Here is a 72,089-nt window from a genome sequence, read left to right as displayed (position 1 = left end):
AACATAAACTTGCCTGTCCGGTTTTCAACAATGAAAACAAAAATCAGGTTTCTTAATACTTTACTGTTTGCAACATAGCACTAACAGGCAATGCACCGAGTTTAGGTAAACTGAAAGTACATGTGTTGTGATTGGTTGTTGTAAAATGAACTGTCCAATCGTAAATAGTTTAACATAATTATCATAATAACTTAAACACCTCAAACCGACGACAAGAGAACCTGTCTGATATTATGAAATATTTACTGTTAGGGGTAAAAACATCTACCAGACCACCGGACAGGCTACTGTGACCGTCCGAGATGAAAAGGGACCGTTCCGGACGGTCGGGCAGGCGGGAATGTTAAACGCTGCATGAACATATTGTAGTTAGATTGGTACTCAGACGGGTTAGAGCAGTTCCTATAAATAGTAGGGTACAGCTACATTAAAGGGATTAAACCCGATAAACTCGAAGCATGGTTTAAGATACCGCAACCTATGGTGGAAAATTTGGTGGGTCAGTGTAATCCCTGTAAATGGTTTTTGCCTTTGTGGAGTACGTTTGTATTTTTCAAAGTCCATAGTTTGACGATCGCCCCCAAGGACTGTGAGACTTTCTTGCGCATTGGACATAGACTTTAGGGACGTTGTGTACAATGTGTAGTGTTAGTGAAGTTTTACTTTGCAAAAGTCATCTCACCATTACCTTCAGTTGCATTAGGACCAGTGAAACCACTTGTAGGTGATGACGCGAGGCGAAATAGACAATCTCCAAGGACATCGAATACATCGAGGCGAGTCTATAAATATTTAAATAATTTTTTAAATAGTTCTGCCATCTTCAGTTTGGAAACAGCCAATAACCAGTGTGACAAGTACAACTAACCGGCCTTGGAGGCAGAAAATATGTCATTTTCATGTGATGTGATGTTAACCGATGATACCACGACGACATGGCATTTTGGTGCGGTTTGTCATCTGGCATAAACGCTATCTTCTATCTGATGATAATTCAGCTTTAAATGATGATTGGGGTTAAAATGATCATGGAGGTTTAAATGATGATTGAGGCTTATATGATAATTCGGGTTTAAATGACAATTCAGGTTTAAGGTTATTTCAGTGTATTCATTGATGTGTGAGGTTGATTTCTAATCCGAACATTTGCCGGTTCTGTAGTGTAAGCCCACTGCGGTACAATGTGGTACCAGTTTATACATGAGTGCTCAGTGCACAACACAGAATACTGAGTGGACCAGTTCCAGTCTTTGTTTCATCCTTAATGACAACTGGGGCGGTGGGGTAGCCTAGTGGTCAAAGCGTTCGCTCGTCACGCCGAAGACTCGGGTTCGATTTTCCACATGGGTACAATGTGTGAAGCCCATTTCTGGTGTCCCCCGCCTGAATATTGCTAGAATATTGCTAAAAGCGGCGTAAAACCAAACTCACTTACTCACTGTAAAAGAAAAGTCCAGAGTTGATGCAGAGAAAAAATCGCAACAACCATCCTTTTACGTGGTTTAATATAACTCGCTGGGTCCCTATCCATAAAGCGTTCGTAACATTACGACCAGTCGTATCTCTGTAGTTTACCATAGGCTTACGAATGTCGTAGCACTACGAACGTTTGTAGATCGAGACCCAGGGGTCTAATCATCGACATTTCACTCTCCCGGTGCTTTTCCGGCTATATCACGAAGGCTGCAAGTAGAATAGAAACAAAATTACCAATAGTCATTCATGTACATATTAAGCATTCATGTATAAAATATCAAACTTAATCCTTTTAAGGTAACGGTGCCATTGATAATAATCTCGCTTCGACGTTCCTAACCAATGATCTCCAGTGCTTTGCTTCCAAGGTGAAGGACGTATTCAGAGAATTTGAGGATCACAGCGAGGAAGGTAGGTTTTCAAACCTTCACATGTTCTCGACCAGATACATTTGACACAGGAATGGTATATCGTTACATAGTCATTTATGTTTGTCAGGTGCCAGTTTTAGTTAGTTCTGTTTAAAAAGTGTCTTTGGACTTTTAACGCGTTTCAAGGGGAGCAGCGAAAGAGCACATATTTTAACTAAAGACCTGGAACCTTGCCTATATCTTACATAAACAGTTTTGAAATGAGAGCATTATGTAATAATTCTTATATCGAACATTTGGCTTGTATTTCGGTACCTGTTATGCATGCATCTGTACCTGAAGTCCATACCTCAGTGACAATCCTGGTTAGAATGCTTGTAGACCACTAACACCCGTGAAGATCCAGGTTAGAACTCGTGCTTGGTTGACACATGTCATCGTATCCCAATTGTGTAGATTGATGCTCATGCTGTTGATCACCGGATTGTCTGGTCCAGACTCGTATACTAACAGACCGCCATCATACAACAGGAATACTGCTTAAACAACAAACAAACCATACCCTTATGGGAGCTACAAATGATAGCTACATGTTGGTAACCGAAAGACAACATTGCCGGATCCTGCCACACCACGTGATCATGTTTCAGATGATATGCCGACGCCTCGTCTGCTGAAGGACATTAAGGATGTTCTGTCCAAACTAATCGACCTCAATGACTTTGGGAGAGGCCTGCAGACAGCTCTTACCATCATGAGTAAGTTATTTTGAAACCAAACCACTGTATGGTAAATATTTGACACGGAAACATGTCTTCATCACCGGAAAGCTACTGTTTACGATTGTAGACTTTAAATGACGCCATTGCTTCTGTTATAATAAAAATTATTTCAGTACTTCAGTTACAATCACTATCATCGATGTGTCTGGCAGGCAAATGCACATGTTCACGTCACAGTATCGATGTTGCCTTTTCCAGAACAGGAATCGGAAACAACTCAGCAGCTCGGTCAGGGATCTGTAGCTCTTACCGAAGGTCAAGGTCAAGATACAACGCAAGCTGCAACAGAACAGGGCCCTGACGATGAGGAACCACTTCAGGAAGATGAAATTGATGAAAGAGGGAATGAGGAAGAAGAAGAAGAAGAAGAGGAGGATGGTAGGCTAGCAAAGGAGGTGACGAGGCTCTTGAGGAGGTACATTCTGGAGAGAGACTCTCAAGTCGGTGATGCGGGATCTCAAGGGTACTCCAGGAGGAGAAGGTCTGTCCTCCGGTCAGTGCGACTAGCCAGATACATCTTGTACACTGTCTAAGGTGCACTTTTGTACCAGCTCACCCACATTTCACCAGAGTGATTAAGTCATTGAGTCAAGCAATATTTTAGAATTGTAAAACATGGGATGAACCTATCCAGAAATAAATGATAATATGTATTTTGTGTTTGTCATTTGTATCATTATTTTGAATGACTGATGGTTTAAACTCCGCAGCTTTATGCCAACGCATTATACATGTTATACATATAATGTGTAACTATGGTATATATAATACTAGTATGTGTGTCATCGGTGAATTAATGTTAGTATACGGCACAAAGGAGTGCGTGTACTATACTAAGGCTTACATATACGGCACGAAGGACTGCGTGTACTATACAGAGGCTAACATATACGGCACAAAGGAGTACGTATACTATACAGAGGCTTACATATACGGCACAGAAGAGTACGTATACGGTCCAGGGGAGTACGTATACTATACAGAGACTTACGTATAAAGCACCGAAGTGTACGTATACTGCACAGAGGAGTACGCACAAAGAAGTACGTATATTACACAGAGGAGTACGTATATGGCACAGAAGAGTACGTATGCGGCACAGAAGAGTACGTATACGACACAGAAGAGTACGTATACGACACAGAAGAGTACGCATACGGCACAGAGGGGTACGTATGCGGTATAGGGGAGAATATATACGGCACAGGGGCGTATTCAGGAATTTAGACCTCACAACTCGCTGGGAAATACACCTGAAGGACCGTGTAGGCGATCAACGTGCTATTGTTCTGTGGCTGCGCCGTTCGAAGAATGGTGGGTTGGAACTTGCACAACGTCACACTTCCCGAACTCTGTAATGAGGATAATCAGTGGGATAATTTAGGGGTCTGAAGGTCATGAGAGGGGCAATGGTCACTACTGTCACCCTCCTTGGTCACGGTTACCATAACATAAACACTAACCACTGCAGATCACAAGGACTAAGTTGTTATTGCACGTTACAATTAGCGATCCCCTTGAGTGACTCCAGACAATATATACACAAAACCGCGCAGTGAAACAGGCCGTGAGACTTGTTGGGGTGTAGGGGGATTGGGCTTCCCCATGCGTCCGCTCCCTCATTATAGGCAACACTGGATTGTGTTGAGCTTCTAGGTAAGGCATGGAATCCTGGAAGAGACATTGTGCTGTCGTCAAAACAAACACGAGCAAAAAGTCGCACTTTGAATATAGTTTTACTCAACGAAAGCACAACAATGCGACAACGCGAATGTTTTCAAGGTCAAAATATGTCGCGTTGTCACATTGTCACCCCATCAAAAATGTGTCAAAAAGCGGCAGATGCGAGACATTGATAACGTCGCTATGTGACCCTTTTCGATCTACGTATTCGCAGAAATACTAGTAGTTAATATATGCTTTTCAAAACTCTTGTGATCTTTGATTGGCCCCACCGATTCTATCATCCGTATCGCAACGACGATAGGGGCTTCCAGACATAATTACAAGTCTTAATCGTTGCATTGCAAATTATTTCATATATATGTATCGCATTGTCATGCTTTTGTAAAATTGAAATACAATATACAAAATGAAATAAAGTTATTATTTAAAGTGCGACATAGCGAGAATGCACCTATGGGCAAAATGTCGCGTTGTTTCATTGTCGCATTTTGGTCTGTCAATGTTGACATTTTTTGCTGCTTTTTGTAAGGATTTCAGCACGACAATGCGATAACGCAACAACGTCCCTTCTTAGATTCCGCGGTAATTAATTACTGACTGAGTGCATATATTTCTTCATAATATTTATATTTTACCGGAATCTTAACAAACGAAATCCGTATATATGCACGTCGCTATGCATATAGTGTATCACGTCGCTGTGCGTAGTGTCTGTTGCTTGGGAGCATCCCGTGTCAAGAGGCGCAGCATTCACGCCCATTTAACTTACCTGTATAGTAGGGCTGTAACGATGCATCGAACTATCGATGGATTGCAATTGTTGCAATGAGTCTCCAATAGCAATTAATCGATGGTAGAAAAGAAAAACTATCGATGCGTCGATAGTATGTGTGACTATTGATAGTTTAGTAATTGATGGTTGTTTGTTTTAATTAACTATTAGCTATTAAAACTGTTTGTTTTGTATTTTTGGATTGTTTGGGTGCAGACTTGCAGCTTCATTGAGTTTATGTTTTAACTGTTTACTTGATCTGGGTTTCAAGTTTCTTGTCAGTTATTAAAAGAGACTGAACCTACTTAAACTTGTTTTCATTTCACATAAACAGTACATTCATTTGGGAAATGACTTCAAATAAGACAATTAAAAAAGTATTCCCTCCCAAGCAACGTTTTACCACATGTTGCACAAAACTATAAGTGGTTAAAGCGTTTGCACTTTACGCAAAAGACCCGGGTTCGATTACCCACATGGGTTCAAAGTGTGAAGCCCATTTCTGGTGTCCTATTGCTGGAATATTGCTAAAAGCGGCGTAAAACCAAACTCACTCACTTAATCACAAAACCAAACTGTTTTCCCATAGGCTTCCATAGTTACGTTGTATTTCTTAAAATAACCAGACCCTTAACAGCGATTGCATGTACATATATGCACAATGTCACCTTAAAGCTGCAATTAAAAACAAGTTTTGGATTGGTTAACCAATTCCTTTTCCGACTACAGGAAGCTGAACACAGCAACCCCAGTTCCGCACCAAATGTCACCTGCTTGATATCACTGCTCACATTCAGCATAAGTCATCCTGTTAAAAAAGACAGCACCTAACACTGAACAGATATGGTCAGGTTTAATTACTGGATGCATTGAAACAACACAAAAAACATACACAAAATCATACGATCACATCTGTCAGATAATTCCGTCTACGTTGAAGGTTCCTATGAAAAGTGCTTGTTATATACTACGGAATCTGATTTGGTGAAGTATAGCCTCTTATAGCATTCTTTCGGTGATAGTCTAGATTTTCCTACAGTAGAGCAGCGTCCAATAGCTTAGTCACAATATCAGTTCCGCGAGTTCACACTTCTTCGAGCGATACTGAATCTGTAGGTCAGTCATTTCATTTTTCCGATAGCCCACCTACCAAATATCAAATGACAAGACTTGCCTACTATACGGGTTAATGGGATAGGGTACGCATTCAGCACTTACATGTACTTCGTCAAAAATAATTATTTTATTATTGTAAAACTGCCTTTCCTCATATTGTTACATACGGTACAGAACAGCTTACAAGCGAAGTTCATTACCACAGTCATGTATATAGGTCACGGTCTTCTGTCATAGTTCACCAAACGTACATACAGCATGCTTTACCATGCAATTTAAGCGTCTATTCCATTTTCATCTAGTTCTGTATCGATAGAAAATAGTACATTATCAGTAATTTAACTAAGTTATTGTTTTCTTTAGTAGTTCACTAAGATGTACCTTCCAATTTGTATTTTTAAGACCTTATGGTCTCTGCTACATTAGCTCCGTATATATCGAAAGTACACGAAGCCAATAGCAAAATTGTCGTCAAAACACATTTACTGTGGTCACCTAATTAAATAATCCATAATAAAACCTTCTATTACTGAAACTACAACTTAGGTATATCCTCTACCATGCTTATATATGGTTCATTATCTACCAACTATGTATATTTGTATGTTATGTCTTGCTTGAATAAACCTAAGGAGCTCACAGCTCTCGCATGTCTTATTTCTAGGCTCGCTCACAATAACTAACTGCCCTGACTGTACCTTTAGCTCAAGTAGCTCAAGGCTGTCTTAGTGTTGTAGACGGTTGTATCGAATGATGACCACGTGACCTGTAGAGGAGTACATACGACCGAGAGGTGTGTGGTAAGTATAGAAAGAACAGCCTGTATAGCAATTCCCGAACGCAAACAAGCCAAATTCACAGTTGTTATCGTGTTCATGAGATTGAGAAATTTAGCGTGAGTCAGTGGGAATACTGAGCTGTGGGCACCCACCTGGATGTTAATCACACCTTTTCATGACAACAACAATTGAACACGCCCTTATACATCACCAGTCACTGTCCCCTTCCACCTTCTCAGATATCTTAGACTTGTCACACTGCTGTGAATAAACACAATACAGACTGAACATTCGACAACTCTATGTTTGCAATAGCTAGATTAACACGACGCTGCTTCATGGTGTTATCAGTAAAACGCTTGTCTCGAAGTCAATATTCAATGTCCAGACATTTTCGAGTGCTGTTTATTAAATCTTCAGGACTATTTGCAGCAGGGTATGTTTATGTTTATGGCTGTTTACACCAGGTGTATGTGTACAGGTCTATATTTTATACTCGGAGAGACAAGTTATCAGAGTTTGCATCTTGTTGTTAATAGATGTAATAGAACCATGACTACTGACCGCGTTTATTGACATGTTTTATCATTGCTGACCAAGCTTGTTTCCGGCACCTATGTTATCGTGTTCCAATATTCACTGTACTGATGTCCTGTTGCATGTTTGTTTACAACTTCAAGGGCGAGCATTCCACAGCCACATGGAAGTGGTAGGGTAACTTGGTGTGCAATATGTAGACTTTATTCGGTGCAGATGTGATACGCAGTTAGAAGTTATATCTTTTAAGTCTCTGGGGTGATGAGATGGCTTGGGGAGGATTGGAGAGTGATATTGGACAGGTAGTGAAGGGGTGGCGAGGTGTTCTGGAGGGTGGGCGAGTGGTATTGGACAGGTAGTGAAGGGGTGGCGAGATGTTCTGGAGGGTGGGAGAGTGGTATTGGACAGGTAGTGAAGGGGTGGCGAGGTGCTCGGGAAGGTTGGAGAGTGGTATTGGACAGGTAGTAAATGTGTGGCGAGGTGTTCTGAAGGGTGAGTGAGTGGTATTTGAGACGTAGTGAAGGAGTGGCGAGGTGCTCTGGAGGGTGGGAGAGAGAGGGGTATTGGCGAGGTGCTCTGGATGGCGGGAGAGTAGTTTTGGGCAGGTAGTGAAGGGGTGGCGAGGTGTTGTTGAGGGTGGGAGAGTGGAATTGGACAGGAAGTAAAGGGGTGGCGAGGTGTTCTGGAGGGCGGGAGAGTGGTTTTGGACAGGTAGTGAAGGGGTGGCGAGATGTTCTGAGGGTGGGAGAGCGGTATGGACAGGTAGTGAAGGGGTGGCGAGGTGCTGGGGAGGGTGGGAGAGTGGTATTGGACAGGTAGTGAAGGGGTGGCGAGGTGTTCTGGAGGGTGGGAGAGTGGTATTGGACAGGTAGTAAATGTGTGGCGAGGTGTTCTGAAGGGTGAGTGAGTGGTATTTGAGACGTAGTGAAGGAGTGGCGAGGTGCTCTGGAGGGTGGGAGAGAGAGGGTATTTGAGGTGCTCTGGATGGCGGGAGAGAGAGGGGTTTTGGCGAGGTGCTCTGGAGGGTGGGAGAGAGAGGGGTATTGGCGAGGTGCTCTGGAGGGTGGGAGAGAGGTATTGGACAGGTAGTGAAGGGGTGGCGAGGTGTTGTTGAGGGTGGGAGAGTGGAATTGGACAGGTAGTAAAGGGGTGGCGAGGTGTTCTGGAGGGCGGGAGAGTGGTTTTGGACAGGTAGTGAAGGGGTGGCGAGGATGTTCTGGAGGGTGGGAGAATAGTATTGGACAGGTAGTGAAGGGGTGGCGAGGTGTTCTGGAGGGTGGGAGAGTGGTATTGGACAGGTAGTGAAGGGGTGGCGAGGTGTTCTGGAGGGTGGGAGAGTGGTATTGGACAGGTAGTGAAGGGGTGGCGAGGTGTTCTAGGAGGGTGGGAGAGTGGTATTGGCAGTAGTGAAGGGGTGGCGAGTGTTCTGAGGGTGGGAGAATGGTATTGGACAGGTAGTGAAGGGGTGGAGGGTGTTGTTGAGGGTGGGAGGAAGTAGTATTGGACATGTAGTGAAGGGGTGGCGAGGTGTTCTGAGGGTGGGAGAGTGGTATTGGACAGGTAGTGAAGGGGTGGCGAGGTGTTGTTGAGGGTGGGAGAGTGGTATTGGACAGGTAGTTAAGGGGTGGCGAGGTGTTCTAGAGGGTGGGAGAGTGGTATTGGACACGTAGTGAAGGGGTGTCGAGGTGTTCTGAAGGGTGGGTGAGTGGTATTGGACAGGTAGTGAAGGGGTGGCGAGGTGTTCTGGAGGGTGGGAGAGTGGTATTGGACAGGTAGTGAAGGGGTGGCGAGGTGTTCTTGAGGGTGGGAGAGTGGTATTGGACAGGTAGTGAAGGGGTGGCGAGGTGTTGTTGAGGGTTGGAGAGTGGTATTGGACAGGTAGTGAAGGGGTGGCGAGGTGTTCTGGAGGCTGGGAGAGTGGTATTGGACAGGTAGTGAAGGGGTGGCGAGGTGTTCTTGAAGGTGGGAGAGTGGTATTGGACAGGTAGTGAAGGGGTGGCGAGGTCTTCTGGAGGGTGGGAGAGTGGTATTGGACAAGTAGTGAAGGGGTGGCGAGGTGTTCAGAATGTTGGGAGAGTGGTATTGGACAGGTAGTGAAGGGGTGTCGAGGTGTTCTCGAGGTGGGAGGAGTGGTATTTGGACACACGTAGTGAAGGGGTGGCGAGGTGTTCAGAATGTTGGGGAGAGTAGTATTGGACAGGTAGTCAAGGGGTGGCGAGGTGTTCTGGATGTGGGGAGCGTGGTATTGGACACGTAGTAAATGTGTGGCGAGGTGTTCTGAAGGGTGAGTGAGTGGTATTTGAGACGTAGTGAAGGGAGGCGAGGTGCTCTGGAGGGTGGGAGAGAGAGGGGTATTGGCGAGGTGCTCTGGAGGGTGGGAGAGAGGTATTGGACAGGTACTGAAGGGTGGTTGTTGCGAGAGAGAGGTATTGGACAGGGTGGCTAGGTGCCCGGGAGGGTGTTAGAGAAGTGTATTTGACAGGTTGTGAAGGAGTAACGAGATGTTAAAGGGAGAATGAGGGAGATGGGTGGGCAAGTAGTGAAGAGTGCATAGATTTGGTTTTGGGGGTGGAGACGAGGAGCCAAGTATGGAGTGAATGGTGACAGAGGTGAGAGAGAGGTTAATACGAAGATCTATACATTTAGGTGGAAAGCAATCCATAGCTTGTCGTCAGCAATATATTGTTCGCGCAAGTCAATTCAGTGTGCTCACTGGGCTATGGCATTCATCACAACGTCACAAAAACAAGTCTATCGTGACTCGTCAGGCACGACACAGAGACGTTGGCATGACATCACAGTCTTGGAAGGTATATAAACCCGGCTCCCTGCTAGTCGGGATCAGTCAGCATGAATACTCTGGTTGCCATCGCTCTACTTCTCGTCGTCCCAGCCCTGTACGTCCAGGGTGGGAACATCCAGGTAAGCGATCTCTACTCCTCCTTCCTTAGTTTATCATCAAGACATGCAGGTTTATTCTATATCGCCATACCTGATATTCACCTAGTTGTGAGACAGCCATCTGTATGCTAGACTTTCCAGGCCCATGGGTAAATAACGATTCCAGAGACGACCTCTCACCTTCGCTGTATCCTTGTAATGTCTTTGATTCGCTGGAAAGGTAGTTAACGTGAAGGGTCGTGTTTAATCAGTAAGAATCCTGCCTTACGACACGATACCAGGACCGTCAGCACTGATGTATGTAGTGAATGTAGTGTTCGTGTGTTCAGCGTCAATGCACAACTTGGTAGTTTGACATGTAAAGGCTGAACATGTTTCAGGTTCAGTAAACACCTTTTGGGTGTGTGCATACCTACAAACAATCTAGGTTTATTTCTCACAGTGCACTGTTATACAGGTTTGAATACATCTTTGTAACTGTCTATGTCAATCGAGTTGCATCCCTTAGCGTAAGCAGGTTCTAATTATGGATCTTGTCAACAGCAAGTACTTATCCTTTGGGGCTTTCCTGGGGTGGAATATGACCGAAACACTATTTAACGCAGAATACTCACTTTTTAAACAGCGCTCTGATTCACATCTCCTGTTGTTGGGCATAACAAACAGAAGAACATGTGACCTGATGTCCTGAAACTAGGAGCGTGTCTACGACTGTAATCAATAATCGCTAAGTATCATTATGATCTGAATGTTAGATCGCATTGCAGTTTTATGGAGGTCTGAGGTTTACTGTCTTCTATCCTTTGCAGACGGCTCCACCACCGGCTCCAACGACTCCACCAGTGGGGACTGGTTCGCCACAAGGTGGCAACCCTCCAAACCGTGAGTATTCGTCCGCCGCATACTTGCTTAAACTTCTTTGAACCGTGAGATTATGAAAAGTTCATCCGAATTAACAAGCGACTTTGCACATTACCCCGCGCCTCTGTTGGATGATAATTCCTCCTTTGGGAAACCGCATTTTATGCTTTTGTCTTGAGATGAATTGGTACAAAAGCATACTTAGGAACACTTAAACCACACACTTGTCGCTTTTCGATATACCGTTGTCTTGAGATGAATTGGTACAAAAACATACTTAGGAACACTTAAACCACACACTTGTCGCTTTTCGATATACCGTTTTCTGAAGGCTTGAGAACGCTAGATTAACTACAGTTAAATCTATGAGACCTACCTGGTGTAATGACAGTTTCTAAAGTGGGTGATGAGTGAATCAAGTTTTACGCCGCAATTATTCAGCCATATGACGGTGGTGACTGATGGTGAATATCGGGCATGTTTACACACGTATTAACAGGCAGCTAATGAGGAGTTGCTATACCATCATATCGATGTCAAGAATGAGATGGCACACTATGCGCCTCCACCCTGGAGACAGGCCTCACTGTTGTACGTGAATACAGGGGGTAGCCTAACTTCACTTTTACAACGTCACTACAGAGATAACGTCAAGCAATGCGTTTACATAAAGCAAGGTCGTCAACAGCTGAGTCGGTGTCCTCTGATTATATACCCAGTCTTTGATCCCATTCTTCTTTAAAGGAACATGATATATTTCCCAGGCTGGGAACGACACTACATTGTCCCAGCGTCACGCCTTCGTGGCCACGTGTCATGCATACACACGTGGAATGTTGCCATGTTGTGACTGTTATTGATAATGCTTATAATCACTGAATAGAGCTGGCTAAACAGATCGCTAATCGGACATGTCGTCGATGGGAATCCATATCAATGATTATCGATATGAATATTGTGTCTTCGAAAATATCGTAAATAAGATATAGTGATGAAATTGAGTTTCGATTAACTCAGACAACAGACAAGGATAAGTCAATGGGCTGCTTCTAAATTATGTTCAGGAGGGTGTTTTTTGTTTGTAATCGCCTATATCTGTCACTACTCAATGATGTGAAAAATGTTGATTTCTTTAAGATGTTTTGGTTATTTTGGCTCAAGGTTACTTCGTCGATATTTATCGATTAGGTTAAAGATTATGGATCTCTATGATCTATATCGATAACCAGCGTTATTAATGGTTGTGTCGGATCCTCTGCCATCTCCACGATGGCGGAATGTACACGTCTTTGTTGACTGGATGTTAAAATCAAAACGCACTCCAAATGGATTTCAGAATGATCTTGTTATATCTTTAAGAATGTGACTTGTGTACACGTGTGTGGAAGATAAACTGTTATTTGCACTGTAAGACAGCCACATTTAGTACTATCATCCACACACATTTCGGTCACTGAAATTATGAATACATACAGCGATAAGGAAAGAGGTCAAATGTAACATATTTGGGATTACACTTTCGCAGTACAGACTCTAGGGCTTTTATAGGCTGATTCGAACCCACATTCTCAGAGTCAGGCATATGTAATCAGCAACCTTTCCCACTCGGCCACCGCGGATTCCACAACAATCGGCCGCCATATATAGCATGACCAGAAATTATTGAGAATTTTAGGAATATGTCTAATTGGATTTCTAGTATAAACAACCTTGACCAGCTATCAAGTGCTTGGTTTCATTCAAGAGAGACAACTCCGTTAATCCTTTTTCATTAATTTGTGAAGAGTTATCCCCCTTTGTTTACTTGCTAGCAGACGACATTTTCAGTGATCCTCAGGATGGATGATTTAGAGAAGGGGAAGTTGATTTTAGAGTATTATAACAAGGACATCAGATCAGCTAAAGTGATTTCAAGTAGAACAGGCATCCCCTTGTCCACTGTTTATCGTGTTTTGAAAAATATTGCAAATGGATATGGCATTGCAGGGGCGGAAACAGCTTTTTGAGAAAGGGGGTGCACACTATAGAGAAAAGGAGGGGTGCACACTTCATTTTCACCCGAGTTTCAATGGTCATTAAAAACAAATTTTCAGCACAAACACACACACACACACACACACACCCATCTGGGTCCGCCTATGCATTGAGCACCAGGGAGGCGCAGGTAGGCCCAGAAAATTTACTGTCTGTGACAGGAGGCGGCTTGTTTATTCTTGTTTCTAAAAACAAACGAAGGAGTTTAGAAAACGTAAGGCTGGATATGATTGATAGAGGAACTGTGGCTGTCTGTAAGGAGACAATTACAACTGGGCTGCATGCAATGGGTTGGCAGGAATTCCAGCATAGAAATTTTAACTGGGACAATGTGATTTTCTCAGATGAAAGTTCTGTGTGGCTGTTTCCTAATACACTGACCAAACAAACTGAAAAACCTTTGTATCAGCGCCCAAAGTACAGTCCGAAATTTAACGTGTGGGGTGGCATATCTGTGTTAGGGGCAACGCCCCTCTGTGTATTTGAAGGGAATATGAACAGTGAGCGGTACACAGATATTCTCGAGGGACATTTACTTCAATCTGCTCACGTGTTCTATGGAAATGTTTGGATTTTCCAGCAGGACAACGACCCAAAACATCGTTTAAAGCTTTCACAGGCCTGGGTTCGGACCCAAAATATGACATTATTAGATTGGCCAAGCTATAGCCCTGACCTAAATCCAATAGTAAATGTTTGGGGACTTATGAAGGAAAGTGTCAATAAGAAAAATCTGACAAATATTGCTGAAATGAAAGAAGAGGTGGTCCGATATTGGGACAGCATGGACCACGACTTTCTAGCTTCTTTGATCAGTAGTATGCCCCGCTGCATTGAAGCCTGCATTGCTGCCCATGGTGACTTGACAAAATACTAACTGTTCACCTGTCTTTGAATCTGGAGTTATGTTCTGCTAATATTCACATTTAATACGTGAGTAATGAGTGAAAATTTAAAAAAAAATTACAATCTTTAAATTCTCAATAATTTCTGGTTGTACTGTAGCTGGAATATCGCTGAGTGCGGCGTCAAACTAAACTCACTCACTCACTCCACAACAATGGACGTTTGGGAACTGGTTGTCTTGATCACGTGTTCTTGGTACCTACCTGAAAAGTGTAAATTGGCACGGTCCCGAAGCTTTGAATAAACGATGCCACTTTGAAAGTGGTCAAACGTGTTACACTGGAAGTATATTTCTAAATGTGCACACTGAATCGATGTACATTCGTTTGTTGTCCAAACAGCTAAACATATGTCCATGATGCTACTAATTGAAAAACAAAACATTTTGTAATCCCGTTACCATCGGACAGTGACTTTTTGTTGAACTAATGTTTATGCAGGTTTGTTAGAACCGTGCAAGGGGCCTTACATGTTTACCTTCATGACAAACGTCTAAAACATGCATCAACTCGGGACTTTTCGTTTACAGTGAGTGAGTGATTATGGTTTGCGCCGCTTTTAGCAATATTCAAACAATTTAACGGTGGGGGTCACTAGACATGGGCTATGGAAATCGAACCCGGTTCTTAGGCGTGACGAGTGAACGCTTTAACAACACGGCTACCCCACCGCCCCTCTTTAACAGCTGACACTGATACAGCTGAGCCCAAAGTAGCTTACACATCAGTAATTCTGTAACCTTGCAAGAGAAATCATCCCAAAATACAAATATAGTATCATGTGTAATCTTTGTGATATATTAGACGATAAAATCCCGTTTATCCGGATGCTAACCTACCTGCTGAAACGTCCGGATGAATGCATGTCTGGATTGACGAGTCATAGTTATGGAGTAACATCTTTAAATACATTTTTGATAACTCTGTAACTAGAATAATAGATAATGCAAGTTATGATTATCTGTACTCTGTGGAGAAATATTTTGGATTTGTCTAACATTCTTTGTACGTTCTTCCAGGATTTAGCCCCCATGCATTCATCGAGTTCATGAAAAAGCAAGCCAAACATGTCCTCGACTATGCGAAGGATTTGAAAGAAATCGGAGGGATCCTCGGTGCAGAACAGTTTGGTAAGTACAATCAAAACACAGCGATTATTTGACCGTAGACAAAAATATCTGAACTTTCTGAGTGAGTGAGTGGGTGAGTGGGTTGGTGGGTGGGTTGCATCGGCAATATCATGGCCATACAGCGAGTGTCAGTTTCAACTGTTTTTAGATATCAATAACATTCAAAACCAGTAGAGAAGCCATAATAAGGAAGTGAAGACATTCTTTCTGATTATTTCTTCTAAATACATCACTTCGAACATCCTGCCCACATTCAGCTGAGACGCTGAGATTGAACGGGAAAACTGTTCCAAGCGGCGTTGCACACTCTTTTCAAAGAATAATTGTGAACTGCGAGGGTGTGTGTGTGTGTGTGTGTGTGTGTGTGAGAGAGAGAGAGAGAGATAGACAGAGAGAGACAGAGCGAGTGTGTGATAATATTTGGCCACCTATTAGGATGCCCCCAAAATGGTAAATAACACATTGTGGGGTCATAACAAACTTCGAGCGCATTTCTATATACATGGAAAAAGGTATTGCAGCACCTATGATTTTTAAACTCAATATTTTCATTCATATTCAAATCATAATTAGCTTTGTGCCGAGTATAGTGCTAGACGACCTATTAGACACCGGTTCTAATCCCGAGAACAGAGTAGCACAACTAGCTTGGTGCCCGGCTCGACGTCGCTGGAATTTGATGTCATGGGGAAGATGGGGAAGGGTCCACTGGTCCACGTCATGGGGAAGGGTCCACTGGTCCACGTCATGGGGAAGGGTCCACTGGTCCACGTCATAGGGAAGGGTCCACTGGTCGGACGAAAGTCGATTTCTTTTGTCCATGACTAATGGTGCGGCTCGTTAAAGGGTACTGCACACTGGAAAATCTTGGAGCAAGTACCGTTTGACTGAGTTTCATTGATGGTGTTGTAGCGCCTTTCACATGACTATACTTGGCCTTGTGACGAAAATCAGATTTGCCATTTAATTGATCCGCACAGCAAGTTAAATGTCCGGATAAGATCCTTCGCTGTGATTCCTGGTAATATATGGATACTATGAAAATTATGGGGTGTTGCGATATTATTTTCCATTTGTGTATTTAGTCCCCACTTACGAAAAGCATAATATTCGGGTTATGTTCGCGCCTTGAATTGCAAGAGCTCCAGAGATTCGGGGACGCACTAAACATCTCCGTCAGTCCAGATTGGTCATGATGAGGCACCAGAAGGGGTGTGAAATTAGCACATACAGACAACACGAATTTGACAAATGTTTCCCCACACAAATACACACCATTAATGCATGCATTGAGCGAAAGTTGCTCCCGTGAACGTATGGCGGGTTTTCGAGGAATATATCTGGTCTGTCTTGAAGTACGAAAGCCTTTTGTGGTATATATTTTCCTGGTATGGAAAAGCGTTTTGATCTGGTATAAAATATATCGTGGAAAAGGTTCACTTTAATTTTTAGAATGTTTCATTGACTGTTTCAGACGAGGCGGCGTTGAACAAGAAAAAGGAGGATTTGGAAAATGTAGAAAGCGTCTTTGATTCCACTGAGGACTTCTTGCTAAAGGCTCTCTCTTCGCTCTATAAAAGTGAGACTCTGAGGTGGCTGGGCGGGCCGAAGGTCAGATGACGTGGCGGGGTGGGCAGAAGGTCAGATGACGGGCGGGGTAGGCAGGGGGCAGCGTGGGCAGGTCAGATGACAGGGCGGGGTAGGCAGGGGGCTGCGTGGACAGAAGGTCAGATGATGGGGCGGGGTAGGCAGGGGCCTGCGTGGGCAGGTCAGATGACAGGGCGGGTAGGCAGGGGCTGCGTGGGCAGGTCAGATGACGGGCGGGGTAGGCAGGGGGCTGCGTGGTCAGGTCAGATGACAGGGCAGGGTATGCAGGGGCTGCGTGGGCAGGTCAGATGACGGGCGGGGTAGGCAGGGGTTGCGTGGGCAGACGGTCAGATGACAGGGCGGGGTAGGCAGGGGCTGCGTGGGCAGGTCAGATGACGGGCGGGGTAGGCAGGGGGCTGCGTGGGCAGACGGTCAGATGACAGGGCAGGTGAGGGGGTAGGCAGGGGGCTGCGTGGACAGAAGGTCAGATGATGGGGCGGGTAGGCAGGGGCCTGCGTGGGCAGGTCAGATGACAGGGCAGGGGGTAGGCAGGGGCTGCGTGGGCAGGTCAGATGACGGGCAGAAGGGTAGGCAGGGGCTGCGTGGGTCAGGTCAGATGACAGGGCGGGGTATGCAGGGGGGCTGCGTGGGCAGGTCAGATGACGAGGCGGGGTAGGCAGGGGCAGCGTGGACAGAAGTGGGTGGGCAGAAGGTCAGATGATGGGCGGGGTGGGCAGAAAGTCAGGATGAAGGGGCAGGGTGGGCAGAAGGTCAGATGAAGGGCAGGGTAGGCAGGGGGCTGAGTGTCCAGAAGGTCAGATGACGTCTGCTGCGGGCGGGAGTGGGCAGAAGGTCAGATGAAGGGGGGAAGGGTGGGCAGAAGGTCAGATGACGGGGCTGCGGGGCGGGGTGGGCAGGGGGGCTGCGTGGGCTTTTGATGGGTAGTACATTTAAAATGCAAACGCTTCTTCCGGAAGAAAGCACTGGGGTCTCCTAGTGGTTTAAGTCGAAGATCTGACTTGACTACAACGTGTGTCGCCAATTTCCTGTGTCCCCGAAGCAATGTTCTGCATAATCACTTCGGAGGACACAGGAAACGGAGTCACACATTGTTGTCATGTGGGGAATCGAAGCCAGATCTTCGACCACTAGGCCACCCCAATGTTTTCTTCCGGAAGAATCGTTTGCATTCTAAATGGACTTCCCATCAAAAGTTTAGACTCACTAGTGTAAATGTAGCCAATTACTTCAGGCAACTGTATTAAACTAAATTTTGCAAAATATTCCGTACTGTTTAAAGGTACTGTTTACACATGAACTGATGTATTGTAAAACAAATTCGTACAGTTGAATAGATTATTGTAATGAGTTCAAGAAATGATAAAACCAAAGAAATGAAAATTGGCCGATTCCTAACAAAACTTTACACCAAAACACAGTTGTTCACATGCACGATATTTGCACATGGTTTTCAGCAATTCGATGCAATTCATCTGCATATGGTTTGCAGTTGGTTCCCCAGGTTAGTGGAGAGATCAATCTTCGATGAAACCATATACATACATATATACATAACAAATAGTGAGTGTTTTCAGTGAGTCTAAACTTTTGATGGGGAGTATATATGCTAACGAGTGATGTAGACATTGTGCTGCTATAACTCAATGCTGTGTTATTTCAGAGCCTGAAGGTGATGGTCCGGCCCCTCCTCCTATGTGTGGGAGTTTCGTGGAATATTTGAAAGACATCCATAAGGAAAGTAAGTCGTGAGAGTTATAGGATAAATTAGTTGCTCAGTATTACAATCTCGACTTTTCGTCTGGCTGAAGAAATCGCTCACTGAAGAAATAAAATATTCGCTAATGTGTGTTGATACTACAGTTATTGAAATATGAATATAAGAGCAGGATATTAAATAGGAATTGACGCTTGCCTATTATAGGGAAGTGTACATTATTACACTGAATAAAATCTTAATGGCCCACGCATGTACACACACGAACACGCGCACGCGCGCACACACACACACACACAAACAAACAAAAATCAAATGTATATTCGCTAATGCAAAAAGGAGATTGATTTTTCTTTTAATGCAATTTTCTCACAGATATTCCCTTTGATGAAAAAGTGGCAAAGGACCTGATAGCGGTCGACTTTGAGTGTCTTGGCGATAAGATCCAGGGAGCCTTTGACAAGTTTGATGAGGTTGCATCGGGTAAGAAATTAAAATATAATTGGTATCAGCTTGTGAGAAACGTGTGTCGCTCTCTCAATAACGTGTGTCCGGACAGCTTTTATGGTACTTATGTGAGGATCGATCCAAATTGACGCATTAGTGACATTAGATATGTTGATGCAATTCCCTATTTAGACTTGTATTGACATGTTCCTTGTGCTTGCTGATGGAAACTTGCCCGTGCATGTGTTTGCGTCCGGTGCCTACGGTGAGACAGGATGCGCTCTCCATTTCGAGAACACGTGATATCTGATAGTTATTCATAAACGAATGCTTATGATGTATATATTGTAGTTGTAATCGTATAATCGATGCTGCTTTCTAAGAAAGGTTCTTATTAATATGGAAAGGATTAGTCTCTTCGCTGCCAAACAGCACTGTGGGGAGTGTATGTGGATGATAAAACTATAATTAACTAATTACATCGCCTTGGAGAGTTGCATCCATGTTCGTGGCTTTAAAAACACTGTAATCTGTGAAACGTCAAAGAACTGCATCACTGGACTGTTTTACATACTCAATATAAAACTGAAATACTGTGAAACCAAAGTCGCTAACCCAAATGATTAATACTTGGTTTCTCTTGTGAGGGGTCGGGAGAGGTTATGAGTTGGGGTCAAGACTAACCAGTTAATGCATGAATAGTCAAGAAGCTGGTAAGCGGGCGACATGGGGATGTACAATTTATATGCGTCACTGGATATTTGAAGGTACTCCCAACCCCGAAGAGTTACTGGAGACGATTCTCCGCACCCTAGCCAGGATCACATCCATCAACCGAGCCGAGCGGATGTTCTTTGGAGCCCTAGTGAAAGTCTGTGAGTATAAGCATGCCCCTGCCATGCCACTCCTCACTCGCTAAGTCACGGGTGGACTCAAACAATAGCAATCATGCCCTTACGTCCAATTAGGAAGTCCTAGCTTAAGAAAAGCCACAGTTTTTCACGGCGTGCACTTAAGAAAATTAGACATAACTTACTTAGTTAGTGAGTGAAATATTTCCCTGTCATAACATGAAAACAAAAATGCCATAAAAACCGATCTTTCACATTAATATAATTATTGCTGATATATCGTACTTATGTTGATCATAGATGCCACTGATTATACTATGTGATCAGTATATAACTATATATGCACGCCCCGCCCCTGTATAATGCACCTAGCTCGTGAGTCATGCACAAAGTATAATACCACACTACACTAGATGTCAAAAGAAACGTTACCCTCCTACCTTTATGAAGTACTGAAAAACTATCAAAGATATGTTAGAAGGCATTAGTTTACAAGAAAGCTTTATAAAACAGCTTTATGCAAATCACGAAAAATATTTTCTCAAATGCATTCATATTTAGCTGAAATGCATCTTTTTCAGAAGATTTAAATTGTCCTATATTCGTGTCCATGCCGAAATAAACCAATAACAGTGATTTTGATGTCCAAAAGAAAGGTTGAAATAAAATTCTGCTTTGGGACAATGATAAACCATGTAAAGTCACCATTTTCAACTATTAAAACAAGAAACAACTGTTGTAGAGTGTGTAAAATTGTACAATAACCATTCCTATGATTTCAGTCTTTAAAAACATTTTCTACTGAATTGCATAAATGAAAACAAGTAAAACGTGTGTTTGATATTGTGAAAAAATGTTTAGGAACATCTAAAATTATCTTTGTTAAAGTTTTTGCTTGCAAAGTAACATTTTTCTATTTTCTGTGTACACATAGCAATATCAATCGCCAAAACGCAGCAATATTCAAGCAGTATTTGCATCCATGTCACAATGTAGAATGATTCTATGGGGTATGAAGGGAGCCTAGAATACATGATATGATACACAAGTACGAGAAATATGCCACGATTAAGAGCTAAAGAGAGAGAAAGAGCCATTGGGACGGTGCAGATGGGGTCGACATACAATGCTGTTGCCAACGCCCTCGGATGCCACCGTATCACGGTTATAAGACTTATTCAGAGCTTGAGACAGACTGGGGACCAAGAAGTGGACGTCAACGCATCACAACGCCAGCTGAAGATAGGTACCTCAGTCATTAAGGAAAGAGGGTAACGTTTATTTTGGCGTTTAGTGTATAATACCAGCACAATGCAATGCCAGGGGTATGTAGTTACTACTCTACCTTTCAGATCCAGAAGAGGAGGAAGAGGAGGAGGAGGAAGAGGGAGGAGATAAAAAGCGAGAGATGAAAGACGAACTGCTGAAGTTGCTGCTGAAGAGAGTGCTGGACAATGAACCAGCAAACAAACGTAGCTTTGGAGCTGTTCGCTCTCTCTTGGGCAGGAAGCACAGTAAATAGGTATATTCCATATACTGTTTCGTTCCTTCAAATGCCCTTTGAATTTCAGTAGTCCGTGCTGATTGCTCGTACTTAAAGACGTCTAAATCTATTGAAAAGTTAATTTCTTGCACTCTGAAATTAACAATTCCTAGTTTCATATTAAGAAACCAATTTCATGTAATTAAACATCTTATTCAATCCTTATAGATGTCTTTGTTCCACGTGTTTGTTTTAGAATTATTCAAATATCCACCCGTCACGAGGAAACAGTGAGTCTTCGTCCTGAAGCCCGTTCTCCATATGGGTTTCACCCTTGTAATTAGCGTCATGTGGTGTATTCTGATATAGTGGCTATTTGAGTATGGAGTGCTGTAAGGGACGTTTCCACGTTCTCACATTTTCGTGATCTCCAGCTTTGAAAACAAGGAAAATATATTCAAAGTACCAGAATTGCGAGCTTGCGAGACAGCTTTGAAAACAAGGAAAATATATTCAAAGTACCAGAATTGCGAGCTTGCGAGACAGCTTTGAAAACAAGGAAAATATATTCAAAGTACCAGAATTGCGAGATTGTGAGACAGCTTTGAAAACACGGAAAATATATTCAAAGTACCAGAATTGCGAGATTGCGAAAACAAATTTGGCCAAAATCTTTGCGTTCTGGGCCTAGATTTTCGAAGCTCTCTTAGCGCTAAGATAGTCGTAAGCGCCATACATTAACATTCACCAGGGAGACTATATAACGTTGTAGATTATCCCTGCATTAACTTACGACAATCGTAGCGCTAAGAGAGCTTCGAAAATCTAGGCCCAGGATGTTTATTTTCGGACCTAGTTTTTTGGCACGAATGCAAGGTTTAGACATGGTGAATCATCTGTCAATCTTGCCTCGTCAAACCAAGCAACACTTTTACACATGTTGCTATGGGTGGGTGGGTTGGCTTCAAGGCCGCTTTGAACAGTGAGTGAACAATTTAGGTGAGTGAGTGAGTGAGTTTTTATTAGGAATATTGCAGCAACATTGCAGGGGGGAGATACCAGACTGGGCTCTACCTATTATACCCATGTTGGGAAAGGAACCTTGAATCACTTGGCTAACCGACCTGACTTCCTTAGAGAAACCCCAGGTACCGTGCTGAAAAACATGAAAACATTATGGAGGCGAACCGGTTTCAGACAGTGTGAGGTGTGTGCTCCTGTGCATAGACCTCGGAGAGTCCTTGGATTAGTGACCAGATGTAACAGCTTGACTCCTGAGAGTTTCTAGGACTTCACTCCTGCCCCACACCGAAGCACATGTGATACATGTGGTCTCACCTTAAGCAAGTGAGTTTGTTCAAAACTGCCTCTGTTCACCAAGCAGAAAATGGGTACCCGGTGGGATAAGTCATGTGACTATGACCTTCTAGCGCTTCACAGACAGCTTGGGTTATCCCACGTAATAACAGTCAGATTGTGATTGTGCGTAGTTTTATTACATTTACATATAACTGCACAGGTAAACGTCGGAAATGCACCTGAACGCGAGATAGCCTTTTGACATAAAATTGAGTTTTAAAAATATATTAAAAGGATTCAAACTGGCTAAATTAACAAAGAGAAACTACAGACTTGAATTTCGTAGTTGGAACCAGTCTTCAGACAAAGACAGCTGCACCCTATGCCACCTGATCAAATTGATAAGAGAAACTTTTGTGCTTGCATATATACTGGGTGTCATAAGGGTAACCATCAACTATTAATGAGGATCTCAGAACTGAAACAGGACATCAACAAAGTGATGAATTCCAGTCTTTGTAAAAAACACCAGAACTGTCAGTTGACAGGATCAAATATGCCAAATATGCCTTTCCAATCATATATGTACACTTGTCACTCAAATAACTAAAGGGTTCATATCTCCATTTTTGCAACATGTATGATCAGTTGGCCGTGACAAAACTAAATGTAAGAGGTTATTGAATGTTCACATCACAAAGGGACTCAAAATGTTAGATATAGTTGCCTTTCATTGATACAAATCTAATGGATAAGGAGGATGTTGACCTCAGCAGGTATGTGGTAACCTCTTTGCAAATCTGTCATATTTCCCCATTCCATCACATACTAGTTTTACTGACATCAGCATAAATCATTCAAAATATTAGTAACAAATTTTGGAAAGACATGAAATAAAAATTTTGCTTAATTCAGGAAGCTAACTTAGAGAATATATAGTTATCAATTTCTAAATGTTTTAATTAAACTACATAAGTAGAAAAATCTGACACATAGTTCAGAGAGGTTTGGGGTCTTGTAAACCCAATTTCTGGTGGACCTGTAAATGCTTTCAGGTGGAAATGTAAACCTTATACTGGAGGGCTTGTAAACGCATTTCCTGGTGGTCTTGTAAACGCTGTCTATTGGCAATGTAAACCCAATTTCTGGAGGCACTGTAAAGCCAGTTTCTGGCAGACCCTGTCTGCAGAGCTTGTAAACTCAATTCCTGGCTATCTGTAATCGTTGTCTTGAGGGCTTGAAAACCCAGTTCCAGGTGGATCTGTAAACCCTAGCTTCAAAACACCTTACTTGATTGATTCTCACCACACATATTTTTTCACATACTTTATTGAAATATATCATACAATGATATGTTCAGATTGACCTCTTCATCAACATGTGCTAAAACGATGCTTTTCTCCGATATATCGAAACAATCTCGAAATGTAAAAACTAAAGTCCAGCACACGGAAAGTGTCAAAAGGGGGCGTAATATTTTGCAAATACTCTACATTTCTCATCAGATATTACAAATCAAAATTCAAAGTGGTTCTGAATATTAGTTGAAACACAAAACACTTGAAATGATTCAAGAATGAAATGTTGCACCCATGTCCAAAAATGGGTGCATTTGTTGATTTTATGTACTAAGATAATGTATTTGAATTTTGATATGATGTAGGCACAACAAATGGATTAATTTATGTATAATATTTCAAGTGTAAAGTATTCTAAATACATTATATATTACAATGACGGGATATATCATGATTACACTACATGCACTAAGAAACAATTGGAAATACAGTAACAAAATATGGAAATGTGGTTCATGATTTTGATAACAATTTGCATCATATATTACACAAAGGTTATAATTATATTTCATAAAATAAAACAAAAAACTTGCTTCATTTCAAATATGAACAAATGGTTGCTTAAGAGAAAAGTATTATTTTACATGATTTTCTTATGGGAAAGAATAGTAATTGATATTTCTTAAATAATTTGTCAGCAGCAGCAATGGGTTAAAGCTTGTCATCACCATAGTAGCACAGGCAGCAGCAGTATGGTAATCAGTAGTGAGGGAAGCCCTATATGTCATATCACAAGAAAGATCAGGTGCTGCTACTACAAAGTCAGCAGTTAATGTAGCAAACATGTTCAACCTCTCCTGAATAATAAATTCATATCTTATCGTATCAAATGTTCAATTCTTGCCACAACTCTACACCTAAAGTATCATAAAATTGCATCAACAGTCAGTTTATGGTGAATGAAATGAATAATTCTAATTGGACATTAAAGGCTTGAAAACCAGCCTTCTGATGATAAATACACATATTGAAGAATTATTGTGAAACCGAGCTGCCTTTCTCCCAATTCAGAGAGCAGATGACACACACTAATGTACATCAGTCACAGTTATACACAAGATAAAGTGGAAACTCAGGGGAGAAATAGTCGCGTGTTTCACACAAATATCAGTTAACACATTAATAAAAGTTGACTGCTGCAACAGAAGGTGATTATCAAATCAAAGTTTACACAGAAGTGGGAGACATCACTTCTGAAGTGATTAGGCCACAACAAATTGATTACTTTATCAAGGAAGTTCAAACAAATAATTTCTTGTCAAATAAACCCATTAGAAAGCGGCCACCAAAAAGGCTACTCTATATCAACAAGTCTGTCCATTCAAGAGACATGTTTTTCAGATATTAGTTGGGTTATGTGTAACATTCTACATAAAAACATATACTTTGTATATTATTGCCCACAGGGAATGTCAGTGTTGTGACTGCTCCATGTTATATCCAGATCAAGTAATTGACTTGGTGTGGCTGTACCCTGCTGCGTGCGATGAACTAGTACTGGACGGAACTCTGATATAAAGAAGTAATACACACAATATCAACAGCTAGGAAACAGCAGAACACCAGTGCAGTGTCTTCCAGTCAGCCAGGGAGGGCAGAAAACTTTAATTAAGTAATTGTGGCAATATTAATTTGCAAACAATGTGTTTTTTTCCATGAGAATAACATTATAGCAATGTTAAACAGACATATATTTAAATCATTTTGATATTTGTCTATTCAGAGTTGCATGTTTACATTAGTGCAAACATTGTTCTCGATAAGTCCAGCAATGGTTGGATGTGCTGATCTTGCCATATCACATTTTCCACAAGACACGTCTCAACATTTATGTCAATCATTTTCTCCAATGACAAACAAACACAGCTTCAATATCATATATGTGCCGTAAATAATCAAAGAAAGTTAACATTCATTATTGGCACTTTCTATTCAGCACAGATATTCAGCAAAGTGGTGTGTACTACCAATATAAATACAAGAGTATATATATTATATACAACAGATCCTGAGAAAGAGGTTTAGATCAACAGAAATATACATGCATAGTGTATGCTGAAGTCAAGACAAGTCAGAATAGGGTGATAAATAGATAAATACCATGAAATACAGCACTTAGTTTCCAACATGGTCAGCTCACATGTTTAAGAGAATACCCTTCAATAGCTGTAGCCAGTGTTACCACATTTCCCAGCCCACACTGAATACCCGCACTTTGTATGAACACCTTCAATAGTCTGTCTGAACACCTTTGATAATGTCTGAACACCTTCAATAGTGTGTCTGAACACCTTCAATAGTGTGTTAGAACACCTTCAATAGTGTTATCTGGACACATTCAATAGTGTATGTGCACACCTTCAATAGTGTTGTCTGGACACATTCAATAGTGTATGTGCACACCTTCAATAGTGTCATCTGGACACATTCAATAGTGTATGTGCACACCTTCAATAGTGTTGTCTGGACACATTCAATAGTGTATGTGCACACCTTCAATAATCATGTCTAAATTGCAGACAAAAGGCACAGTTGTCATGCTAGAGAAAGCTTTGGTATTCTGGCAGAGGAGAAAATGTGTCTGCTCAGACATACCGGTAGGTTATCAACAGCAAACTGGCCAGAGTCAAGACTCCAGTACACTCTTGTGAAATTTTTTTTTTCTCTTCAATTTAATACTTTTCACACAAAAATTTCCAACATCTCTGTATGTGTCTTGGTATCATATTCATGGCAATGTACCGTTAAAACAATCAAAACAATTCCCAACATAACCCAAATTATTTTTACCTGTCTTCAGTATTTAGAATGCAGAGAAAAATACATTCTGGTGCATGACTACCCTAAATAACACAAAATAACAATTTTGAAAAATAATTACAAACAGTCCACGTTTTTCTCCAAACAGCTGTAGGTCTGAAGCAAAAATTTCATGCCAGATAGAATATATGGACATAAAGTGATCAACTGGTTTAGTTGTCTAATGTTTTAATGATATTGGCCCTCATATTTGTATTGTCACTATGTTTTAGCCACATTTGAATCACGGTCATGGCTATGTAAGATCAACATGTTTCATTGGTTGACCTTTGATCATAAGGGCAAAGGTTATGCCTGTGTTTCCTTCATCACATGATCACCGTGGCAAGTGGATCCCTGTAACATGAATAGTCTCCTTCCTGTAGGAGCCAGGAATTGTGGGTAGAGCCTTACGATCTCGCCGAGGCTGTTGCTGGGGAGTACTGACAGCAGAGGAGTCTGAGCCTGCAACAGTGATAGGGATTACAGACTGCATAAAGGAGAAGAGACAAGGTACACATCACCTAATTTCACTCACAAATAAATGCTTTCATAGTGAAAAATAATAGACACATAATACTTTAAAAAATAGTGTTGTTCTCAGGACTGCTGCATCCTGGCCATGAATTGCTGAAATAAATATGAATATCGAGGTCCAATACACCATGCAGTTCCTTCCCTTTGCTTGCACATTACTCTCACTGATTTGGTTAATAACAGTAGGAAACTTGAAATGAAATTACAGATCTGTTTCACATCCAGAAATTCATGTGTATACGTGTGTATTTGCCTTGTAAAATAGCCAGACATTGCCATCAGCTGTTCACAAATCCCCCCCCATCTATGGAGGGTTTTGTTTTGAAAATACTTTTCATGGCCAGAATCATAATCAAAACAAAGGGTACAGCAAATGAGTTTATAGTGGTAAGAGACTTTGCAGGTCTTATGAGTAACTTTCGTTTCAAGGAGATTTCGTGGTGAGGTGTGATTTGCTGAGCAGCTCACATACAATTTCACCAAAATTAATGCATAGAATCTTGCAATCTTGAATAACATTATTATAATGCCTTGCTAATGGAAGTCCACACATACAATGAACACTTATATGGCCAGATGGGGAAATAACAGGACAAACATCAGTACTCCAGTTTATGTTTGTTGAGATGTTATTTCTGGGTTTATGTGCTTACAATAATCACTTTGGGTTGGGAAACAAAATCAAAGCTTGTTGTATGCGGGTGTTATTCTAGACTGTATACTAGAATATCCTGTTCATTTTTAATCTGTTTGATATTAAGAGCAATACCAGTGTAGGAAAGATGTAGAAAATCTAGCCTGTCCACAGGACTGGCAGGTCAAATTTTTTACCAGTCCTGCCAAAATCTAGCCTGTCCTCCAAATATAAATAAAACACCTTCGGCAGTAAATATTCAAAAAGGTTATAATCATTATATATATGTCATTGGTTTGCTAAAATTGACCCGACATGAGAACGACTAGATATTTTTTTAACCCATCCTCCACAAAATTCACCCGTCTCGGACGTTGGGACGGGCTATCTTTCCTACACTGGCAATACATGTATTTTGTGGTATTTTCATGAGCACATTGTATATATCAATTATCTCATATAGTGATTGCAAGTGATGGTAAGGATTTAATACTAATTCACTGGATATGAATTGGCGGAGATGACCATAAAACATGTAAACACACACAGCTGGTTAACTGATTAATAGGCATGAATGCATTGTGTGTTCTCTTAACCGCATATATTGTACATACAGTATATACATGGGATAACATCAAGATGAGTTCTGCCTATTACAACTGTACGACAGCTTGGTCGTCTTGCCTGAAGAGTTACCATGGTGACCACCTCAATCTGCTTCAAATTGGATGAAGGGATAAGGTTACCAGTATTGTTATTTTCAAGGAACATTTTATGTCTTGTTCCCCAGGGTTAAAAAATGATAATAATAGAAAATGCTATCATCATGCACCTTTTTTTCAAAAGCCATTGGCTGAGAACCAGTTCTATATCTTTTAAGCATACTATATGATCTAACTTCTCTGATAAACAATGTTGGACAGTTATTTGAACATATCCTCTAATACATATTTATGCTAAAACTGTGTTCTTGACACACAGCATAGACGCTACTGATGTTATTGTCATTTGGGGATTGGCATTGCTAGTTCAGAAAGAGTTGTCTCACCTTTGCTGCGACCAATGTACTTGTTGCTGCTTGTGGCTGTTGTCTTCTTAGAATTGAGACGCTGCAAATTTGAAACAGCATTATTTTATTACTTATGCTAAGCGAAAAATGATGGAACGCCATCGCCATTTAGTTGTTATTGCAGTATGGTTAAACATGATATGCATGTTATAATTTTATCAAAGGATAATTAGATATCATACATATTTTGAGTTAAGATGAGGTCAGCGGTGTGAAAAACAAATCCTAAATTCAAGATCTATTCATATTGAAATATATATATTTTTTAAATACATAAAGCTCACACCTTCAAAAATGTAAAGGTACCAGTGTATGAAATAAGCCAAAAACCCAGCTCGACATCTGGGCTGGTAACTTCAAAAACCTACCAGCCCAGAAGAGATTTAACCAGTCCTTTTTAAATACTAAATAGACAGTGCCAGTGGACATGTTATCTGAATATTTTTTTGCACCCATCCATCGGGCTGTCTAGCTATAAAATTAGACCGTCTGTCAGGAATCTAGCCCAGATCAGGCGGTCGGACGGGCCTTATTTCATACACTGAAGGTACCTAATAAAGAGATGAAACCACTATCAATCATGGATCTACACCTGAAACAGATCTGGAGATATGCGTCTACCTGTTGTGAATAGCTGCTGACAACATCAAAGTTGCGTCCTCGCTTCTTCCTCTTCTGGTCCACTTCGTTCCGTGACACCTTCCTGATTCCTCCTCGATACCGCTCCTCAGATGCCGAAATAACAGGCAGGGAAATGTCTGTATGTATACTGAGTTTCTCCACAGTCACTGACGAGATGTTGTCATCACTAGGTGGCGTACTTGTATGAGTCATTCCATCACCATACGTCCTGTTATGTTTTGCAAGACGACTTGGAGTTAAGGCCCCTGCATCACTATCATGACTCGGTCGGTAGAGAGGTCGTGACCCATGACCCTGTCTCTCAGCGTTTAGGTGATCGTGATGAGCCTTGGTCCTCTTTTTAGCTGCTAGTGCTGCAATGTTGCGAGTATTGCTCTGGATAACTTCTTTATCATCAAACGACTGCCGTGATGCTGCGACAGGATTATAGATGGTGCTGCTACTGTTGAGGTTCTCCATATACTGACTTGCTGTCCAGATCTGACTGAGACCTTGAAGATGCTTGGCCTTGGCACTTGGTGTGAAGAACTTATCATCGTCATGGCTACAATCACGTAGAAATGAGTGAGTGAGTGAATGCTACTAGCAATAACAAAAGTCACTCCACAGTATGACTGCACAGTATTTCTGGTATATTGGTATACCGCAATATGCATTTCAAACCATACGTACTGTAAAGGATTTTCTGAGAACTGGTATTTTGGGTTAAAAACATATATGAAGTTTTGTGATTATCTTTATAGTTTCAATTAAAATCTATACAGACTTTCATTCAAAACAGATGCTTTCTTTCGTTATTCAATGACAAAGTGGCGTACTGTACATACTCTAAATTGTATAACAAGACTATGCAACCTAATCTTTAGATAGATGTTTGTTGTCAGAACCATAACATTTATTTTAGGGACTTATAATGTAGAAAATAGGATTGACATGTACAATTTGTGGCACTTACTGTCAAACATTTAAGCTCACAATATATCCCGATATGTATTGCAATACAGGTGCTTGAACTGCAATACATGTATATTGCAATACAATATATTTTCCAATTCACAGCCCTACTCAACAGTTTACAACATGGAATTATTAATATGGTTCAAACCAGACTCATTCAACATCTGACTTATGCAAACATTGCATATGAAACATTGTAACATTTGAAGTTGTAAGTTTGGGGTAATGTATGAACAAATTTTAAAATGAATCTATAACCTACCCGCCTATATCTGTGAAACTGCTCACTTGTCTTGTTCCTGTTGACAGCGGCTGCAGACAAAGGAACAATGTCTACTATAAATGCATGTATATATCAAGTATTTCAGGTAAGACAAAGGAACAATGTCTACTATAAATGCATGTATATATCAAGTATTTCAGGTAAGACAAAGGAACAATGTCTACTATCAATGCATGTATATATCAAGTATTTCAGGTAAGACAGAGGAACAATGTCTACTATATATTGTATGTATATATCAAGTATTTCAGGTAAGACAAAGGAACAATGTCTACTATAAATGCATGTATATATCAAGTATTTCAGGTAAGACAGAGGAACAATGTCTACTATAAATGCATGTATATATCAAGTATTTCAGGTAAGACAGAGGAACAATGTCTGCTATAAATGCATGTATATATCAAATGTTTCAGGTAAGACAGAGGAACAATGTCTACTATAAATGCATGATATATCAAATGTTTCAGGTAAGACAGAGGGACAGTGTCTACTATAAATGCATGTATATATCAAATGTTTCAGGTAAGACAGAGGAACAATGTCTACTATAAATGCATGATATATCAAATGTTTCAGGTAAGACAGAGGGACAATGTCTACTATAAATGCATGATATATCAAATGTTTCAGGTAAGACAGAGGGACAATGTGTGCTATAAATGCATGATATATCAAATGTTTCAGGTAAGACAGAGGAACAATGTGTGCTATAAATGCATGTATATATCAAATGTTTCAGGTAAGACAGGAACAATGTGTGCTATAAATGCATGTATATATCAAGTATTTCAGGTAAGACAGAGGAACAATGTGTGCTATAAATGCATGTATATATCAAATGTTTCAGGAAAGACAGAGGAACAATTGTCTACTTAGAATGCTGCATAGGTCAAGTGTTTAACTGAAGACAAAAGCAATATCTACAATATATGCTTATATGGGTCATGACACTCTCCCTCCATCAATGAACAAATGTCTTCTTCAAGACCAGAGATTCCAACAAAGCTCACATCATGTCCACTTACAAAATACCATTAGGAACTGTTTTCCCCTACTGACCAAACACAAATCGTTTGGGTCAAGAAGTTTAGACACCAACTGATTTAAAATGCAAAGTGTAATATATTTTCACAGTTTTGTATACATGCATTTGCATTTGATCCAAAACATAAAATCAATATGAGTACTATTTCAAGAATTACTTTTGTTAGGTCTTGGCAGTTGTTTAAGTTTTCTACTATATAAAAATGGATTGGTCCTCTCTGGATGGTCAAATCTGAACGAGGAAGTACTTCTTCGTACCTTGGGTGTGTCTGAGTCGTCACCATACAGCACCTTATCCTCCTTCTCCACAGTGTACAGATGATAGAGATCCTCAAGCTCCTTCGGGCAGGTGACATTGTTATCTATGGAGGAGAGATATCACAGGTAAATATGCCGGTTACTCTTGTGCCAGTGGAAGGAAAGTGCAACAAGTCAGATGGTCCAGATATTCCACATGCACTTTTTTCATCATCAGTATCTTCAGTGATAATTTAGTCAACATCAATATTTTATGAGTAAAAGAATAACAGTTTTACCTGAATGCACAATCTCAAATCGTCATAAAAATATATATCCTTTATTACCATATATTTCATCCCTCCCCAAATTGCCTCCTGACTGATACCATGAAATGATTTCAGTGAAACTTAAACTTTGAAAATCAAGAGAGGTACAATACTTTATACAGTCTGTTAGATGGTGAAGGATAGCATTGGATCCCACAACTAGCTGACTGCCTCTGTACACACACCTGTGATGAGCCGTCTCTGCTGTTTGATGATTTCGTCACACAGGTTGCGGTGGTGTCTGAAGCGTGTGATGATCATGTCCTTCTTCTTAATGGTGAAGTCCCGCAGGAGGCAAGCTGACTTCACCTCCAGGTTCTCGATCTCAAGCGCGTGCACCTTGCACAGCAACTGCAGGATCTCCTGCTGGTCGTCATCCCCGATACGCTGGGGGATGATCTGGAACATAATCATTCAGGTTACCAAGAGGCTACTGAACACACACCTTGTCAACCTCTAGCCTGGAATGCTACTGATTATGGAGACGGTCTGGAAAACAGTGATGCATGTCTGCAAGAGTGTCATGGATCCAATTCTAGACTTAACTTGGCTTTGTTCCATGGTTGGTCAGTACAGCATAGCATGCATATGGTGAAAATAAGACAGCATTTTGAGCTTTATTCCAACATCAAACTTACATGCTGTGATATACTGAGACTGGCCAGAGCAGTATCACTTGTGATGTGGTTGATGATGTGGAACATGGAGAGGTAGGCTAACATCCTTAGTCATTAGCTACAGCTATTGTTTTTCAAAGTGATGTAACATGGTCACAATTAAAATTAGATAAGAGTTTTGTAATACATAAATGTAATTGGAGACTGCTAAAGGAGGATGTGATGTCTCAGAATAACCAAAATATCAAGTTTTGCCTACACACCTCCTCCATTTTCTTCATCTTGTGTTTGGCTGTCTCTAGCTCCCGCCTGACTGTTGACCGCACACGCTCTGTCTTGTGTTTCTCCTCGTGTAGCACCTTCAGCTCATCCCGAGCAACACGCACTTCATCTGGCTGTATGACATTGCCCTGGCTGTCCCGCTCATCTGGAAACACCGGTAGGCTCTGATAAGGTGCTACATAGACAATGATCTCACTATATTCAGGCATTGTGATGGAACACATGAGTGCCACAATAACTATTTACTGAGGCTACAGTATGTTTGATGTTAGTACCTTTGAACTTGTTGTCTGTGCTGTCACCATCCTCTCGCTTAGATCCTCGGCCTTCTCAACATCCCACCTACAACAGAGTCAGTGAGTCTGTCACCTCTATAAGTCATAATTATTTTCTTTCTATCCAGACAGATGACAATGTGTTAAGTGTACATCCTTATTTCCTTATATGGACATACTATTCACTAAAACATAGGCCTACCTGTGAGTACAGAAGATACTCTTTTATTGAAATAGAATGATTCCAATGATCATAGGTATAGAATACAAGGTGATGTAATGCTTTCTTGATGATCAGGTGTATTGATGAACATAAAGCAGTGTAGACTACTCACTCGCTGATGACAAGCTGGTTCCTGTTGGTCTCCAGGCTGATCTCCATGGACGCGTTGTTCAGCTCCATCAATGTCTTCCTGCAATACATTGTGCAGATTCACACAACCATTCAGGCTCAACTGCTAACTACTGAATTGTCAATTCTAAAAGAAAACTTCGCATCCATTCCCTCTATCCAAACAGCATCACAACATGGAATTTTATGAATGAGAATGATCTTTGAGGGAGACTTAACCTTAAAACTAAATGAGCAAAAGGTGATTCTTTTGTGGTCACATTACAGCTCTATGACCGACGTCAAATCTGGACCACAAAAAGTATGGAAAATAGAACAAGCAAACCTTGACTTCATGACTTACATCACAATGATGAAGGGTCCTTGGACCTATTCTGTTAGCTGAGTCATTTGCTGAGTCTTGCACTGATGTTCATATATTTTACAGCCAATAATGTTTCAGATATACGCATGACCTCACACAATTTATGTTCCTTACACAAGATATTTACCATACAGAAGCACACTCGTCTAAAGTCTCTACTTATGCTATGTAGTTTTGTGACTGGGTCATGGACACAAACCTGAGTTCCATCTGGTCCTTGAAGCAGGTGAGCAGTTGCTCTCGCAGCTTGGTCATCTCATCTCGGTTGGCATTACGACGGGCCTCAAGTACTTCCGCTGTGGAATACAAACATGTATAAGATGATTATCATATCATATTTTCATAATATGAAGTGTTAAGAGTTCAGTCAGACATGACATCCAAACAGTTTTTGCTAAGTGTGTGAAAGATACATTTTAATGTACATCTGTTCTTCATGAGACTGTAGTCTCTAAATCAAATTAACACAGATGGAATACTTCTAGATTTCTTGGAAAACTCCATGGAATCATGTTTACATGTTAACTCAGACAGAAACCTTCACTAGTGAAACTGTCAATCACAACACAGTTCAGGATTCGGGGATATATGGAGTTATGTCCCTTGAATACAGCTGATAGTCAGGCTTTCTGGACTAGACATACAGAGAGTACTCACACTGCACGGCCTGGATGTTGGCGTGGGTGCGGCTGCCACTGCCCTGGTCCTGCAGGCGGCTGCGGAGTTTGAGGATCTCATCACGCAGCTCCGAGATGATGTTGGTGTACTGGGCTATATGGTACGCCACATCAGTCACGTTGCGTCGCACCTGCATGCAACACAGTTAGCTAGATGTCACACACTTAATCATAAAATCATGAGTTTTCAGTCAATAAATTGCACAGCAAAATGTTAAGATTTGAAAAGATTTGCTTTCTATTGAAAGAAGACTTGAAGATGACTTGTATTCTCAATCAATACAGTTTCATATAATTTTGTACAGGAGAGGAAAGAGGCTGTTGCAGAATTTCTGCAGGAACCCGTTTTCATTCTGAAATGCACCTTATTTAGGCACACAGTTGAGGTGTGTCTTTACCTTTGTTTTGATGTGTTTGGCTCTGTCTGCATACACCAATGTGTTGCGTGACTCCTCAAAGTGCAGGCTGGCCGGGCTGATGTGTGCAATCATAACAGTCTTGCAGTTGCCACCAAGGGCATCCTTCAGAAGGCGAGTCAACTTACTATCTCGGTAGTTGATGTACTTGGGGCCATTCTTGTCACCTGCACAGTATAATGATCTCATGATGTGGCAGATATACAACCTGCTATTAAATATATGATATACTATTAATAAACGATGCTTAGCATTTCATGAACTGAATTCAAACTATGGTGTACAAAAATATTGTTTCATTTAGCTTCAATGTAGATAGCACAACTGACACATTAGAGATGAGAGTTAAAGATTCCATAAAATCCTATATTTGTGTCCGGTCTGTGACTTACTGAGAGCATTAATACAGTTGCCCAGGGCGAGTAGGGATCTGTTGATGTGAGCCCCCTCAACCATCCTTTTGCCACGGTTGTGCGTGTTTGCTGCACGTTCCGACCCTGCTAAATCAATGAGGAACAGTTTCCCAGTGCGTACTTCCTGCATGGTGTTGCGGACTCGGTTACGCTGCTTCACAATGACCTGAAGCACTGCATGGGACCGTGATGAAGTCTTATTGGCTGCGGTGGGCTCCTGTGTGCGCTCCTGATTCCCCTTCATCAACATCCTTATCACCTGACACAGTCAAACATTGCCCTTTAGTATTCATAGACAACACACATGGCTTTAATCATCATCAACATCCTTATCACCTGACACAGTCAAACATTGCCCTTTAGTATTCATAGACAACACACATGGCTTTAATCATCAACATCCTTATCACCTGACACAGTCAAACATTGCCCCTCATTATGGCTTTAATCATCATCAACATCCTTATCATGACAGTCAAACATTGCCCTTTAGTATTCATAGACACACATGGCTTTAATCATCATCAACATCCTTATCACCTGACACAGTCAAACATTGCCCTTTAGTATTCATAGACAACACACATGGCTTTAATCATCATCAACATCCTTATCACCTGACACAGTCAAACATTGCCCTTTAGTATTCATAGACAACACACATGGCTTTTAATCATCATCAACATCCTTATCACCTGACACAGTCAAACATTGCCCTTTAGTATTCATAGACAACACACATGGCTTTAATCATCATCAACATCCTTATCACCTGACACAGTCAAACATTGCCCTTTAGTATTCATAGACAACACACATGGCTTTAATCATCATCAACATCCTTATCACTTGACAGTCAAACATTGCCCTTTAGTATTCATAGACAACACACATGGCTTTAATCATCATCAACATCCTTATCACCTGACACATGGCTTTAACAGTCAAACATTGTCAAACCTTCTTAGTATTCATAGACAACACACATGGCTTTAATCATCATCAACATCCTTATCACCTGACACAGTCAAACATTGCCCTTTAGTATTCATAGACAACACACATGGCTTTAATCATCATCAACATCCTTATCACCTGACACAGTCAAACATTGCCCTTTAGTATTCATAGACAACACACATGGCTTTAATCATCATCAACATCCTTATCACCTGACACAGTCAAACATTGCCCTTTAGTATTCATAGACAACACACATGGCTTTAATCATCATCAACATCCTTATCACTTGACAGTCAAACATTGCCCTTTAGTATTCATAGACAACACACATGGCTTTAATCATCATCAACATCCTTATCACCTGACACAGTCAAACATTGCCCTTTAGTATTCATAGACAACACACATGGCTTTAATCATCATCAACATCCTTATCACCTGACACAGTCAACACATTCATAGACAACACACATGGCTTTAATCATCATCAACATCCTTATCACCTGACAGTCAAACATTGCCCTTTAGTATTCATAGACAACACACATGGCTTTAATCATCATCAACATCCTTATCACCTGACAGTCAAACATTGCCCTTTAGTATTCATAGACAACACACATGGCTTTAATCATCATCAACATCCTTATCACCTGACACAGTCAAACATTGCCCTTTAGTATTCATAGACAACACACATGGCTTTAATCATAATCAAGGGCAGCATGGCCAGCAGCTTCCAACACCTTCACTCATCATGAGAGATCCATTAAAACTTGCTGAAACTTGATGAAACCTGAGTATTTAGTTATTTTTCGGAGACAGAAAGATGACTTTTGACATTACACTATCAGAATAAAAGAACAACTGGTGAACCTGGAAACTATTCCTGGATAATGTATTTACACTTGATCTCCATCCTTAACAAAACAGACTTAATAACATCATATCTATACACCCATAAAGAGATAGTGACAAAGACATCATATACTTATGTTCAACCTTCTGGCCATCTGTTAAAGGGGCATAACCATTACAGTCTTATATGTCAAACCAGACATAAGTTTCAACAGCAGTGTTATATTTGTAGTCCCCAGCATGCAAATTAAAATACAATGAGTAACTCAAGTAACATAATTAAACCAACCTCATCTGTTGACCTTGCAGTGACCTCCGACAACCCTGCAACTTGAACTTGACCCCGTGAGTCTTCTCGAAGGTCAAGAATGCCCGATGAGGGATTTAGGAGGTCGCGGATCATCTCATTGTAGATCTAGAAGAAAGAAAATGAAGAGGCAGATGTCACTACAACCATTTCATATCTATATAACAACTATGTTCTATTCATATCATTACCAAATGAATGGACCGCCTCCGTGGTGTAGTGGTTAGAGCGTGCGCCCTGAGAGCGGAAGGTCGCAGGTTCGATCCCCTACAGTGTCATACCAAAAGATGTTAAAATATGGTACTTGTTGGTCCCTACCTGGCGCTCGACATTAATGGGTACAATAAGGACTGGTCAGCTCGGAGTCAGTATAATGTGTCTGAGTGAGGTATTCATGCTTCAATGCGGCATGGTATCTCAGTGAGCTAGCACTATAAAACCAGCTTAAGTCTGGGCTAGTACAAGCAGCCGCACATACGCACGCATGCACATCGTCATATGAGCGAAATATTCTCAAGCACGACGTTAAACCTAATTTCACCTCACCTCACCAAATTAACAAACCATTGATTCACAATAAAGACTCATTTACGTTCTATTAACATTCTGATTCTGAAATGACAATCATCAAATGGGTCCGGACTATACTGTACAGTGACCATTTCTGAAAAACAGAGTTTAAGATTATAAAGCATCAACATGAGCATTACCTCCAGGTAGGACATAGACACTTTGTAGGCCATGTCGGTGCTCGTCTTCTCCATCTCCTGGAAGAGATCATTCAAGGTGAGGACCATGATGCCCGGCTCCTTGTCTGTCCCCAACATAGTGTGCGTCTTCCCAGCACCTGGAACACACGCAACATCACTACAACAATATCGAACACATGTTTACATGAGCATTCTATACAGTGATTTTGGAGGGGTAGCCAAGTGTTTACCACTGATCACATCAACAGCTTGTATTAAATATACATCAATTCCTTCACTTCAATAGTACATCATTTCCTTCACTTCAATAGCTGAAGTCAAACTGTTATTAAATTGTTGGAACAGCCACCTACCTGTTGCCCCGTATGCGAACACTGTAGCATTGTAGCCTGTGACAACATTTGGAATGAGAATCTTTGTTGTTGCCTCATACACCATTTTCTGAAACATAAACATGTTGTTTTATTTTTTTGTTTGATGTAGCTATAAGTCCAGCTGTATGACTGCTTTCAGTCAATCATCAGGTCTGGACCAGACATACAGTGATGGATGCTATGAGCAATAATCTTGTATTTGTAGAAAACGTCAGTCTTTGTCAGTAATACACTGGTATTGTATGATATGTATGTGTACCTATAGGGATATGTAGTATTATGAATCCATATTACTACCTACTTACAGTATGTAGGAATACTGTATGTTACTACCCTACTTACAGTATGTGGGGATACTGAATGTTACTACCCTACTTAGAGTATGTGGGAATACTGTATGTTACTACCCTACTTAGAGTATGTGGGAATACTGTATGTTACTACCCTACTTACAGTATGTGGGGATACCGAATGTTACTACCCTACTTAGAGTATGTGGGAATACTGTATGTTACTACCCTACTTACAGTATGTAAGGATACTGAATGTTACTACCCCACTTACAGTATGTGGGAATACTGAATATTACTACCCTACTGTAGGAATACTGTATGTTACTACCCTACTTACAGTATGTGGGAATACTGAATGTTACTACCCCACTTACAGTATGTGGGAATACTGAATGTTTCTGATGCTGATCCCTGAGACCCGAACTGAGTGTGGTGATCAGTGAAAGGCTGACGTCAGTCCACGCACCTTGACATATTCATTAATACATTCATATCCAAATCAGTTCCACTCGTCATCCAACATAAGCTATTCATGATACATTACCACTAAGTACAAGAAGTTGATTTTACCTGTACATTCCAAACAGGATTACCTGACACACTGATTTACTTTGCCGCTTGTTTAATTACACTACAACTCCAGCTAACGCAAAGTGCCACATCTATTATTCTCATTACGCAACGCCACTTGAGCTCTGCTTATTGTGGTCTGTCAGGCCAGAAGGATGCTATACTCTGCCTCCCAAGCAGTATCCTTCACTGAATGGTGCTGTGGCAGGCAAATCTTATTATAAAAACATTGAATGAGCATAAATGTTAAGAAAACTTAAATGATTGCTTATTGACTATTAATGACTTCACAAAGTCATCGTGTCCTAGTTGAAAAAAAAGAAAGCTGTACTTGCTTCAAGAAGTAATTACAGAGCATGCAGCAGAAGCTCATCAGTCTGCCCTGTTTGACTGAGCGGAGTATGAACTTCATTAGTCCGGAGACCACCTCCGTGGTGTAGTGGTATGGTACTTGTTGGTCCCTGCCTGGCGCTCGGCATTAATGGGTACAACAAGGACTGGTCGGCTCGGAGTCAGTATAATGTGTCTGAGTGGGGTTTTCATGCTTCACTGCGGCATGGTATCTCAGTGGGCTAGCACTATAAAACCAGCTTCAGTCTGGGCTAGTACAAGCAGCCGCACATACACATACACACGCATGCACGTCGTCATATGAGCGAAATATTCTCAAGCACGACGTTAAACCCAATTCTACCACCACATCATTAGTCCTGACCTTGTCAGTCAGGACCTCAATAGTTTGGACTTGTTTGCTCAGGACCTAGTTAGTCCGGACCTTGTCAATCAGGACCTCAATAGTTTGGACTTGTTTGGTAAGGACCTAGTTAGTCTGTACCTTGTCAATCAGGACCTCAATAGTTTGGACTTGTTTGGTCAGGACCTAGTTAGTCCGGACCTTGTCAATCAGGACCTCAATAGTTTGGACTTGTTTGGTAAGGACCTAGTTAGCCCGGACCTTGTCTATCAGGACCTCAATAGTTTGGACTTGTTTGGTCAGGACCTAGTTAGCCCGGACCTTGTCAATCAGGACCTCAATAGTTTGGACTTGTTTGGTAAGGACCTAGTTAGCCTGGACCTTGTCAATCAGGACCTCAATAGTTTGGACTTGTTTGGTCAGGACCTAGTTAGTCCGGACCTTGTCAATCAGGACCTCAATAGTTTGGACTTGTTTGGTAAGGACCTAGTTAGTCTGTACCTTGTCAATCAGGACCTCAATAGTTTGGACTTGTTTGGTCAGGACCTAGTTAGCCCGGACCTTGTCAATCAGGACCTCAATAGTTTGGACTTGTTTGGTCAGGACCTTGGTGGTCTGGACTTAGTCAGGTCCTTGTAAATCTTAATGCTCTATGTGAAAATATGAGTGCAGCAAACTCTGCTAGGGCAGCAGGTTAACCTGTAGGAACAATACAGTGGAAGCTGAGCCATGGATATTATGGAATTGAAATCTCTTCCATAGACAAATCCAACATGCCTCAACACAATGGAAAACGGCAGGCAATTGTTGGTAAAGCGATCCATATATCAGGTGTTACATCAGGTGTTGGTAGCAACACTGTTAAACACTTAGCCAGCATAAACATTGTTCCCAATTCACATGACTCACTTTCACTGCTATTGTTAAGTGTAGCGTTGGCAGGTCAGAAACCAGTAAGCAGTTTTGTCCCACCAAAGGCAATTTCCGTTCCTTCAAATTATTTCCATTCAAAACAACAGTTCTAGTTTACAAAATACAACTATTAAGATATTTCATGCTTTATTGATCTGCAAAACTGGAAATTCCAGAGTTTAATGAATACCTAAGAATGATATCAAAAACCTACCATACCCAAACTATTATGAACCTTGCCGTCTAGTGACAAAATGTCATTCACAATTCAGCAATAATAAGGTAAGCATATATTGATCTTTGTTGTCATGGAAACTAACCTTCCAAATTATAAAAGCATCAGTTCAAACATTGAAACATAAACTTCATAAACAATCCTTATTTGGAAAATAGTATGTATTAAGATACATCAATTAAAACTTAATACATCCGAATGATATTGAAGCTTTATGGTCTATCAGCATTGTGAAGTTGCAATGTAATGCAGCAAGGAGGTAAATATGAAGGAAGAGTAAGTAATGTGATATGGAGAATCATCTATATTTGATGGCGTGAGCAGTCCTGTGGTATCTTGTGTCTCAGTGAATGTCACTACCGTGGGTAACAACTGCCACCGGAACTAACCGCAATTCATATGCAAATACAATGTATTTACATCAGCTGGAAGATTGATATAATTCTGGTAATAACAAAGCAGATATGTTTCTGAGTGAGCGAGTCAGACCCGAGACCCAACTCCTGGTATTTATACTCAATATATTCAAGAGCAGTCCATTGTACACTGTTGTCGTCAGTGTAGTTTGGTTTCCAAGTGTGGCCAAGATAGACGATAGTAGACATTGAGAAGGTATCCAAGAAAATCCTGTGGTAGACAGCATGAAAGAGTTGAAGCATTGCTAAACAACACTACTCTAGATCACAATAATGTGTGTAGGCTGACAAATTCAATCAAGTACTGTACAGTGATACTTCATAATCACACCATGGTGACCGGTATTGATTGCCTATATAGTTTAATAATCTGCTAGACATAATCACCATCAAACATTCTGTGGCTTTATCAAAGTGACTTTCTCTCTCCTCTATCTATTATTGGGGCGGTGGGTAAGCCTGGTGGTTAAAGTATTCGCTTGTCACACCGAAGACCCGCGTTTGATTCCCCACATGCATACAATGTGTGAAGCCCATTTCTGGTGTTCACCACTGTGATATTGCTGGAATACTGCTAAAAGTGGCGTAAAACCAAACTCACTCACTCACTCTAAGCATTGTTTAATGAATATAATATTGAACACAACTGTATGTATTTCATATACAGTGTTACAAACCCATGTCCAATACATGCTAACCCTCAAAACTCCAACCAGTTCCCCAACTTACTCCACCTTGTCGGTCCTTCCCCACTCAAGCATTAATCAATGTCATAGTTATAAAAGTCTGTATGAAATGTAGGATTCTTGTAGGAACATTGTATCTATTGATACATACTGGGACACAATGTATCCAGCCAACAATGATGACTAGTTGTGTAGAACACTGTATCTAATGATACATAATGGGACACAATGTATCCAGTCAACAATGATGACTAGTTGTGTAGAACACTGTATCTGTTGATACATACTGGGACACAATGTATTCAGCCACCAATGATGACTAGTTGTGTAGAACACTGTATCTGTTGATACATACTGGGACACAATGTATCCAGCCAACAATGATGACTAGTTGTGTAGAACACTGTATCTAATGATACATAATGGGACACAATGTATCCAGCCAACAATGATGACTAGTTGTGTAGAACACTGTATCTGTTGATACATACTGGGACACAATGTATCCAGCCAACAATGATGACTAGTTGTGTAGAACACTGTATCTAATGATACATACTGGGACACAATGTATCCAGCCAACAATGATGACTAGTTGTGTAGAACACTGTATCTAATGATACATACTGGGACACAATGTATTCAGCCAACAATGATGACTAGTTGTGTAGAACACTGTATCTAATGATACATACTGGGACACAATGTATCCAGCCAACAATGATGACTAGTTGTGTAGAACACTGTATCTGTTGATACATACTGGGACACAATGTATCCAGCCACCAATGATGACTAGTTGTGTAGAACACTGTATCTGTTGATACATACTGGGACACAATGTATTCAGCCACCAATGATGACTAGTTGTGTAGAACACTGTATCTGTTGATACATACTGGGACACAATGTATCCAGCCACCAATGATGACTAGTTGTGTAGAACACTGTATCTGTTGATACATACTGGGACACAATGTATTCAGCCAACAATGACGATTAGTTGTGTAGAACACTGTATCTGTTGATACATACTGGGACACAATTTATCCAGCCAACAATGATGACTAGTTGTGTAGAACACTGTATCTGTTGATACATACTGGGACACAATGTATCCAGCCAACAATGATGACCAGTTGTTGGTCAAATTCATTATTTATCATATCCAGTGACCATCCAGGCAGACACATTGACAACATACAACAGAGATAGTATCGAGGCTTGGAGACAGGTACCTACAGTTTGTCAATATTTCCTTAGACAGCTTGACAATAACCTGGGATTGATTAGAACACCAGGGCAAACAATGAAATCAATTTTAGATTGTTTGACAGTTTTGCTTAAACACATGTATCAATTCTTTGACACTTTGTTAGTATACAAAATAAACATACATTCCATTAATTCCAATGTCAAACATTTACATAGGATGTTCTGTTGATATTGCCATGGAAACAGTATACAGACCTACATCAAGTTATGAAATGGTTCAAAGTTTGGTTGGTCTCCTACCTGTGTAGCTGATCCATCAAAGGTGGTGTCAAACACAAACTGCTTTTCGCGGGATCGGTTTTGGCGAAGAATGTCATCTGGATCGTCCAAGGGATCGAGCAAAACAACCATCTGTAAATGTGAAGTACCAATGTTAGTACTACAATGTTCTACAAAAACAGTGCATCACTGTTGGTACCATCTCATTTGATAACAACTTTAAACTTTAAAACAACAGAAGAACACTGATGACAATGTCTTGTCTGCAAACAACTCTAAATATTGTTAGTACTATAAATGAAGTTGATAACAACTTAAAACTTCACATGATTTAAAAATCATATCATTTTACAACAGCACAACACTGTTGGTAAAACATTATTCTACACCTAGACATTTGTGGAACTACCTTATTTTACATTTACACTGAAAACTGCTAGTATTACCTTATTGAAACAACTGTAAAGCCTTGGTGGACATTGTATTACCATTTGTGATACCTGTGAATCACTTTGGCACGACCCTATTTTACCATACTGAAACATAGCACAACCTTTTTTCACTGCACCATCTTTTAATGAATATAGGGCCCACCTTTTTCCCCAGGGCAATGACCCTGTGTAGAGAGGGGGTAGATAACGCACACCATGTGTTTTGATGACGTGTTCCTACTGCACACACATTACAGAGGACATGTAACCCTGGCTAGACCATATCAACAAATAAATAGTCAAGTCCACTTTTTCATCCTGGTTTTACACTCTCTGGTAATAAAGAGTGTTCACTGAATGGCTGTACTTTTGTTTGTAACTTATTCTATTCAATGTAGAATGTGTATAAGAGGTCTTTCCAGGCTTCATATCCTGCTCAAAGCGCACACATATAATTTGATTATTATTACCCCGGATAATCCAAGCTGCCTGAGAGGTGCTAAAAGGTTAATAGTCACATGACTTATCCCACTGGGTACCCATTTTCTGCTGGGTTAACAGAGGCAGGTTTGAACAAACGCACTTGCTTACGGTGAGACCACATGTATCAGATGTGCTTCATTGTGGGGCAGGACTGAAGTCCTAGAAACTCTCAGGAGTCAAGCTGCCAAACACGGTCACCCATCCACCCTCAACGTCGCTTAACTTCAACTGATTTGTGACCTGAGCTCTGTGCACAGGACCACACACCAATATATCAAAACTGACCAGTACATTTAATATTGTTTACATAAATGTCGAGGTACCATGTGTGAAGTGATGTTCTGTACAGTCACTTCAGTCAGATTACTGCACTGATGTTATAACACTATAGTTGTCAGAGAATGGCCACACCCGTCATGAATGCCACAGGGGCGGATACAGCTTTTTGAGAAAGGGGGGTGCACACTATTGAGTAAAGGAGGGGTGCACACATAATTTTCACCTGAGTTTCAATGGTCATTTAACAAACTTTCAGCATAAAAGGGGAGGTGCGCACCCATGCACCCCCCCTCTGGATATGCCTATGTCTTAGATCGGCCTATGTCTTAGTAACTAACTGCCGCCTTAGTTTATGCAAAACTACACACAGGTATCCTAATCTTGGCACATAAACAATGCCTAGCAGAACACCTGACATCACTGAAGGAACTTGGTGTTGTTCTTTACTGTACATAAGAATCTTTTCCCCCAAACATTTATGAATCCCCTTGAGATGGTTGCACATGATGCTTTGGTGTGCAGTTCTATCAAGGAAAGACGACCTTAGTTTACAACCACAATGAAACTACAATATTTTACAGCAATGAAACAATATCTAAAAATGGCTTAGATTAATTAATTTTTATCCATAGTAACACAGTCATTGACTTGATTAAGAGGCTTCACTGGCATGCTCAGCAACATTGTTTAAGTGCTCTCAAAATTAAATCTATTCCACAGACTCCAAAATACTAGTAGTAAAAACTTCCATCTCTCCTATACAGCATAAATAGCAACACTGAAATATTCAATTTCACACATTTGTTCTCCAATATGGTTCAACTATCATCTTACATGATGTATAGTCATGTAAAGTATTAGAGGTAAGTTATAACGTATGATAAGTAAAGATTAGAAGTCCCCCCAACACTCCTGGGTTATGCATGTTTTCCAATACGGTTCACCTATCATCTTACATGACGTATAGTAAGTAAAGATTAGAAGTCTCCCCAACACTCCTGAGTCTCCATGATACGTACACCAGGCAGAATGTATCACAGCAACCTGCCTTCACTCAAGTGCTAGCACCCTGTCATGTGACTTTGCACTCACAAAAGCAATCAGTCATATCGAACTGATCTCATCGATCTCAGGCAAGTCGACAATCACCTGGCTTATACCCAAAGCTGCTAATGAATCCCCCTGGCTGTAAGTGAATGGTCAACTGCCTCGGCAGGTCAAGCAGGCCTGCTACTGCACGATATGGCTACAAATGAGAGGAGCCAGAGGTACACGCACAGTCAAACACCACTTGCTGGGGATTGTCACTTCATGCTTAATTCAGAGTGATACCTTGTGCCTTCATGTTCACCAACAAAATCACCCTGTGGTTGCAATGAATATTTGCTTGTAGCCCAGATATATGTTGCAGGTCAGTTGCCAGTTAGCCCACTGTCTAAAGCTGGCTGGGATACATGTATAATAAATGTAACACTACCAATTGTTCTTTTTCCTGTTGTATTTTTAATAGCCCTATCTCAATTTTTTACAAACTTCTAACACAAAAATGAATAGAACTGTTTTCCCGAACTGAAAGTTTGCCTTCCAAACAGTTTTTATATTGACAAATGCTTTAACCTTTAATTGAACATCCTTGATTAAACATGTATTACATCTTGCTCTATTGAAATAGTTACTCAAGCCAGTTAACCATGGTATGCAACATCTCTTCCCATTTTAGAAAATAAAAAAAACGTAAAAGGAAAAAAATCCAAGATTATTCCAAGGTCCATAAAATCAGTTTATAAAATACACTGTCATGTTGACCCATAACATATGTACTTCACTATATATATAGACACACAAACACTTGACGATCTGCTCCATATACCATACACTGACCTACCATTTGTACGTACACACAGCCCACATGACCCTGTGTCTGTATAACAGTCTATAGACTGATCCCCCAACACACAGGCAAAGATAACACAACCAATCTTAGAGTAAGGTCAATAAATCAGCTCATATTATTCACCACAAGGTTTGTACAAAGAGGTCAAGAAGTTGCTTTTATTGTTGTGAAAATAAATACTTTATTAACCATTTTATTTATTTGTTTACTGAAAGAAATGTGATCAACATACCTTCTAAATATATCAGTTACTCCTGGAAATCATTGCAAATATGTTGACAGAGAAATATCATAAAGTTGTGTCAAGTTCCAAAGGATAAAGAACACAGATATAAGTACCACATTTGTTGAAATAAGGTGATATTAAACACTGGTTGTCTTATGTATCATGAGTATCATGGCTTTGGAGAATATTTTCCCACTAATTATATTCATTCTATGTATCATACAGGTGCCCTCTCATCACAACCCTCTAAAGAAACTAATCATCTAACAGGCACCTAGTCTTACTAACTTGCACAGAATCTAAACTGAAAACCATCCCGCAACACAAGGTATGTTCTTCCTTGTCATCAACTTATATGGTGTATTTGCAGTATAATCAGTCACAAAAAAACAAATCATGTTAACACTGGTGTCCAGTTGATTTGTGCAGGTGAAATGGAGTCTCCTCCTTTACGTAGCGACAGCTAAATCATTCAGCTGTAAGTAGTTTCAACGTGACAGCCATAGTTTTAATGGCCAGGTGTGCTGGCAAATAGGTGCGTTATACCGAGAGTGTAAGTCCGAATCCCAGAGGGAACTCCACCCAATAAAGTACTAGCATCTGTAGTTTACTGAGAAAGTGTTTTCCCAAATATATCGTATGTTGTGTTTCCATGACCAGTTGAAAATCTAGAAAAGCAATGCAACATACTGCTTACAATACATCTTGGTTTCTTGACTGTATAGTTGGATTCAGGCATGGACGCAACAAAATTTATAAGAGCGTCCACAGGGACTCAGAAAAAGTCCAAATACTTTTTTGTAAAAATTCCAATCAAGTGACAATAAGTTATCACTGACTTTGCTACTAGCTGGGTTATGGTATTATTTGCCATTTAATTACTGTAACAATGTGATGATCATGATACACAATACAATAACAGTATGAAAAATAATATTTAAGTGTCTGGGACCCCCATTTTGTTGTCCAGGACCCCTGAAAATTAAGAGTATGAGTCCCAGGGGCACTCAAATACAGGACTCCATGTAAATCCCTGTGGATCCCTAAACTTTGGTATGTTAGCTTCCAAGAAATCAATTTACGTTGAGATGTGCAGTATATAGTTGAGTGAGTGAGTGAGTTTAGTTTTACGCCGCTTTTAGCAATATTCCAGCAATATCACGGCGGGGGACACCAGGAATGGGCTTCACACATCGTACCCATGCGGGGAATTGAACCCGTCGTGATATTGCTGGAATATTGATAAACGCGGCGTGAAAGTAAACTCACTCACTCACTCACTGTTTTGTCCACTGCATTACAACATGTACCGATCACTCGCGATTGGTAACCAGTCATAGGCCATTGTCAGTTGTTCAGTGAATTTTGTTTCCATTCTATTGTCATCAGTACTCTGGAACCAGTGGCAAGTTGCAGATAGGAGCAATGGAGTTTGGACGTCACTTAACAAATGAGCATTTTTGGCATGACGAGCGAACGCTTTAACCACTTGGCTACCCCACAGCCCCGCAGTGCAGTATATTGGAACACAGGATATCAGTTACTAACTATGATAGTGTGAGGAAGTCACATTACTGGGTAAATGACTTGTTTGGGCATTTATATATTCTTGTCAAAACATCAAACAAAAACATCTCTTGTTTAACCAACAGAATCTAAAGAGGTGATGGCCGATCCATACTATTAACATCATGTTGGGGTCAATAACAAGACAGTTTTCAGTCAACTTTAGGTATGATAGTGTATTTGATCTTCACTTGAAGACAAATAATCGTATCAGCCAAACATGTATGTGGACATGTCCAGCTTTCTCCCCAATATAGGCCCGGGAGTGGTTTGTAAACATTTCAGTTATTACAAACACATCTCATATGACACATAAAACGTTATTGAATATCATAGCCGGTGGTGAATACGTATTGTGAAATTAAACTGTTGATTTATGCATTGTTGCCATGGTTGCACAACAGTAGCACAGCGGCCATGTCTCAGTGATAGTAATTACTGACATTAGAGTTACAAAAAACATCAACAGAAAGTTATCGACCGGGTCGTGAATTATAGGGCGAATGGTGAAGATTGATTTATCAGCAAGTGACAAAGGTTCACGGGTCTTGTGAGAAGGATCTACAACAAGAGATCAAGTCAGTCATATTAATCAAATTAACTGTCTGGAAATAGATTTAGGGCTTCACTAACCAGGATGGTTTGGTCTCTCTCTGGCCCGCCTTGATTATGCTGCACAGACATGTTATGGTATGCTGAACAATACACAAAATGTGATTTTCTTTGACAGGCATTTCTTAGAAGTTGATGGATGAAGGTTTAGGATAACAACTTCTGTATCATACTGAAAATGTATTGGCTTTGGGCTTATATGGATCCTAGACAAGCCACACTGATCCTTACACAGGGATGAGAATTGGGTATGAGTGAAAAACGAGGAAAATGAGCCACAGGTTTAGACGATTCACAAGAATGCGGAATATTCTCATCCCTGCTTTTACTGTTGTAAAGTATCCTTGCTTGACAACAATATCAGGATCTATACTGAAACCTTGCTTTTACAGTATAGTAAAGAAGTTGCAATCCATATCGACTGAATAAACAGTGGGGAACAGGAATCTGGACAGACAAAGGATGCTGTTCACACCTAATACAATACTTCCTGATGTTTACAGAAGACTTGAGGACACTGTCATGACCACTTACTGTTCATTAGACATCAATATTGAGTTTGGCTACAAAATAATTCTTGGTTTTCATTTATTATTTCCCATTATCAATAATGCACAGAAATGTTTTTCTCTACTATATTAAGGTAGACAAAACATCAGCAAATAGGGATTGATAATTGACGCTGAACTTTTAAACGACAGGGAGACATTTCTGAACAATTTGATCAATGTTCCATTGTTATGTGATAAAAGAGCACCTGCAGTGGGTGTTCTCAAATCTGTGAAGTGAGTAAGTAGGTGTCAGTGCTGTTGTACGAGATTCTCTGTATGGAAAGGTCATATACTGACTACATGGCATCAAGAGTTGCCCAGGGGAGGTAGGGTAGCCAAGTGGTTCAAGTGTTCGCTTGTCACGCCGAAGACCCGGATTCAATTACCCACGTGGGCACAATGTGTGAAACCCATTTCTGGTGTCACCTGCTGTGATATTGCTGGAATATTGCTAAAAGCGGCGTAAAACTAAACTCACTGACTGAGTTATCCACTGCATTAGAACATGTACCGATCACTCGCACTTGGTAACCAGTCATAGACCATTGTCAGTGTATTTTGTCTCCATTCTATTGTCATAAGTACTCAGGAACCAGTGGCAAGTTGCAGATAGGAACAATGAAGTTTGGACGTCACTTAACAAATGACAATTCAGAAGCAAATAGATCCAGGATATGTATCATGAATGAGACATACTATACTGACTGATCTCTGATGGCCTAGTGCTGGTTAATAAGTGCCACTACACAGTCACTGTTATCAAAAGTCATTAGGCTGAGGCAGATGCTTTCCTATACAGAGACCCTGATTGATCACACCAGAAAATGATTCAAGGTAGATTCAACCTTTAGATAACCCACATATGCCTCCCAACAGTGGCAATAAAGTATTGTCTAGAGTCATGCCTTTTCAAAATGGTGCTTAAAAGCCTACATGAATATGTTTGGGCCAACACATATTAATGAAAGAAGGCAATGTCCAGTGATTTCAAGAGTCACAACTCCAATATACACTGCTGAGGAACAAAACAACCGTCAAGGGTCATCCCTGATGACTGAGCGCCAGTAAACAGTCTTCAGCTTGAACCTACTGAGGGCAGGCACGTCTTCATGGAGGCAATACTCCAACACCAGTATATGTACACTGTCATAAACCTCAATCGTTTGCCAAGGACAAAGCTCTTCTGCCCAAACAACAGATATGCTGACCAATCAATTTGTCTTCAATTCCCATGATCCTCTTAGAATTACCTTCAGAAATCCTTCTATCAAAAGGACTGATAAAAGAATAACATGACCCTGAGTGTGGGATGCTAGCTTTAGTGATATCCTCATGCCTGTAGCCAGTGTATGTATGGTGATGACGGCTCTTCCATTCCTATCACCTCACCCAAGTCTTTATGCTTGTCACGATCGCCAGGAACTGTACAGTCCTAATTTCCTGCCAATATCCCCTATACAATTTAATCATGAGATAACAAACGCTGTTGATGTGTAGGATACTATTTGATGCCTGAATATGGACAAACAACACAGAGTCTAATTGTCCTCAACAGTGTGCCCCTGGACAGATGTGTTTGTCATTGTAACCTGCAGGTCCAACTAGGGCTGTCGTGATTCTTAGATGTATAGCACTGCCTTGGAATGTTTAACTTCTTTAAAAGTGGGTTCGATTCCAAGATATATAGTGGGTTCAAATCCCAAATTTATAGAGGCTTTCAATCCCATGTTTACAGTGGCTTTCAATCCCATGTTTACAGAGGCTTTCAATCCCATGTTTACAGTGGCTTTCAATCCCATGTTTACAGAGGCTTTCAATCCCATGTTTATTGAGGGTTTCAACCCCATGTTTACAGTGGCTTTCAGTCCCATGTTTATTGAGGGTGTGTATAGAAGGTTTGAATCCCAGGTGTATAGAAGGTTTGAATCCCAGGTGTATAGAAGGTTTGAATCCCAGGTGTATAGAAGGTTTGAATCCCAGGTTTATAGAAGGTTTGAATCCCAGGTGTATAGAAGGTTTGAATCCCAGGTGTATAGAAGGTTTGAATCCCAGGTGTATAGAAGGTTTGAATCCCAGGTGTATAGAAGGTTTGAATCCCAGGTGTATAGAGGTTTCTCATCAACATGAAGGGCAGAGAGGTAGCCTAGACATTAAAGCATTTGGTCATTACACCCATGGCCCAGGCTTGATTCCCCATTTATGTACAATGTGTGGGGCCCATTTCTTGAGTACAATCACGATATTGATGAAATATTTCTAAAAACATTAAACCAAACTCACTCACTCACTCATCAATATGATCAACCTTCCTACCTCCTCAAGCTGACACTGAAATAATGGTCAAAGCTTCACAATGTAAAACAAACTAATCCTCTTCAATGCAAAATGGGCATGTATACCTAGTATTACACGGTTGTAAAGTGAAATGTAACATATTCTTGTCTGATGGTATATACAATTGTCTCTGTTAGTCTCTCAAACTCAAGTTTGTTTAGTTGGGTCTCAATTTCTCTTTGATGTTGGAATATGGCTTGAATGTATTTTCTTGTATCTAACAACAATTCTATTAAAAGACAACATGTACTGTGACAGACCTAATGAATGATATATTATCTGTCTTCAGTGGAGGTCACCTGTACACAAGCCCTACCCGGAGTACAATGTATAGGGCATTGGCAACACGAGGACTATCCTGTTTGCAGTTATAACTAATTACACAAATTGACTTTGAGGATGTAAATAAGGACCTTCCAGGCAGAAGAGTCCCTGGGACAATTTGATGCCATCAAAAGAAGGAAGATGTTTATGAAGCAGTCAAAGGACACTACCATGAGCAAGATCAAAGAAACTGAAGACAATCACCATCAACTGTCCATACAACACACTAATCAATAAACACCTGTAATTATGTCCACCATCGTTTACATGTCCTCCTTTGCAGACTCTCCCCTTTCTGTCCTGAGTGGATGCCGATACTGTGTTTAGTGTTCATCAATATTTCAGATATGCATGGGCCAGATATTTCAGGCCATCTCATTAGTGAGGTGAAGATCTCCTTAATTAGTTAATACCTGGGTACACTGATGATGACCTGAATGTCTCGGTATCCCCACGCACATCTGTAATGCCTGAATCACTAATTACTACTTTTGCCTGACTGGTGAGACAGGGATATGCATGTACATTTAGTGAAAAGGGGTGTGGAATCATCCCATATTCCAGTCATATCCTGTGAGTGTATAGCATGTGATTTAATACTGCATCATTAACTGGATGTTTTTGCCCCCATGTGCCACTGGGCTTCATATCATCTGCACCATTAAATATTAAAAAGCAGACCAATATATACTTATGGAATTGAATAAGGGAAAACATGAAAGTACATCTGTTCCTTTATCTATTTCCATATTTTCAGCCACAGTGCAATATAGAGCATAGCAAGAAACCTGGAAAAGAGTATAGGAACACTTGCAATTTGTGTGTTCCTTTATTCGTTTCCAGGGGTATATGTTCTTCATTTATAGACAAGCTTGTTCATAAGTTATCTTTCATGTTAACAATAAACAATTAACAACAACTTTTTCTATTATCTAAATTTTGCTTCCTGCTCCTTGATATAGTGAACATAATCAGTGGAACAGAAAATTAAATGTTGGGCTTCATATACTTTCAAAACTGAGAGCTGATTACAATAGGCAAATGAATATTCATACATATCTCCATTAAGCTGCCTAACACTGAGGCCTTCAGGTATGTGGCATCCCTTTGTTTAGTCAACTACAGTTCCTGTGAGTTATATATGTACATTAGGTTCAACAATGCCCTAATAACATAGCAATGACTTGAGTCAGACTGCTTTTAATTGTTCACAGCAAAGTAAGCATTTATCATACCTAACCATGCAAGACAACGTGACATAAACCTACCAGAGCGGTTTTGTATTGATATTGTTATAACAACCTCAATCTAAACAGAAATCAATATATGTAACATTCTTTGTGCCAGTGTCATCTGTCATCTCTATTACCATGGCAGAGCGATGCAGGGTGAATGTATTGAACTCTGGCCAGGCTAGGCAACAGGGGACAGTCAGATGATCACATTCTCCCACAGGAGGACTGCCAGTCAAATGATCACATTCTCCCACAGGGAGGACTGCCAGTCACATGATCACATTCTCCCACAGGGAGGACTGCCAGTCACATGATCACATTCTCCCACAGGGAGGACTGCCGGACTGCCAGTCACATGATCACATTCTCCCACAGGGAGGACATGCCAGTCACATGATCACATTCTCATGATCACTTTCCCACAGGGAGGACTGCCAGTCAAATGATCACATTCTCCCACAGGGAGGACTGCCAGTCACATGATCACATTCTCCCACAGGACTGAGAACAAGGAGAACTGTCCAGTCACATGATCACATTCTCCCACAGGAGAACTGCCAGTCACATGATCACATTCTCCCACAAGGAGAACTGCCAGTCACATGATCACATTCTCCCACAGGAGAACTGCCAGTCACATGATCACATTCTCCCACAGGAGGGAGACTGCCAGTCACATGATCACTTTCTCCCACAGGGAGGACTGCCAGTCACATGATCACATTCTCCCACAGGGAGGACTGCCAGTCACATGATCACTTTCTCCCACAGGGAGGACTGCCAGTCACATGATCACATTCTCCCACAGGGAGGACTGCCAGTCACATGATCACATTCTCCCACAGGGAGAACTGCCAGTCACATGATCACATTCTCCCACAGGGAGAACTGCCAGTCACATGATCACATGATCACATTCTCCCACAGGTCAAATGAGCCAACTCCAGTCATGACAGGAGAACTGCCAGTCACATGATCACATTCTCCCACAGGAGAACTCCCACAGGAGAACTGCCAGTCACATGATCACATTCTCCCACAGGGAGAACTGCCAGTCACATGATCACATTCTCCCACAGGGAGGACTGCCAGTCACATGATCACATTCTCCCACAGGGAGGACTGCCAGTCACATGATCACATTCTCCCACAGGGAGGACTGCCAGTCACATGATCACATTCTGATCACATGATCACATTCTCCCACAGGGAGGACTGCCAGTCACATGATCACATTCTCCCACAGGGAGGACTGCCAGTCACATGATCACATTCTCCCACAGGGAGGACTGCCAGTCACATGATCACATTCTCCCACAGCCAGTCACATGATCATGGACTGCCAGTCACACATGATCAGGGGACACTGCCCACAGGAGGACTGCCAGTCAAATGATCACATTCTCAATCATACAATCACAGTCATAAGATCATGGCAATGGGAGTAGTGCAAGTTTGAGGACATTCTTCCCACAGTCAGAGACGGTTGAGATCAGCTGAAACTGCAGTGAAACCATCAACACTCAGTAGTCCTGGTTGTCATCAAACAAATCCAGTTACACAAAGACAAGGAGGGTGTCAATATTACAGCATAGCAATAGTGTCTCAAAGTACTGTGTCAGCTTAAAAATAATACACATATGTGAGTTAATGAAATTACACAGTACAAGGTCTGGATATCCAAGCTAGGCCTGAACTTGAGTGTTATGACAGTAATTGTGAGGGCCACAACTCAAGTCGATTGAGATATCCTACAACAAGACTGTTATGAGAGCCTGTGCTATGAAGCTCCTTGGGTAGGCAAGATCATGATGGCAGTAGCTAGTGATCAATTCCCTCTCCAGCATATAGCCTCAGGCAAGCTTCCAAAACCAACAACCTTCATCAATAATCAATTAGTATTTGTACAAACATACTGTGTGTAGCTTGCATCAACCATGAAGTGTGTGCGATATCAACACAATGACCAGGGAGACTGTCCTGGCATACTGACCTCAATAGGTCAACTGATCAATCTCACTGGATATGAAACAGCCATAGATGGGTACCTGGTGGTATCTGTAATATTGGTCACTATGGTGACTACAGGGAAGTATAACTGAAGTAAAGAGATCTTTGTTGATATTTTCTTTATCGTGAAAGAAGACATACATCTTGAAATCAACACTTCGGTATTTAAATCAATTCATTGAAATTTTTATTTCCAATGTTTTTAAAAGTAGTATTTGTGTTTGTCAGTGTTTATAAAAATAACCTACATCAACCAAGCACTGCATGTCATTGTCTGTTTACTCTCACAAATATTGAACATCATTATCAACAAAACAAGACATCGCCGTGACGAACTTAAAGTGGCAAAGCCTCAGAATAATTTCTATGGATATTGAATCATCAAAAATTAAAAGATCTAATTAACCAACTTGTATAGACAATTGTTTAAAGTGTTCCTGTGTTTACTGAGTGTGCTTAACCATTTGATAACATAACAGATTAGTATTGATGCGATCCCTTTGGACCAAGCCAGGACAAATGGACCTTGAATCAGGGCCAGCAAGCCATGGAGCGGAACAATTTGGGCGTCTGCTCTAAACCCATCTCATGATGAATTCTATGATGCTATGCTCAACAATCAAATGCAGATAGTACATTATCCTGTGATAAAAATGTCACATCACTGTTCAAGTTCAAAGATCTTGAATGGAACGATTAGCACCGTTTCACCTAAGCTACACAATACAGAGGAACCCTTTCTGCACACACCACTGGCGAGGATTTGTGGAGTTACCACGGGTCTAGCTACACTGTGGGGTGGACTCTTAGTACTTGCTGTACTGCGTGCATAGACTCAATAAACTAATGGCATTACAACTACTCCCAGGCATTGCTCTAAGTGTGAATTTATGTCTACAAACTGTCATCAAATTGCCTTTCAGATATTTGAGAATAATTTGTGAGACTCCTTTCCTGTTGTTGGAGGTTGGTTTGTTTTGGGGGATTATTTACGAAGTATGCACGCTCGTGGTGACATTTCCCACACACCCCTGTCTGATGCCATTGACAGAAATGTTTGTTTTCCTTACTCCAACTTAACTAATGGACTTGAATCGTGTGATCTCCAGTTGGACGTTTAACAAAGGGTTAAATGCTTGTGAAGTTATAGTCAGATGTCACGAAGCTAGTAGTGAATGATATGCAGGCTGTACAGGACTGGGGCATTGTGGGCTAAGCGATAGTTCAAGGTACGGAATGAACGATACTTCTGAGAAGGAAGGGAATACTTAAGAAAGATTCCCAATTACACATATGTATGATACACACAAAATGACAGACAGACTGTAGAACTGTCTGTTAGTATAAAACATTTGAACACTCAACAGCACATGACATCATGACTTCACAAACTGAAGTGTACACAGCATTTCATATATGACACAGCTGGTAAGCAGATAGTGAAAACACAAACACACAAAACAGCGATTTCATGGTCTACACAGCTGACATTCTTAGTGACACAGACAATGTACAATTGCACATCATGACATGCCATGACACATGACAGGTGACACATCATGGCATGCCATGAATCATGACAGGTGACACATCATGACATGTCATGATACATGACAGGTGACACATCATGGCATGCCATGACACATGACAGGTGGCACATCATGACATGTCATTACACATGAAAGGTGACATATCATGACACATGACAGGTGGCACATCATGACATTTTGTGACACATGACACGTCATGATATGCCATGACACATGACAGAAAACATACCATCACACATGACAAGTGACACATCATGACACTGATGACATATTTGATGACACAATGGTGCCATCCATCAGCCTCCAAATAATCAAGTACTCACACTTTCCTCCACTTTGTATGCAATAGGGCTGGCTCCTTGCATAATCTCATCTTCACTCATAGGTCAGATCCGCAGGCAACCTGCAAAGGACATCTCTGACTTAGTACCATGACACAACTTATAGCAACTACAGTGTCTTAGATAACCAAAACCTATGGCATGGCTGACTATAGCGGGTGAAACATGTCAAATTCACACAGTGAGACTAATCTAGTCAGATTTGACTGACAGAGAAATCCTACATTTTCAATCCTACAATAACCACTACAATATTCATTTGATCCAAAGAAATGTCAGTTTTTCGCTCTGCAGTTCATACCTTGATTCTCTCCATCAGAGAAATCTCATCTAGATCCCAGAACACAAGACAACGTATAGCTAGTGTGTTACAGTATTATCATCCAGGCATCCATCACTCTCTCCTCCAGGCATCCAGGTGTGGGGATGCCGTCACCCCAGGTAGCTGACAGACACTGGGAGGTTTACAAGGAGTTAATTCCCTATTATCTTGATTATCCTCTTATCATTGTGATGAAGCAATCAAAACCCCTTCAACCAAAACGTCTCCAGTACGATATACACATCACTGGCTTTGTAATCAAGGGCTGCCTATACACACAATTAAGAAAAACAACTCAATATCCTTGTGGAATACTTACTGTAATTTCAAATATGTGTAGGGATATATTTTCAAGGGCATGACTTTTCGAACAATATCTAACTTAAAACAGAGTCCAATTCCAAATATGTGCTACAATAATGTCCACCTGGAGCTAGAGGGCTCAATTATACTTTGTTTACATGTTGAAAGGAGTCATAAAAGCTTGTTTCTCGACAGTCTTGTGCATTCAACAGTACACCCTTCAATAGATTGTGTACATCATATTGTCTCTTTTCTGTTCCATATTCAGATGATTGGAGGCTATCATCGTGAATGTGTATGACCAATCTTCAACTACCATTCATCTTACTTAAAAGTATGCATTGAATTGTTTATAATTATCAGTGTAAGTTTATGATTCTGTTCTGAGAAATATCACTAAATCTTTCCTTCATCTTTAAAACAAGCAAATTCTAAACTCGATAGTGAAATGCACTATGAACATTCTTCTCATGACTGACAAAATGATATCCTTGTCTGAAGTTTCTTTAACTATCCTGTTTGAAAATAGATATATACTTTCTACCAAACTGGCATTTCCCTAAATTACAAACTGTTAATAACATAACACCTTGAACATTCAAATGGTGAAAGGAATATAACTTTTATTAGGTCTTTCATCCGTATCATTCCTGAGGGTATTATTGTTACCACTGAAAATTGTAAAATAGTTTATTTCCAGTTCCAATATTTCCAGTTTCTCATGTCTATCATTTTGTGCACAAGTTCCCAATTTCATTTTATTTTGTATTATTTACATCCAATACCATGAACAGTATCAAGTATTAATATGGAAGTTATCCCATACAAAGCATATCAACATACTAGTAATACAGTGAGTGAGTGAGTGAGTTTAGTTTTATTCTGCCTTTAGCAATACTCCAGCAATATATCATGGCGGGGGACACCAGAAATGGGCTTTTTGCATTGTACCCATGTGGGGAATCAAACAAGCAAATGCTTTAACCTCTAGGCTACCCCACCGCCCCACCAGTAATACAGAACTCTAGTAAAGAACATTTCAATTATGTTGTAATCAGAAAAGAGAGAAATAATGTTCCGCGGATGTGTGTGAACCATGTCATGGTCCAAAGACTCTACAGTTAAATTTCTCAGAACGATGTTTATTGATCAGATGCTTCACAGTTAAATTTCTCTGAAAAGTTCATTGATCTTATTCTGTTGAATCATAAAAAAATCTTGAGTCCTAGCAACAAGGTAACACTGAGATTACAAACAAGTCCTCCACTCAAGGGCAACCTGTACAAATACCTAGATGACAGTGTAACATAAGTGGTTGTGGTTACCGAGATCAAACCATGTTCATGAGAGACTCCCTATATAGTCAGACATGAGAGACTCCCTATATAGTCAGACATGAGGCTCAGTCTACGACTTGAGGCATATCAGCAAGTTATGCTACTCCTTACTTTGGTAAGATGACAAATTTAATGGATTACTAAGATATTAGCTTGTGTAAATGTTACTTTACAAACAACTGACAACATACACAATGTCTTAAGTGGGTGATGGAATATTTTATGTCTGATTGGAAATGTTTCATGTTTAAGGAGATGAGGACAAGTAGTGGCTCAAAATAAAGTAAAGGGTTGTCATTAACGATGACAGTAAAGTTGGCAAAGAGAAATCCAAATGACGACAATCCTTCAGTGAGATCCTACCAACATAATATCATAGCAGGAAGGACAACATGTCTCTAGGACATCATAGCAGGAAGGACAACATGTCTCTTGCATGTCATAGCAGGAAAGACAACAATGTATTGTCTCCAGGACGTCATAGCTGAAACGACAACAATTTATTGTCTCTAGGACGTCACCGCAGGAACGACAACAACGTATTATCTCTAGGACGTCATAGCTGGAACGACAAAAATTTATTGTCTCTAGAACGTCACAGCAGGAACCAAAACAATTTATTGTCTTGAGGATGTCATAGCTGGAACGACAACAATTTATTGTCTCTAGGACGTCACAGCAGGAACGACAACAATTTATTGTCTCTAGGACATAATAGCTGGAACAACAATTTATTGTCTCTAAGACATCATAGGAAAGACAACCAATATATTGTCTCTAGGACATAATAGCAGGTTGTCCTGCAACAAACTGACATATTACAAAGTTTCACTGTGTGTAGCAGGAAGGTAGAACCTGTATCGGCCACTATGTGATATAACACAGCCTAACTGTTGGTAGCAGGAAGGTAGACCCTGTATCCGCCGCTATGTGATATAACACAGCCTAACTGTTGGTAGCAGGAAGGTGGACCCTGTATCGGCCGCTATGTGATATAACACAGCCTAACTGTTGGTAGCAGGAAGGTGGACCCTGTATCGGCCGCTATGTGATATAACACAGCCTCACTGTTGGTAGCAGGAAGGTGGACCCTGTAGCGGCCACTATGTGATATAACACAGCCTAACTGTTGGTAGCAGGAAGGTGGACCCTGTATCGGCCGCTATGTGATATAACACAGCCTCACTGTTGGTAGCAGGAAGGTGGACCCTGTATCGGCCACTATGTGATATAACACAGCCTAACTGTTGGTAGCAGGAAGGTGGACCCTGTATCGGCCACTATGTGATATAACACAGCCTAACTGTTGGTAGCAGGAAGGTGGACCCTGTATCGGCCGCTATGTGATATAACACAGCCTAACTGTTGGTAGCAGGAAGGTGGACCCTGTATCGGCCGCTATGTGATATAACACAGCCTCACTGTTGGTAGCAGGAAGGTGGACCCTGTATCGGCCGCTATGTGATATAACACAGCCTAACTGTTGGTAGCAGGAAGGTGGACCCTGTATCGGCCACTATGTGATATAACACAGCCTAACTGTTGGTAGCAGGAAGGTGGACCCTGTATCGCCACTATGTGATATAACACAGCCTAACTGTTGGTAGCAGGAAGGTGGACCCTGTATCGCCACTATGTGATATAACACAGCCTAACTGTTGGTAGCAGGAAGGTGGACCCTGTATCGGCCACTATTTGATATAACACAGCCTAACTGTTGGTAGCAGGAAGGTAGACCCTGTATCGGCCGCTATGTGATATAACACAGCCTAACTGTTGGTAGCAGGAAGGTAGGACCCTGTATCGCCTCACCGCTATGTGATATGTGAACACAACCTCAACTGTTGGTAGCAGGAAGGTGGACCCTGTATCAGGGCCACTATGTGATATAACACAACCTAACTGTTGGTAGCAGGAAGGTGGACCCTGTATCGGCCGCTATGTGATATAACACAGCCTAACTGTTGGTAGCAGGAAGGTGGACCCTGTATCGGCCACTATGTGATATAACACAGCCTAACTGTTGGTAGCAGGAAGGTGGACCCTGTATCGGCCACTATGTGATATAACACAGCCTAACTGTTGGTAGCAGGAAGGTGGACCCTGTATCGGGCCGCTATGTGATATAACACAGCCTAACTGTTGGTAGCAGGAAGGTGGACCCTGTATCGGCCGCTATGTGATATAACACAACCTAACTGTTGGTAGCAGGAAGGTGGACCCTGTATCGGCCGCTATGTGATATAACACAGCCTCAACTGTTGGTAGCAGGAAGGTAGACCCTGTATCGGCCACTATGTGATATAACACAGCCTCACTGTTGGTAGCAGGAAGGTGGACCCCTGTAGCGGTGCTATGTGATATAACACAGCCTAACTGTTGGTAGCAGGAAGGTGGACCCTGTATCGGCCACTATGTGATATAACACAACCTAACTGTTGGTACCAGGAAGGTGGACCCTGTATCGGCCGCTATGTGATATAACACAACCTAACTGTTGGTAGCAGGAAGGTGGACCCTGTATCGGCCACTATGTGATATAACACAACCTAACTGTTGGTAGCAGGAAGGTGGACCCTGTATCGGCCGCTATGTGATATAACACAACCTAACTGTTGGTAGCAGGAAGGTGGACCCTGTATCGGCCGCTACATGATATAACATAGCCTCACTGTTGGTAGCAGGAAGGTGGACTGACTGACTGACTGACTGAGTTTAGTTTGACGCCGCTTTTAGCAATATTCCAGCAATATCACGGTGGGGGACACCAGAAATGGGCTTAACACATTGATATAACATAGCCTAACTGTTGGAAGCAGGAAGGTGGACCCGGTCTTCGGGCCGACGAGCAAACGATATAACCACAGCCTACCACTGTTGGTAGCAGGAAGGTGGACCCTGTATCGGCCACTATGTGATATAACACAGCCTAACTGTTGGTAGCAGGAAGGTGGACCCTGTATCGGCCGCTATGTGATATAACACAGCCTCACTGTTGGTAGCAGGAAGGTGGACCCTGTATCGGCCGCTATGTGATATAACACAGCCTAACTGTTGGTAGCAGGAAGGTGGAACCTGTTTCGGCTGCTATGTGATATAACACAGCCTAACTGTTGGTAGCAGGAAGGTGGACCCTGTATCGGCCACTATGTGATATAACACAGCCTCACTGTTGGTATCAGGATGGTAGAACCTGTTTCGGCCGCTATGTGATATAACACAGCCTAACTGTTGGTAGCAGGAAGGTGGACCCTGTATCGGCCGCTATGTGATATAACACAGCCTAACTGTTGGTAGCAGGAAGGTAGACCCTGTATCGGCCACTATGTGATATAACACAGCCTAACTGTTGGTAGCAGGAAGGTAGAACCTGTATCGGCCACTATGTGATATAACACAGCCTAACTGTTGGTAGGAGTTAGGTGGACCCTGTATCGGCCACTATGTGATATAACACAGCCTCACAGTAGATAACAGCGGCAAGCTGGCACTACTGCCAGACCTTAGAGCAGGAACAGGTTAGACAGGCAGATTATAATGTGTTCAAGCACATAGGCTGGGACACATCACTGAAAACATGCACATAATTTATACATCGATATTCAAATCAAACCTAATTTCATTAAATTTATGGTGAGTGTAGAGTATGTTATATCTTACCTATTTATATTTCAACAATCAAAACAAATTACAAGTCCTCTATTGGCACATTCCAGTTAATATAGAGAAACACACGTGCGAGAAGGATGATTCTTCAATTACACATCATAAATAGGCACGATAGTGTCATTCCCAGCAATTCTTGTCTGCGATCAACAAATTCTGAATAAGAAAAGTCCTAATATAATCAAACTTGGGAAATTCTGATATTTGAAATGTGCACAAGTAAATACAAGCCAGGAAATATACAGCGGTATTATCAATATTCAACACAGATGCTCTGCCTGTGAGTGTATAAATATAGCTACGACCTCCACAGACTTGTGGAGGTGACACCCAGCTGAGTGTTGGCAAATGAGCTCACACAAGTCTTTCCACTCAACATGTGTCTTTGTGGTATAAGCAGATTACCGGTGATTGACCCACACATCCCTACCTGAGTGCCCCCAAACATACCCTCCAGCCAGGTAACAAGACACCATACAATTATATTCTGCTCAACCTTATACACTGCAACATGCAGCAAGAGATGCAATTCCAAAAGACATATTTATTTTTAATACTGAGAACCACCGACATGAGGTTGGCAAGGTGGTTTTGTTTGTCCTTTGTTATTATGCACAGATGAATTCTTATTTGGCTATGATAAACATGTCCTTAGGAATGTCCGTCTGTATCTAGCAAAGTATGAAGAAGAAATGAAAAAATCAAATAATGTTTAATGGCTTAACAAAGAATGTGCATTCAGTTGTGCAAGCATAACGCTTTGAAACACTATACCCCAAACGACTTAAAGTGGCAAAAGAATGTGCATTCAAACAAACATACTGCACAAACTTTTTTCTTTTATCAAAGAATCTTAACATGTCAAATCTTGCTGGAGTACTTGTTTTTAAGTGTTGTTTGTTTACATCAGTATGTAAGTTTTATTTGGCATAGAGTAATACTATCGTTGTCAGAGTCAGTTTGAATACTGTTGGTTTTAATAAATGCTGATTCTGTTAACCTTAACCGTAAACTATTTAATATATAACATGTGTACCCAGTATGAACAAACTGTTGTCTGAGAAGGCAAAGCTCTCCACAGGAAATGTTGACACTGCAGCAAGACTATATACAAGGAATTAGTTGCGTTGTCATTTAAACTGAATCATTAATATATTTTTTTTATTCTGTAATTGAACCTTATTAATTTCCTAATCCATCACAGACTCAGTGGTCACTAAAATAGTAATATCTTAATAGTTCTATTTCATTCTCCTCTGGTCAGACAATTCCTCAAAAGCAACAAAAGCTTTTTTCATCTATCTAGATAGAAATTGAATATAAGTTCAACTTGTCATCAGTAACAGAAGTTCCTTAAACTCTGATAATGTGATTATTATCATTGAAAGACAATTACTTTAAAACAACTTTAAAAATAACAAGTTCAGTCCTGTTTCCTTATCCTTACAATAATACCCTGTCCCCTGTTTCACAAAATGATCTTAGCGCTAAGATGACCGTAACTCCCACACTCTAACATGGACTTACGATCATACACTCATTCTCAATGTAAGTGCACAAATGCAAATGTTTTTCGTAAAAATCAAAGGTTGGAATAAGAGGTTGTAAGTTGCATGGTGCAATAGTCACATATTTGTATATTATGTTTATGAATTTTTAACATCCAATTCAAACCTAATTTCTTGTTATCATGGTCCAAAAATTGTAATTTATTATTTCTTCATATAATGAATAACTACAGTTTAAACAATTAAATGTGTAAACTTTTTAAATTGTATTCATTTATAATCAAGAACATATATTAATGGACTCTTAGACATAAAATTCACTGTCCTAAACATGGTCCGTAGTATAATTTCTAATAAGGAAGGAAGCAGGTTTGATTGTATAGTATGTTATGAATCTTGTATTTTACGCTATGAAAAACATTTATGTTTCGTGGAAGAAACATTTGGCCTTACACGCGACTATCTTTTAGCATAAACTACACCTAAGTAACTTCCAACCGATAACACTCATGGTCGGTAACAGCAAATTGCAAATGTAACGTTTACACATCTTTAAAGATTTCCTCAAATTTACAGGCTCATATTACGTTATAACCATCGTTCACCACATGAGCATCGTATCGAATTATCATATTGACAAGTGTGCTAACTCACTTATGTATGTTACTACCTATATTTGACAATTTAACCCCTTGATATAATGTATATAGCTGATCATGAATAGACAACACAAATAAAACGTAATAAACATAACGTAAAACACAATGACGATGTTCACTGGTAGCCAACTGATATATTTGGCATGACTTTACAGAATTCTCCATTTGCTGGCATCATTAGCACCGAACCAACCCATAGTATGATTTGACGCATGTTTATTTTCTCCATTTTGCCAGAAAGGCCATAACGTAAAATACACCCTTAACCATACGGTTGTTAAACTCAAGTATGTAAAGACACCATATGATATGAAACGTTTTATTTTTATTTTATTCCACAATTAAATAAACTAACTATGCGTTAATACAGATATTCACTGCAAGTTAGAACTGAATTTCCACTGAATTTTAGTCCATAATGTAAAATACATGAAAACAACGACATAGCACAATTCACCTTTTTGTGAAATTTAAGAAAATGCTTAACAGTATGACTTATTAACAGTTGTCTAATCTCATTGATCGTGCGCTGTCATTAGACACTTGTTTCAGCTTCCTGAACTCATCTCACTAACGTAGTCGATATACCATCGCCTGTTGGCGACTTTCTTATTTTTATAAGTTCTTTCTTAGCTGGGGCATTTCTCACAAATATGGACAGCAAAGTGTGACACTAACATTAATTATTATGTTGCCACTTTGATTTTAAACTAAATCAATCATATATTGTAATGTTTTAATCAAGCATTTACCGGAAAATGTATTGTATATGGAGACCACGTGAATTTTGTGAATTGTGCACTTATATTGAGAATGAGTGCATAGTGCAAAGATCACTTTGTGGGTGGGGCCCTGTTTGGTATTACATATATGTAATTGTCTGGCGTTCTCCTAAAGCCCAGGCTCTGACAAATCAATCCAAAGTTGGCAACTACTCATGGGATAAAATAAATCTAATGTCACACCAAAAATATAAAGTGACTTGTTGTTTATTGTTCATTTATATTTTAGACAACCCATTTTGTTCACAAGATGTGTTTGACTCACTGCAAATGTCACTGACTTACCAAACAATGGACTTATTTGCAGAATGAGGTTAAGAACCTGAGATCTTTCACAGTGCACAACATTTTGTTCACCCATGCTGATTTCCCATACACCACTATACAGCTGTATACAGTCACTATGTAAGTTTATAATACTGCAGCTGGGTCATTGTCCTGTGGGACTTGGGACATAGCTATCTAAATTTTATGTCAGTTCTAAATTTCTGATTCATTGAGACTGTGTATTAACAACTGTCCAATGACTAACCCAGCAGTCAATCCTGCCTTCTCACTGGGTAACAAATGCTGGTTGCAATCAACAATTTTAACAAATCTGGAATTGGTTTTATTGAAGTATTGACAACATGGTGTTCTTTAGGAAAACAGTGTTTTGTACAAACGTCTGACATTTCAGTCATGATTTCATATATATTACCCATATGTACATTAAAACGAACACAAATGTATTACTTTTACCAGTGATGTAAAACTTGCTGAGACCAGACTTGATTATTTCTTTGTTTGTGAGCACCCCAAGGGCGGATACAGCTTTTAGAGAAATGCTTGTGGCTTTCACTAAACAGGTGAACGTCATAGACCTGCATTAACTGAGACTTTCCTTCTACATTCAGCTGACATGTGTGATACAACAGAAATAGTGTTGGAAGCAGTGCTAAACTCACTCACAATTATTACTTGGTTCAGGGATATTTGTGTGGAAAATCCTGATGGGAAAAATACATCAAAAATACATTTGCAGATTGTGGTTTCATCTTTAAGGAATCTTCATTACAATAGTTCCAGCACCACTTTTGTACCTGCCACATGGAAACCAAAGGTTTGGGAACTATTTTTATGACAGCATTAGGTTGTGTAAATTGAAACTGCTGTGAAGATTTGTTTCCTTCTATATGCAATGCCGAAATTCATGTGGTTTTCTTAATACACATGGACATTTCTCATACAACAAGCAGTAGTATTAATGATGGCGACCATACAACATGATTTTGTTTCAAAACTTTATCTCAGCTCAAAAAAACACAACTTTCCTTTTTCTTATGAGTAATTATTCTAATAGAACTTGAACATTTCCTGTTTGGTTGAACACTCCAAACATCTGCACGCATGTATTATAAAATTTATGAAGTCAGTTAAAGCAATGCAAATAGCACCAACCTTGCTGAGCCCAGCAAATCATGCAGGTAGACCAGGTGTTGTTTTCACCACAATTGCATGTTTGTTTTAAGAATAATTGATTCATTGTAATTCCAATTAATTAAAACTTAACATGTTTATCAGTGAAGAGGCCAACTACATTAGAACAGATCACCTCACTTTAAAGTCAACATTCTCTCATTTACAAATAATTATATATTTTGCAACAAAAGAAAACTGTGATATTTCAATGGGGGTTGAAGATCGTATTACAGGAAGAATTAATTTTTTAGGTATTGTGGATAGCTCTAATCCCACTTGCACTAATGCTCATTGACCGTGAGAATTCCAGGCGAAAGCACGATGACTTTATTATTACTACTAATACCTCCGACTGCTTCAGCTGGACGGGGTAACTAAGACGGGTCATGTCCCGACAGACTATGGAAACCAGTTTAACGCCTTTCAGAGTCAACACTACAGCTATATACCTACACAAATGACAGTCCCACAACCCATAAAAGAGCTGATAATTGTTCCAACAAGCAGAACCGTATTCAATGCCCGAGTCAAACCCTAAGGCCACGAGAACATTTCACAGAGTGCCCGCAAAATGTTCTGAAATACATACTGATATCCTATGAGATATGAAGGCCTGTGTGTTAGTCTCGCACCAAAATTGCCTTCCCCGAACGTCAATTGGCAATTATTATCAACAAAAGTGTTAAATATATGTGGTAAAAATGTGCACGAAGCAATAAGGACTGTGACAGTCCTAAAGAAAAAGAAAAGACGATCAATAGAGTTCATACCATCAAGAATACGTCGGAAGAAGCTTTGTCGCGTCATAAACGGGTGAAAATATAACTGTTTAAGAGAGCTATTAAAACGAAAGGTGAAGGAAGAATGGACATTTATATTTCTTGGGTTATGTAAGACTGTCAGGGACAAATATATGATAAAATAAATCACTTTCATTTGACGTCACTGAATATTTCGTATTTTTATTTGCTAAAAGAGACTTTTTATCATTATTTGATACAATCATTTCAAGACTCAATAAAGACTGTCTCTCACCGTTAAAGTCTGTTCTCCCCCTCCTTTAGTGCGGCTGTCATTCATACTTCCCCCTCCCTCGCCGCCGCTGTCCCTACCCCCTGTCTGGTCCTGTCCCGGGGTGGGTGGCGGTACGGCCGCTTGATTACGGCGTGACATTGCTTATTGAAAGCTGATCACCCCATAACGCTGTCCACTGGTATAATTCCCGGGTAAGGCACTGCTGAATGTGCTTCTCTCACTACATGTCAGGGTGTAATAAGACAGGCAAAGAATTATCACGGTAGGACATACATGCCCACTGCCGGTGTATAACGGTGTAAGCCTGTGTCACAATCAGGCCGCACTACTTCCAGCTCATATCCCTCCGCCTATAGTCTTCAAGGTGCGCGGACAGGTTATCGATCTGAGAAGGAATCGATCAGGAAAGTAAAGCAATCGCCTGAAACCAATCAATTTTATTTTTTAGCAGGTGGAACTGTGGTAGCATTATGTCAACACAAGCGAGACGCGTGTGTGCCATCGCAGGTCAAAGTTGGCACGTGCGTCGCCATGGACAACAGTAGCAGACGACAAGAACTACAGGCACGTTGACAACCTGTCACATTTGCGATAAGCTCACTCCTCTCGAATACAAGTATTTGATAAAACATTTGACTTAAACTGCGGTTGTTACTTTGAACGATGATCCTTAATTTCCAGCCGAGTCGGGAGACATTAAGGTATACCATGGGGTGTAATGTGGATCAATAATATGCAGTGTGACATTAAATATTAATAGGCTTGAAACTAATGCCGTAACTAGCGGTAATGACGAGCATTGTCAGGTAAAGTGGTAGGCAAGATAGGGTGAAGACCACAGCCGTCCAGCACGCGATGTCCTCTTCCAAATACAGCCTCATCGAAAGCTGCAAACTAAAAGACTGCGAGGGAGTTTTCAAATGTTATAATATTAACTCGTGCATTTATCTCTATATGTGATAAATTCATTCATTCCGAGTAATATATTCTCTTAAAATGTGTATATATATATATAACCCTTATTGAATGAATACCTTTGTCTTTAGTGCCAGCACACATGACGAAGAAGCACTGGCGCCTTGGGCTGAAATTCACCGTTCCTCTTTACTTTTAAGCGGACACCTAACTATTGAAATCATTAACCGAACTAAAAATATATCAGAAGTTTGAACACAAAACAACTTATGTCAGTCATGACGCGGATGGCCTAGAGGTTAAAGCGTTCGCTCCTCACGCCAAAGTCTCGGGTTCGATATCCAACATGGGTAGGCTACAATGTGGAGAAACCATTTCTGGTGTTCCCGTGTGATGGTGCTGGAATATTGCTAAACGCCGTGTAAACCCACACGCATTCACTCACTGAAGAACACGCATTCACTCTTGTTTTCAAGAACGCTTCGTGCTTTCTTTTAGTGACAGACCCGTGAAGATCCGGGTTAGTAGTGGTCTTCAGTAACCCATGCTTGTCGTAAGAGGCGACTAACGGGATCGGGTGGTCAGGCTCACTGACCTGGTTGACACATGTCATTGTATCCCAATTGCGCAGATCGATGCTCATGCTGTTGACCACTGGATTGTCTGGTGCAGACTCGATTATTTACAGACCACCGTCATATATAGCTGTAGCGCTGAGTGCGAATTAAAAGTAAACTCACTCACTCTTTTAGTGATAGGCTTGAGGAATGACAGCTGGAACCGAAGATGGAGCTCCCACAAACAACATTCTCGCGATAGTGGTTCTGCGGCATCTGTCCAAATAAGTAACTGAAGAGATTTGTTTTCAGTGAAGCAAAATTTGAAGTTCTCCAGTTCTCTTCCCCTTAACACATTAAAGATTGTTAATAAAACATACATCGCGCACCTCGTGGGCACTATATTCGTTGGAGACAAATCGTTTGGTTCGTTTCAAGTGCGGATTCACCCCGACACCCCCAACCACCCCGGGTGTTCAATGTGGTCTTTGGTCATTTTCAAGGGGTGGTGGTGTGTGTGGGTGGGTGGGTGGGTGGAGTGTTGGGTTCGACCGCCTCGAATGTACACACACACTCACCCTTAGATCCGCCAATGCTTTAGGACATTGTGTGCCCTCCAATGAAGTAATTGAAGTATTTGTCACAAGTACGTTACTCTTTCTCCCTTCACTTCCACGAGTGTGTGCGTGCGTGTGTGCGTGCGTGCACACCCGATAAAATATAGATATCGCTATGGAAGCACAGAATTTGGTGTGTAGGGTGGACGTAGGATGGACACACACGAACTTGACTGGTTCACTGTCCTATATGTACTAGGTAAATCTCGGGAGAATGCCACCGCTCATATCACCCCTGACGTTAGTTGTGCTATAATTAAATATATACGTCTTCATAGTGAGTTAGTGGGAGAGAGAGGTATAACAATTTTTCAGTTATTTCACGGCGTGTCGCTTTCTCTGAGAGGAAAGGCAAAGTGGTACATGTGGCAGACGTTTCCCATGTTGGAGAACCCCCAAAGCACGGGTATGATGCCAATTATTATTTGGGATTCGAAACTATGATCAGTGGTTCTTGGCGTAGCACCTGACTCTGCGAAGGACGGCGTCATAGACCATAGGGCGACCCATCCTGCCGCATATCAATGTTGTACTATGCG

General features: G+C 40.8%; 3 protein-coding genes across 3 annotated transcripts; 1 reads left to right on the top strand and 2 right to left on the bottom strand.

Moving 5' to 3' along the window:
* Positions 1 to 7,764: 7,764 nt before the first annotated feature.
* On the bottom strand, positions 7,765 to 9,027 carry LOC124277909 (extensin-like). The gene has a single exon (XM_046713635.1). It carries the CDS (start codon positions 9,025 to 9,027, stop codon positions 7,765 to 7,767), a length of 1,263 nt encoding a protein of 420 aa, XP_046569591.1.
* A 1,289-nt stretch (positions 9,028 to 10,316) lies between these two features.
* LOC124277984 lies at positions 10,317 to 21,678 on the top strand. The gene is made up of 8 exons (XM_046713712.1): positions 10,317 to 10,441; positions 11,227 to 11,302; positions 15,240 to 15,350; positions 16,825 to 16,929; positions 18,619 to 18,696; positions 19,048 to 19,155; positions 19,887 to 19,994; positions 21,323 to 21,678. The coding sequence occupies exons 1-8, from the start codon at positions 10,370 to 10,372 to the stop codon at positions 21,490 to 21,492; spliced, it is 828 nt and encodes a 275-aa protein (XP_046569668.1). The 5' UTR covers positions 10,317 to 10,369; the 3' UTR covers positions 21,493 to 21,678.
* Positions 21,679 to 24,063: 2,385 nt separating this feature from the next.
* Positions 24,064 to 69,808, bottom strand: LOC124277985 (kinesin-like protein KIF19). The gene is given in 21 exon segments (XM_046713713.1): positions 24,064 to 26,468; positions 26,604 to 27,374; positions 29,129 to 29,189; positions 29,771 to 30,335; positions 31,011 to 31,060; positions 32,337 to 32,440; positions 32,830 to 33,043; positions 33,525 to 33,669; positions 33,672 to 33,688; positions 33,819 to 33,885; positions 34,154 to 34,231; positions 34,734 to 34,830; positions 35,192 to 35,342; positions 35,610 to 35,794; positions 36,020 to 36,299; positions 38,151 to 38,276; positions 38,879 to 39,015; positions 39,232 to 39,319; positions 44,574 to 44,684; positions 58,371 to 58,450; positions 69,462 to 69,808. Coding segments are annotated over 19 exon segments (2,664 nt in total). The 5' UTR covers positions 58,431 to 58,450; positions 69,462 to 69,808; the 3' UTR covers positions 24,064 to 26,468; positions 26,604 to 27,246.
* Between the last annotated feature and the right edge of the window lie 2,281 nt (positions 69,809 to 72,089).

This window comes from Haliotis rubra, unplaced genomic scaffold (genome assembly GCF_003918875.1).
Source record: "Haliotis rubra isolate DU_JTF1 unplaced genomic scaffold, ASM391887v1 Scf23, whole genome shotgun sequence".
Taxonomy (NCBI): Eukaryota; Metazoa; Mollusca; class Gastropoda; order Lepetellida; family Haliotidae; genus Haliotis; species Haliotis rubra.
This window is presented reverse-complemented; position numbering and strand designations above follow the sequence as displayed.

Coding starts and splice junctions, on each gene's coding strand:
- LOC124277909 (XM_046713635.1), bottom strand. CDS start 9,027: ATGTCCAATACTACTTCCTCCCACCCTCAACAACACCCTCCACCCCTT.
- LOC124277984 (XM_046713712.1), top strand. CDS start 10,370: ATGAATACTCTGGTTGCCATCGCTCTACTTCTCGTCGTCCCAGCCCTG. Junction 11,303..15,239: donor AGGTGGCAACCCTCCAAACC/GTGAGTATTCGT, acceptor ACGTTCTTCCAG/GATTTAGCCCCCATGCATTC. Junction 19,156..19,886: donor GTTTGATGAGGTTGCATCGG/GTAAGAAATTAA, acceptor GGATATTTGAAG/GTACTCCCAACCCCGAAGAG.